The sequence below is a fragment of the Nuphar pumila genome, chromosome 11 (genome assembly GCF_984573655.1).
Source record: "Nuphar pumila chromosome 11, dmNupPumi1.hap1.1, whole genome shotgun sequence".
In the NCBI taxonomy this organism is placed as follows: domain Eukaryota; kingdom Viridiplantae; phylum Streptophyta; class Magnoliopsida; order Nymphaeales; family Nymphaeaceae; genus Nuphar; species Nuphar pumila.
The window spans coordinates 113,486,408-113,541,015 of record NC_143259.1 but is presented as its reverse complement, the minus strand read 5'-3'; the positions used below and the strand labels follow the sequence as shown (position 1 = coordinate 113,541,015).

The 54,608-nt window shown below is 36.7% G+C and overlaps 1 protein-coding gene across 1 annotated transcript; it reads right to left on the bottom strand.

The window, feature by feature from the left end:
- Positions 1 to 7,921: 7,921 nt before the first annotated feature.
- On the bottom strand, positions 7,922 to 40,377 carry LOC149822908 (protein STRUBBELIG-RECEPTOR FAMILY 3-like). The gene is made up of 17 exons (XM_089980406.1): positions 40,274 to 40,377; positions 29,486 to 29,634; positions 29,171 to 29,300; positions 28,995 to 29,066; positions 28,676 to 28,741; positions 28,487 to 28,558; positions 28,325 to 28,396; positions 27,855 to 27,926; positions 27,705 to 27,770; positions 27,491 to 27,559; positions 26,986 to 27,380; positions 26,469 to 26,833; positions 9,822 to 10,093; positions 9,508 to 9,646; positions 9,297 to 9,436; positions 8,892 to 9,048; positions 7,922 to 8,174 (listed from the first exon to the last, which is right to left on the bottom strand). Exons 1-17 carry the CDS (start codon positions 40,375 to 40,377, stop codon positions 8,040 to 8,042), a joined length of 2,475 nt encoding a protein of 824 aa, XP_089836532.1. The 3' UTR covers positions 7,922 to 8,039.
- Positions 40,378 to 54,608: the final 14,231 nt, after the last annotated feature.

Below are 54,608 nucleotides of genomic sequence, written 5' to 3'. Positions count from 1 at the left end.
TTAAGTTTAGTAGAAACTAACCTTTGCATCATGTTTTTTTTTGCTGCACAACGGTTGAAAAATCAACTACCTACAATGTACCAAAATTTCAAACCTCAAAAAAACATATTTTTGAGTCAAAAAAACATATTTTTGTGTCAAAAAAATAAGATCCAAGGGTCGACCATTCCTACCATTTTGACCATGCAGAACACGTCCTTGATGTTGGATTTGGCCAAAACAACCTCCCCTTGTGAGTCATCTAGCTAGGGGATCCTTACCCACAAGTGTCGCAAATGCTATCCCCCACATGTCATACCCATCATCCATGTTTCTCATTAGGAATATCAAGGTTCTCATCGAGTGTCAAACGGTTTTAAAGATTGTCACAAAATCCCATTCTTGAGAAAATCTCGCAATGTTTTAACAATATGTTATTCTTCCCAGAAAAAATCTCAGGAAAACATCAGTACATATAAATCTCAAAAATAATAAAAATATTTAACATATAAAATATATTAAACAAAAGCTAATCTTGCATCAACAACAAAATAATAGCACAGAAATTTCAAAGTAGGCAATATTTTGAAAATATCAAGACTTTCATGGGGATTATATCTGGTTTCGAAAATATCATGATAAAATTGCAATAATTACAAAAAAAAATAACCGATGGGATGAAAAGCATAGAATTTTGGAATCTTCTATTGAATTCAAAGTAGATGAAACAACGAGCAAGGCATGCATCAGTTAAAGATGTTTTTTACAGTCACGATAAGTAACAATAATCCATAATAGCTTCAAACCCTTTACATATTTTTGGGGATTATTTACGAAGACATACCTATAAATATTTTACCATTCAGATTCATACCCCGAAAATTTTGGTAATTCAAATGCAAACCTCATGCATTAGTGTTAATCAAAAGCATACCTGTGGTTAGCCACTAAAGTTAACCTTTTATATTATCACTCAAGTTCATGATTTTAACTTTATTGATGTTAGCCAATAAAGTTAACCTTTTATATTATTCACTCAAAAGCATACCTGTGGTTAGCCACTAAAGCACTATATTATTACACTCATTTTAACAGTGTTAACATTTTCCATAGGACCCCACAAAATTTTGTCTTAGTTAATATACTCATAAATAGGGTTCACATATTTCACATGAACCCCCCAAACTTTTGCCATCTTTTTGGAAAACTATAGCTGGGATTTGAAGTGGCAGCTGGATTTGGTAGCTGTCAATTCCATGCTTTAGTGTAAATAAAATGCCATTTCCCATCCCCAAATGCACTAACTCCCATCCCAGCTACCATTTTCCAAACAGCCACCAGTGCTAGTTTGACCAACTTTTTGCCAAATGCATTAACTATTATCCCAGTTCCTGGGTTCCAAACAGGGGCCTTAAACCAATCTTGGTTTAGGTTCCGTTTGGGAGCCTGAAATTGGATGGTGTTGTGGTTTCCCCAGCGCTCTCTCTGACAGATTGGGAGTGCCGGTGTTGCTAAAACACTTCATTGATAATGAGGTTTTTTTTTTGAAAGGCAAGCTGGGGTTAGACAGACCCCTACCAGATATCTCTTAAGCCCTATGTGGCAGAGGGATTCGAACTTGGGCCTTCAGCTTGGCACAGGACCCCGCTTACCACATGGGATACGACCGCGATGGTCATTGATAAATGAAGTTGGCAGCCCCAATAACACATTCCAGCACCATTCACAAGAATTTTTTTTTTTTTTTGGCAAAACCATACAACACAAGAAAATTGGTGTTTTCATCCCAATGCATGGCTCCCAAATAGAGCTTTAGGGGACATATGTTTCCGGGGGAAAGTATGTTTCCGCAGAAAGCCCCAGCTTTCCCCACACAAACAAACGGGTCCTTAATGTTGGGCTACTATTCATTGAGTTTTTAAATTTACCATGTGACCTTGATAAAAATGTACCTACGTTTTTCTTCCTTTATACTCAACGTTCTTCAATTTTTTTTTTTTTTACTTTTAAAACATATCGAGTTTCGTCATTGGATGAATGTCCAAGATTAATAGATCACAAGAAAGTTTTTATTTCATTGTTTGAGATTAAAATGTTGAAAATAAAATGAGCTTTGAGTTGGTTTTGTAAAGGTAAATTGATCATTTGATAATTGAAATTTAAAAAAAAAAAAACTTTGGTGGATGTGGGTGTAAATGAGCCGAATTCGGTTGGATTGTAAGCAGTATTGTACTCTATATAATTAAAGCAGGTCTAATTGGATTAGGACTGGTATTCAAATTTGGATGAAAGAAGCCATTACCAAATCCAAATCTAGTGAGCAGTATAAATAACTGGATATGCATTTTGTATATATTCGCATTTAGATGTGATCCGGATTCAAGTTTGAACTTGGATTGTGATCACTTTTAATCGTATGCGAAAATGGGGCGGGTATATTATGAACCATTGTGCGATGTGTGAAGCGGATTTGGAGACCACCGAGCACTTATTTTATTTCTGCCCATTTTTTCGATGTTTGATACAAGAGGCATGGCACCGAATCCTACCACAGCTGATCCGGTTTACATGTATTAGACAGTTTTTTTTTTAAAGGCAAGCTGGGGTTAGGCAGACCCCAACCATTTACACAACGTACCATTGGGTTTTGAACTTGCAACGTCCCAACACATGGTGACGTCCACTAACAGTTCGTACCAAACAATCCGAGCCCCCGATGGTATGTAAAAGAGAGTTGATATCTGCAACCAAAATCTCGTGAGAAATTGAAAATTTTACGGTTCTATCTTTTGGCAAAAAAATAATCTTATAAATAAAAAAAATAACTTTTATAAAAGGAAACGTTACAACAAAGTTTAAAAAATAAAAAGAATATAATTAGTGAATCTTATCGGATATCTGACGGAATTTGATTTGGTTTAGTTGCATTTGATAAGCCAAAACCATATCAAATTATAATAGGATGCATATATGGTTTTGATTTTTTACTAGTGAATCTGATAAACATCTGAATTTGATGGATATCCGAATCCTTTTGCATCTAAAAAAGTGGACCTGATACGAGTTGTTCATCATCGGAATCCAAATCTGAACTCCATTCTGTTTAGCCAATATCTGATTAGGTGAATATGGTATTGGCCACATCCGATCCGAATCAGAACCTCCTTTTACACCCCTATATATAATTTCTCACGATGTTTACCTTTTAATCAGCTAGGCAATCTGTAATTATAAAAAAATCGTGGCTCGTTTGAAATAACCAGGTGAAACAGAGGATAATTTTAAGTGGCAAACAGGTGCTAAAAAAAGGCTGGAAAAAATCTGACAATTGGGATGCATGGAGGTTGGATATGGGTCAGGTCAACCATGATCTAACACGGAATCCGAATTTCAGAGTGGGTCCTATTCTGAATCTCAACCCTAAGCTAAACCCAATACTAACCCAGATTCACACGTATTTATTATGCATTCAACGCATATCCAAATATATACCATGCCACCTGGATCCCATAATATGAATCTTAGCTTCTGCTGATCTGCATCCAACTAATGGTTGCATATGCCACCAATCTAGGTCCACTTGGTATGAAGCACTAAACCATGGTAACAATACAGGCCATATATATATATATATATATATATATATATAGGGTAACTGAAATATGTTTACCAACCAAATATGTTTGCTGGTATGAATCAAGATTTTCATAGTTTTTTTTGCAAATCTAACCCTGCAGATGCATTCGGCATGGTCCATTTGCTAGGAATTGTCTGTTGGATCATCGTAATCAAATCAAATCGAGGAATGTGATTTCTTATTCTTGAATATTTATAAAAAATCTAAGTTGTTGATTTTCAACCCTTAAAAGATTCTTCTTATACATTGCAATTGGATGATCCAAGAGTCTGTTTCTATAAAACTAAGCCTCTATATCACATCTGTATGGTGAAATTTTTGAAAAAAAAGTAAAAAAAAAAACTATAAAAATCTTGGTTCATATCCGTAAACATATTGGTTGGTAAACATATTTCAGTTACCCTATATATATACATTTGCTTATGAATCTATAAATTTATCAAAATACAGCAAATAATATAGGTATCATGTAAATAAAAACCATGATATTTTCCTTTCATTTGTTCTTTTTCTAGATTTTATCTTCCAAAAATGATGTGGGTTTAGGAAGAAGCTGATTTTAAGGTACTCATTTGAGAGAGTTCATGGTTCTTCAATTTATTGATATTTTGTCATCTATTTTTATAAAGGTAATTATTTTTTATTTTTGCTCTATTATTTTTTTTTCTTTATTTTATCTTTCATTTTGTGGGTTTGCCAAGGTTGGAGTTCTAATCTGCTTAATTATGTGTAAATCTTTGCATGTTGCACTCTATTTATCTTCTTGTTTTTTTTTTGTTAGTTTTTTCCATGCCATTATATTCCTTTCTTATTAAGTCTAAATTCCTTTAATTCATGGTATAATCTAAGTTTTATTCTGTGTTCCAATAAATTTGTAGTTTTTATTTTTCCTTTCTGTTTCACTTGAACATTTGCTGCAGTGAAATTGCCTTATAGAAAGCATAGTTTTGCAGGTTTTGGGGCTTCATCTAAGTTCACATGAGTTTGTATATACCGTAGTGACAAATATCTCGAGATTTAAGAAAATCTCCTGTTTTTTTTCGTGAACAGTATTTTAGAAGTTAAAAACGGTAATTTTTTGCGAGATTTACAAAATATCACGATTTTTTTGTTTGTGACAATATGATTTTTTAGCCTGGTACCATTAATCATGGAAAGTCCCTTGATTTTGCACAAAATTATAAGTGAAAATTTTGTTTTTCGAAAACAATTATACATGCAATTAAATAAAAGGAGACCAAGGATGCAAGAAATGTGTTACCCATCATTAAAAACATCATTTACAATGTTGTTCCCATATGATTTGCTGGTTAAGGTTCTGCAAAGGGAAGCATGTTTTTCCTCTTGAAGTGTTTATCACTATATAGCTATAACCCATAATGACAAAAATTTGAAACGGAAAAATATTTGCAGCAAAAAACTGTAAAAAAAAAATTGAAAAAAAATCATGTTTTTGGGCAAAATATTGGCAATAATAAACAAATAAAAAATTCTAAAATAATTTTTATGAAGAAATACAAATAAAAATATTTAAATTGAAAAATCAAACAAATTTTTCATGATAAATAGCTGTTGAAAACATAAATATCGTGTTTAAAATGCAATATTTATGTTTTTACAAAAAAATGTGATATTTTGAAAATATAACAAGAAATTACGGGGATGGTCTCCACCCCCACCCCATCTCAAAATCCGAACCTCCATCCCCGTTTCAAGTCCTCCATCCCCGGTCCAGACGGGGGTGAGGTGGGTCGGGGCCCCATTTCCCCTCTGTCTATAGTCATCCCTTGAAGGATTGGAGACGGGTCGGTGCGGGGCAAGGCGGAGATTGTGACGGGGATGGGGCGGGGCGGGGGAAGCATAAGTCCATCCCTGCATGGGGATAAATTTTAACCTTCATCCCCGTTTCATGCCCTTCATCCCCTGTCCAAACGGGGCGAGGTAGGGCGGGCCCATTGTCCCCCTGTCCACTGCCATCCCTACAGTTAGGTCTGGATAGTTATAACCTTTATAAGGGAAATGTTATTAATGCTCCTCGCAAGACTATAAAGCTATGTTAATTTTAAACACTTAAAAGGGCCGTTGGCATCTCTCTCTCTCTCTCTCTCTCTCTCTCTCTCTCTCTCTCTCTCTCTCTCTCATATTCATTGGGCAAGATTAGGTAACTTCATAAAAGATAGGAATGGTACAGATTCAGTAAACCAAATCAAGGTACCAAAACTGACACTGGCCGCTTCTTTTTGTTTTATTTAATTTATCACCCGAACAAGGTTGTTAAATGCAATGAGGTGAAGCGAGGCGTTGAGCAAAGCGAGGCGTAAGCCTCGAGGGCGTTGAAGCGTAAGCTTCATGATCAAAATAATAAAATATAATATTAATAAAATAATGAAAATTTTAAATAAGAACCACTAATTTGCTTTTAGTTATTTTAGTACAAAATCGTAAGAAAATAAAATAAAGATGTTTAAAGAAAGGCAAGGTAAGCAGAGGACACTCATTTTTCATTTTTAATTAATAAAACTTATTTTTGATATTTGATAGATAAACTTACATTTTTAGTGAAACACTATTAAAAGGCATTAAAATCATATTAAATATTAAAGTAATGTTTTAAATTTTGGGCTTATGAAGCCGAACCGTTTATCTAACCGGATCCGTTTGCATCAAGACCGAACTCGAGTTCATATCGAATCTTGCCATCATCAGATTCATCACCGGTCTCTACATCCGCCATTAACTGATCGGGGCAGACAGGGAGGTGACGTCAGAATCGACAGGTTAAGCTAAATTTACAAGCAAACAGGCTGAGCTGAGCAAAAGCTAAGCTCGACCCATAAGAGCCCACCAAGAGCCCACCTCTCTCCAAGCTCTAGGATAGCCGACCCACAGCACCCCCACAATGCATGAGCGAATGCACCCTAGTCGTCCATCTTACCAACTCTAAGATGGACGGTTGACAGGTTCTTAAACCACAAACCTCTCCTTTTTAACACCGCACCACCCTCTCACCTGTACTCACAAGCAGGGGATGGACGACAAGGACATTTTCATATTCTCAGGGGCATAATGATCAAATAAGCCTTTGATTGCACGTCGCACGTGACCCAACTACAAAAAAAACCTTAATTAAGCCACCACTCTGAACTAACCTTACATTTCAATACGCTTCAGGTATTGAGTGTGCACCTCAGTACCTTGAGTGTGCGCCTCGCCTATGAGGCGTACGCTTCAGGTACTGAGGCGTACGCCTCTCACAACACTGCACCCAAAGAAACTGTGTCTAGGCATGAAGATCTGGTCGCGCTGGCTCAGCCTAATATACCTACGTCATTGGCCCATAGGCGGGCTAGGACCCTCACCTCGAGGACCTATGCTGGATGTCAGATTGCACAAGAGAAGACTCTCACAGGAACCTAACCTCGACCACCCGCCTGACGGCTTAGGCCCCACCCCACTACGCCAAACCCCCTCAGGGTGACACTAGTGGTGGTTGGGCCTCACAGATATCAAATACAGATTGTCATTTTCAAGGGTCCAATAGGAAAGTGGACACCAAAATATTGTAGCCCTACACCCATTAGGTGGTAAGGAGCCCTACGACCATAAGCTACAGCCTCATTTGACTACCAAGTTTATAGACACAGGATCTCAATCTATAGATGGTAAATGAAAAGCGACCTGCTTGTAAGATCTTGTTTGAGCTTGCAAGTCGACGATCATACTTTCCCTCGTATTTGGTCTACATATGCGTGTTGAGAGAGAGATACTTTTTATAGAGACCAGACAACCAGTTTGCTTTGCACAAAATTGAACTTGAGCTCATGTTGCTCCACAACCAAGCTTGGAAAAGGAAGCATCTTCTGCTTTTTACCAGCCTTCTACGTAACTCAAACTTTTTACTTAATTTCACATGCTCACTCTTCAGTTTGGATGTACACCATTCACTGAATATTAGCATAGCAGTGCTACAAGTACTCGACCGATTTATTAAAAAAAGAGAAAAGAAAAGAAAAGCATGTGTACGTCTCAGTTGGAACAGAGAAACGAGAATCAAATTTCTAAACCCAAGCTTTATTAACTAAGTCCTAGATGTTAATAGCTTCTATGCGGATAAACATCATCTCTTACAATTGGCGGAGCGGTCAAAACAAAGATTAACTAGAAAACCACTCGTCAGTAACCAATGCATAAACAAGTACAAAAATTTATGATAACAACAGTAATTAAAAAAAAATCAATCAGCTTGGGGAAAAATGAGACATCAGTCACCTTAATCAATTCGCTGGGCCGAAGGAGGCTGTACAGTCGATGGTTGCTAGATGCCTTGAGAGATTTCTCGATAATGGCACAACAAATGAAACTTGTCAGCTGCTCAAGGGTGGCTGGGAATCTGAACAGAGTAGAACACTCACAGAAGCCTAATTTATGCCCATGGTAAATCAGCAAGACTAGATGCAGGGTCATCATGTGATTGCTTTCTAGAGGAAGGCTCCCTCTGCGTCATGCGTAATAGGGCCTGAACAATCTCAGACATTGGTGGCCTAAACTCTGGCTCCGGCTGCAAAACCAAATCCATCTGATCACTAACACGCTGCACTAAAAGCTTGAAGCAGATCTATTGCCCATTGTCAACAGAAATATATTTTTTTATGGCGAGGAACCCTCACCGAAGCGAGGAAAACCATGGATGGGGCCTCACAACCACTCTGCCTTACGTGGCCCACCTCTGAAACCTACAGAATACAGACACACCCTTGCACCAGTGGGGTTTGATCCGGTGCCTTCATCTCAGAACCCTCACAACCACCCCGCTGGCCACGCAAGCTACCCCCGCGGTGGTTATCAACAGAAATATAGAGCATCCAAAATTTAAGTGATTTGCAGATCCATTCATAACGACTATAATCCAAACTGAGAGAGAGAGAGAGAGACCTTGTAAGGATGGGATGCCTGTTGACTCACCCAGGTTTACCTCATAGGTAACCAGGCTCATTAAAAATAAATTCATATGAACCAGATTGAGGTTTGGAGTCCAGGTTTCATCACATTACCCCACTTTGATATATCGTGTAAGTTTGCCTATGAGTTATTCTAAGGCTCTCAAGTAAGTGGCATTGAGGGAAAAAAATTGTTATGGATGCTTCAAAGATTTTCACAATTCTCAAGAGAGAGAGAGAGAGCAGCAAGAATCCAGAATTTCACCTATAGATCTTTATGGAAAGGAAAAAGAGCTCAGAAAAGTGGGAGAATTTTGCTGCAAAAAACCATAACTCACCTGAAGACATAATGAGATGATGTCTGCAAATCGCGACAATGACTTGACTGAGTAAACCCCTTCAAGAGCAGGGTCAACCATACTTGATAGCGCATCAATATCATGAAGCTGAGGAGTTGCCCATCTCACTAAAGATTGTTCTGCTCGAGGGCGTGTCCTAGTCATACATACAACAATAAGATCAATCAAAATGGCATGGATTCTTGACATGCTGAAATAATAAAGATATTCTTTTCTTTCTAGCTGCCCATTGTACTTTTGATTGCAGGATATATGACATCCAAGATCTTCTGGTTGAGAAAGAGCTCCAGTTCATATTTACTAACAATAAGATCTGCACGAACCCTAGTTTGCATGAACCAATCACCATATATATATATATATATATACATTTGTAAAACTAACCTGTCCAACGGCTTTCGTCCTGTGAGAAGTTCCAACATCACCACTCCAAAACTATAAACATCACTCTGAACATTATAGACACCAGACAGGGTGTATTCTGGTGCTCCATAACTAAATGATCCTAACATGTGTGACGAAACCTGTAACAAATGAACATGAGACTCTTCTAGAAATCATCAATTGACAACTCAAATATTATGAAGTTTGTTACCTGGCTTGCACAAGTAGCTGAAAATAAGGAAGCCAACCCACAATCAGAAAGGCGTGCACAAAAATCATCATCAAGAAGGACATTATCAGACTTGAGATTCCTATGAACCACTGGCGGTTGACAAACTTCGTGCAGATACCTTCATCACAAAGACAAGTCTATTCAATGACTATGGAGATGATGCCACTTATTAAAAACAAACAAATTACCAACTGTAAAGACAGCAAGTAACATCTACTGATACATGCTACATGCAATTTGCACTCATGCATGTGCATGGGTTTGAGAGAGAGAGAGAGAGAGAGTATACTTACTCTAGAGCTTGAGCAACACCAAGGGCCAGCTTTACTCGAGCATTCCATGATAATATTTTATCGTCTCCACCTCTTAAATGGAGGGCATCATACAGGGTCCCATTACTGCAGTACTCATAAACCATAATTCGTTGCCCATGCTCCACAGAGTATCCAACAAGATTGGTGATATTTGCATGATGTAATTTAGAGACGGTAGACGCCAGCTTTAGAAATGTGTCATCCATATGCAACAAGGTAGATGATGTGTCCAACTTCTTAACAGCTAACAGCTGGAAAGCAAAAATCAACAAAAGCATGATATAAGAAAGAGAGATGCAACACATTGAACTTTCAAGTTTTCAAGAGAATATGCAATCCATTCCCCAGAAAGGACAAGTTTAAGCAATGATAATACAACTTGATTGCGAGAATCAGATTGGAAACAGCAATTTCCAAAATAACAATGACAATCTTTTCAAGATCATATATTGATTGATAGCGTAGGCAATCAAACCAAATATGCATCCTCACTAGCTCTTTCTAAATAATTCTTCATACTGCTTCTTGCTTCCCTCACTTTCCAATTCCTCAGAATTTGAAATCACTACTTTCTTATTCAGATTCTTGTACTGCTTCCACTCTAGCAACTATGAATGCAAGACATGCAATATATTCGAATATATCACATGAAATCTATTTCACATTTATTTTGACACAACGAAAATTAGAATTTTTTGTTTAAATGATCACAATGCCATAGAAGAGAACTGACAAAATATAATGGATATGACACCTCATCTCTTAAGCATAAATTAGATGCAACTATTGTCTTTGTGAGAAAAGTTGTTAATCCATTATTGCAATCTACTAATCTAGCATAACAGAGCAAACGAAGAAAAGCACATCACTATTGATCACCACTTCATGTGATGAGATAAAGCAAAAAAAAAGAAAAAGAAAAATCCAGTCATGATTCAAAGACAGCAAGAATCAACAACAACAAACAACAACAACAACTACGCCTTCATCCCAAAATAATTGGGGTCGGCGATATGAACCAAAAAAGAAAATCATTATGGGTCTTCCACATGAATCCTTCTCCTCCAATCATTTCTATCCAATGCCATGTCCTTGGTGAGGTTCAAAGCATTCATATCCTTTCCTATCACCTCCATCCATGTCTTCCTAGGCCTACCCCGACCTCTTTTAACTAATATATTTTCCCATTTCTCCATCCTTCTAACTGAAGCATCATTAGGCCTTCGCCGAATATGTCCAAACCACCGTAAACGATTCTCTCTCATCTTATTTTCAATGGGTGCAACGCCTACCTTCTTACGTATCTCCTCGTTTCGAATCTTATCTTTTATTGTATTTCCACACATCCATCTCAGCATACGCATCTCAGCTACACTCATTTTTTGAATATGATGTCTCTTGGCAGCCCAACATTCCGTACCATATAGTACAACAGGCCTAATAGTCGTCCTATAAAACTTTCCCTTCAACCGCAATAGCATTCTACGATCGCACAACACTCCAGTTGCACTTTTCCATTTCATCCACCCAACCTTTATCCTATGATTTACATCTCCATCAATTTCTCCATACTTTTGAATGATAGATCCCAAATATTTGAAACAATCATCCACCGGTATTTCTTGCTCACCAAGCTTCACTACACTCTCATCATTACTTCGTTGCTTACTAAACCGGCATTCCATGTATTCTGTCTTACTCTTACTCAACTTAAAACCTCTTGCTTCCAATGTTTGTCTCCATAATTCTAACTTAGCATTAACCTCAGCTCTAGACTCATCAATCAAAACAATATCATCAGCAAACAACATACACCACGGCACATTTTCTTGAATTGATCTCGTAAGCTCATTCATCACTATAGCAAATAGGAAAGGGCTTAAAGCAGATCCTTGATGTAACCCAACCGTTATAGGAAAATTGGTTGTCACCCCTCCACAAGTGCGGACATTGGTTACTACTCCTTCATACATATCTTTAATTATTTTAATGTACTTGAGAGAAACACCTTTCTTCATCATTGTCCACCAGAGAACATCCCTAGGTACTCTATCGTATGCCTTCTCTAAATCAATAAAAACCATATGCAAATCTTTATTCCTCTCTCTATTTCTCTCGATAAGTTGTCTAAGAAGATGTATAGCTTCCATAGTTGATCTTCCAGGCATAAAACCAAATTGATTCTCCGATATCATGACAACCTTCCTCAACCTAGACTCAATCACCCTCTCCCAAAGTTTCATAGTATGACTCATGAGTTTTATACCATGATAGTTTGTGCAATCTTGTATATCACCCTTATTTTTATATAGAGGCACCAAAGTACTCTTCCTCCACTCATTAGGCATCTTATTTGTCCGCCAAATCTTGTTAAAAAGATTTGTCAACCATTCTAAACATTTCTCTCCCAAGCATTTTCAAGCCTCGATAGGAATACCATTTGGGCCAACTGCCCTTCTTGATTTCATTTTCTTCAAAGACTCTGCAATTTCTTTCTTTTGAATCTTGCGCATGAAGTCACGATTCATCTCATGAAAAGGAATAGAGAAGTCTCCAAGATCCTGAGCATGACTTTGATTAAATAGCTTATCAAAATAATTTTTTCATCTCTCCTTAATCTCCTCATCTTTGACTAAAACCCTTTGTGTTTCATCTTTGATACATCTAACCATACCCAGATCCCTCGATTTCCTATCTCTCATCTTTGCAAGCCTATAAATATCCTTCTCGCCTTCTTTGGTATCCAACTTATCATAAACCTCCTTATATACCTTATCCCTCGCGTTCCAAACTACTTTTTTAGCTTCCTTCTTTGCTATCACATACTTCTCCAAATTCTCCTTATCACGACTCTTACTTAGATTTCTATAACACTCTCTTTTAACCTTAATAGCTAATTTGACATCCTCGTTCCACCACGATGTATCCTTACCTAGCGGTGCACCGCCTTTAGACTCACCCAATACCTCCTTAGCCACCTTTCTCATGCCACCCGCTATCTTATTCCACATTGATTCTGAATCCTCCTCGAGACACCAATCAGCTTCCTTAACTACCTGCTCTACAAACATTCCTTGTTTAGCTCCTTTCAGTGCCCACCACTTAATTCTAGGATCTATCCTATGTCTATCCCTTTTGCGACATTGTCTAATTCTAAGATCTAAAATTAAGACTCTATGTTGTGTAGCTACACTTTCTCCCGGTATAACCTTACAATCGATGCAACAACCCCTATCTCTCTTTCTAAGTAGGAAAAAATCTATCTGACTCGTATTAACCCCACTTTTAAATGTTACTAAGTGAGACTCCCTCTTCCTAAACCAAGTGTTTGCTAAGATCATATCATAGGACAAACCAAAATCTAAAATCCTTTCTCCACTTTCGTTTCTTTCTCCTATACCATAGCCTCCATGGATACTCTCAAAACCATCCCTACTAATGCCTACATGCCCATTAAGGTCACCGCCGATAAAAAGCCTTTCTCCATAAGATATCCCTTGTACTACTCCATCTAAATCTTCCTAAAATTGACGCTTAATGGAATCATCTAAACCTACTTGAGGAGCATAAACACTAATAATATTAATAATATTTGTACCTAATACTAATTTAATAAGTAAAATCCTATCACCCTTCCTACGGACCTCAACTACATTATCTATAAACTCACGACTCATAACAATCCCTACTCCATTCCTATTCCTATTTATTCATGTATACCAAATCTTATATCCCCAAGGTTCTATCACTTTTGCTTTCTCACCTACCCATTTGGTCTCTTGTAGACATAAAATATCAATCTTTCTCCTACACATAACATCTACTAACTCTACCAACTTACCAGTTAAAGACCCTATGTTCCAAGAGGTTAACCTAAGTTTATGGTTTTGGACTAACTTCTTTACCCCCACCCGTCCAACAAAGTGAGGGAACCCTTGCCTATTTGACACCACACCCGGGCACCGGTGTGACGCGTCGCTTCCGGGCGACGACCTAGCAACCCTTGCCCATTTATCACTGCCTCTGGGCCTATAGAGTACAACGCGTCGCTCAGTAGGGAATGCCCCAACGAAATTCTCATATTGGTTCATATTCATAGGGTATGACTAAGTTTTTATGCTGGTTGTCACAGGCCTACCGCAACCCTCCTCCTTTATCCGGGCTTGGGACCGGCAGTGTATAACTAATGATACAAAAAGAACCATAGAAGTAGGAAGTACTGTTGGCAGGAAAACCATAAATTTTCCAACCTCATGTATTAGGGGGATAGTACAATATCAATGGATCTTGTTATAGAGGAGAGTTGCGTAACTGTATTAAGAGATAACATTATTTGGGTCTGGGTATGGACCTGGACCCAGATCCAAATAACGACCAATATACCTGGAATGAGACCCAACCTGACGTGACATCTTGCTTATCTGCTGTGTTGAGACTCCTTATTGTGCTGAGACTCTTTGTTATTATTTTCCTTATTGTATTGGGTCTACTTGTAAACTTTATCTTGTAGAGTTTGTATCAGACACAAACATGTAATGTTTTCTATATATTGAAATTAATAGACCCATGTTCCCTCATTGGGAATTGTGAAATAGGAGCAGCAGCCCCAGCCTCAACGTCTTCTCTTCTTCTTCTTTGCTTGTGCTCTTGATCATGATGCTTATTCTATTATGGTATCAGAGCAGGAGCGTGTCTAATTGCATCCATTAAGGTACATCTTAAGAGATCTTGGGCTTTCTTTTCCTGTTTGCATCTCTTCGAGTTTCTCCTCTCTAAATTTCTTTTCTGTCACAACTCTTCTCCTCTCTCTCTTCTTTTCTTAAAAATTTAGCATTATAAATATTCCCAATCTGTTTTGATTGCTGCTATAAAATCGATTTTTTGAGCTCATGTTTTGTCGTCAATTTCAGTTTCTTTCTTCCTTTCTTGACCCCAAAAAAAAATCCAGCTACCTGTTATTCTTTGCACCTTGTTTGGATCCAAAATTCAGCATAATCAGAGTTGTACAATCTGCATACTTAGATTTGCAGGTTCCTTTGAGTTTTATATATCACGTCACCTACTTTAAAGGCTCCCAAATAGTTTTTTTTTTTTAGAAACATCAAGTTTCTGATTAAATCAATTTTGCTACATGCCTAATGTGATATTCCGACCTAAAAAAAATAAAAAGGTCGACAATTTTTTATATGATAATCTGAATTCTTTCTAGTCTCTTTATTTTATTTTTTTTAGATTGTTCTTATTTTCCCTTATTCATGGATCCAAACCCACAGTTGTCCTTTATCTTCTACTTTTTTACCCCAATTATTCTCTAAAAAATTAAATAATTCTAATTTTCTAACTTGGCATTTCATGGATTAAGTGAGATCAAACATTGGTGTCTATATCATATACACTTTGTCACACGAGGTGCTTATTGGAGTACCTGATGACTACACTGCATTGTAATTCTGGACTAGACTGGTTCAAACATACTCTTAAATTTCAGAATCCAAGATAATGTTTTTAAAGAGAGTTTTAGAATTTGAAGAAGGGGTCCATGTCAATCATGAAATATTTGAATAAGATGAAGAGCATCACTGATCAGCTTGCTATGATTGGCACTAAAGTATCATATAAGGATATTGTCCAACAGGCTCTCAACGGTCTTGGTCCCGAATATCATGTCCTCTCCACCGCCCTACATTACTCTAACTTGCTTCTTACATTTGAGAATTGATGGCTAAATTATTACGCTATGAGATGACTTTTTCTACTAATTCTGATTCATCTAGTGAAACTCAGGAAGTCCTAGTCTCTAATGTTTCATGAGGATGTGGAAGTGGTGAATACTTAGAAGCAGTAGAAGACGTGGTCGTGAAGGCAATTAGGGAGGCTGAGATATACTGCCTACACTAAATGTTGCTCCTAACACTATTTTCCAAGGGAGACAATCCTACATGCTTCATATGCAAGAAGCCATGCCATTTCAAAACAAATTGTTGGTTTAAGAATGATCCCAGATATAATCAAGGGATAACACAAAACAAGAATCAAGGCAAGAGCCAATCTAGAGGTCAAAGTAGCATACTGAGTAGTGGAAAAAGCCAAGCCCCAACAGATAAGCAATTGTTACTTATTGCCCTTGCTGAACTCAATCTGAAGCAAAATGAACAAGGAGTCTGGTATCTCGATTCCGGAGCTGCCAACTACATTACAGGTGATGAGGGTAAGTCCTCAACTTTGGTTACTTATTATGGTAGAGATAGTATTGTTATTGGATATGGGACTCATCACCCTATCACATACTCTGAAAATGTGTTTATTCCTCTGTCTAAGTGTACCTTTCTAAATCATTCTAATGTCCTTTTTGTTCCCAACATCAAGAAAAACCTTATTTTTGTTTCTAAACTTGTGGATAATACCGATTCATGTTTGGAATTTATTGTCCTTTGTTTGAGTCAAGGATCTTCAAAGAAGATTCTGCGTTCACATCAGCTGGTCATGTTTTAAAGCCTAGTCCACTTGTTTTGTTTAGTACTTATGTGTCAAATAAAGTCAATATCTGGCACAATTGTCTCTACATTGCAGTCACGGTTTTATTGAATGATTAGTCTCTAACAAGCTCATTCAAGAGTCTAGTTTAGAATGTGAGTCTACTAGTGTCATTTGTCCAAGTTGTGAAATTGCAATGAGTCATGCTTCCTTTCAATTCCTTAAACGAAAGAGCATTGAACCTTTTGAAATTGTGCACTTTGATGTATGGAGACTAACACCCAGTGACTCTTCTTTTGGTAGTCGTTACTATGCTTCCTTTATTGATAACTTTTCTCGTTATACGTAGATATATTTTATGAAATATAAACATGAAATATTCAATATATTCATAAAATTCAATATGTTAGTTAAAAATCAATTCTCTATGTCCATTCTAAATTTCCACTGAGATGGTGGAGGCGAGTACACTTTGAAGGAATTCATTACTTATTTCAAAAATAATGAAATCAATAGAAGAGTATCTTGCCCTTACACCCCGCAACAAAATTGATTGGCTGAGAGAAAAATCACCATATTGTTGAAAGTGCCCTACCAATGTTATATGCCAAAAAGACTCCCTTATATCTTTAGATAGAAACCTTTCATTCAGTTGTGCACATTGTAAATATGCTAACCATGAAGATTTTAAAATACGAGTCTCCATATTATACACTATTTAGGAAGTATCCTGACTATGATTATGTACGAGCCTACGAGTGTATTTGCTATGTCCATAAAGATAAATCTTAGAGAAACAAATTTAAACCCAAAGCTTATGTTTGTAAATTTGTTAGTTATGCTGATAACTATAAAGGATATATGTGTTATGGTATTAAAAATAAATGTATTTGCATTTTTAGAAATATAGTATTTGATGAAAGTTCCTTTGAGTATGATTTCACTGCAGAAAGGGTCAAAAAAACAAAAGAGGGCAGCATTGGGTATTACCAACCATGGCTAAGTGAAGAACTATTTTCAAAATCAAATAAAAATCCTATATCACAAGGAGTTCTAAAAAAGCAAAAGGCAGAAAAGGGATGTTCCTACTTTCCCAAAAAATAAAATGCAGTTATAGATGGGAGGTATAAAGGACATGCATATACTAGAAGAGGTACAAGGACTAGTTTTGAAACTAGAACACAAAGAACAACTAATAATGAAGTGGAACATGAATAAAAAAAATATATGCAATTATGATGACACCATCAACCCGTGTGATGAAATCATAATGCAACCAGAGTTCAGAACATCAAACAAGGTTAGCCATCCTGTTGATAGATGGGTAAGTTATATAAATTTCAGAGCAAATCATTAGGTTTTCTTTATGCAAATAGAAAAACAAGAATCGATTTCTTACTCTCAAGCTATTTGAAATAAAAGGTGGATTAGAGTTATGAATGATGAAATGAAAGCATGAATGGCAAACATGAAAAATTCTTAAAAGGCCTCCAGACAATAATGCGACAAGATCCAAGTGGATTTATAAGATTAAATATAAACCATATGGGACTATCGAAAGGTATAAGGCTCGCCTTGTTGCAAATGATTTTACGCAAGAATATGACATGGATTATGATGAGACATTCAACCCTGTGGTTAAAATTGGGACAATACATATCATCTTGCCTCTAGCAGTGGATTATGATTGAAAGTTAAATCAACTCGATGTTAAGAATGATTTCTTATATGGAAACTTGAAAGAGAAGGTTTATATGGAACAACCACAGGGATAAACTAAAAATGAACCAGTTAAATATGTGTAAACCTAAGAGGGCCATATATATCCTAAAGCAAGCCTTTAGTTCTCGGTTCGAGAGCTTTTCTTTGGAAATACATAGACATGGCTTTTGTAGATCTTCCTTTGATCATTCCTTGTTCATCCACAAAGGTAAGGAAATATATGGGTGTTTTGTTAATATACCTTGATGACATTATTATTATAGAGAGCTCAAATAAACATATTCAGAAAATAAAAGAAGTGTTGAATAAACATTTCAAAATAAAGGATCTTGGTCAGTTGAAATATTTCTTGGGAATTGAAGTTGATAAAGGAAAAGATACCCTGATACTAACTCAACATAAGTATACTATAAATCTATTACGCAAAACAAGTATGATTGATTGTAAGCCTCTGTTAACTCTTGTCCCGGTACACCCAAAAGTTGAGTGTTAATGATGGAGAACTGTATAGTGATCCTACTGAATACAATAGTGTGGCAATATCTCACCTTCACAAGGCCAGATGTTGTACATGAAGTAAACCAAGTATTTCAGTTCATGCATCAACCAAGAACTACCCAAATAGAAGCAATGAAACAAATTCTCAAATATTTAAAAGGTACCCTCAGAGATGGTTTGCTCTATAAGAAGAGAGATCGTAGGGAAGATCTTCTCATAGTTATAGCCTATTCGGATGCTGACCGGGAAGGAGATCCAGATGAAAGAAGATCAATTTCAGGCTATTGTATATTTATTTGAGGTAACCTAGTTTCTTGGTTTAGTCATAAACAACGGGTTATAGCACAATTAAGCACAAAAGCTAAATATCGAGACATGGCAGCAACAACCTTAGAGCTGATGTGAATTAGAAGTTTGTTACATGAACTAGACAAGACATTCCCTAGATCAATTTTATTTTGTGACAATCAGAGTGCCATCAAAATTTTATTAAATCTTGTTTATCATAGAAAGACCAAGCTTATAGAAATTGACCAACACTTCTTCAGAAGCAAAATTGAAGATGGTGAACTTGAGGTTAGATTTATCGGTTCAGAAAATCAGATTGTAGATCTCTTTACCAAGGGTTTGACAAAGCAACGATTTTGGTATTTGAAATCTAAGTTGTCCATGGTGATCACCATGTAAGTCTTGAGAGAGGCTATTAAGAGATAATGCTATTTGGGATTGGCTCTGGACCCAAACTCAGATCCAAATAATGATCCAATATACCTAGCATGAGACCCAACCTGGCATGACTTCTTGTTGTCCTGTTGTGTTGAGATTCCCTGCTATGTTGTAGTGTTGAGACTCCTTATTGTGTTGAGACTCTTTGTTATTCTTTTCCTTATTGTATTGGGTCTACTTGTAAACTTTATCTTGTAGAGTTTGTATCCTACACAAACATGTAACGTTTTCTATATATTGAAATTGAAATGAAATGGGGATCTTCGAAACACGAGCTTTGATTAACAAGAGCAAGTGTCAAGAATGACACTAAAGCATAACCCTTAAAAAGGGTATAACTGGAAACAAAATAAAAATAAAAAATGTATTCTTTATTGATATGAAAAACCAATTGCTTAAGAAGCATTGGAGTAAAATACAAGAGGGGCTGCACCCCTTTATATACACAGCTGAAAGAGGACTCAATAGAGCTGTTGGGCACAGTCCAACAGCTCTATTTAGAGCTGTTGGAATGTGTCAGTCCAACAGCTCTATTAAGAGCTGTTGGACTGTGTCAGTCCAACAGCTCTATTGCTAGTCAAGTCTGGACAGGACTTGACTAGCAACAGTCATTCTAGTTCAAACTGAACTAGATGACATAAAAACAAAAAATAAAAATAAAGGAAAAAAATACAGAAAAGAAAGAAATTAAAAATGTATTTATATATATATATAATAATATAATATTATTATATATACATATATGTACAGTTTTACATTTTAACACTCCCCCTCAAACTTACGGTACAATGAGCGAAAGTTTGTCTAAGAGAAAGTGAAATCGGGGAGCAGCGAGAGGCTTTGTAAAGAAGTCTGCTAACTGATATTCTGAAGTGACATATGGCAGATCAATTATCCCGTGTAGATATTCCTCTCTGACGTAGTGACAATCCATTTCGATGTGTTTGGTGCGTTCGTGGAATGTTCTGTTACTGGCAATGTAGATCGCACTTTTGTTGTCACAACACATTTGTGAAGCCTTTGTTGCTTCAACTCCCATGTCAGCAAGCAGTCGTCGGAGCCAAACTACTTCCATGGTCGTGGTTGCCATGGCTCTGTATTCAGCTTCGGTGGATGAGAGAGATACCTTCTGCTGCTTTTTACACCTCCACGAGATTAATGATTCCCCTAAAAAGACACAAAAGCCAGTGGTTGAGTGTCTGTTATTGGGATCACCTCCCCAATCAGCATCAGTATATGCAATTAAATCAAGAGAAGAGGAGGAAGATAAGAAAAGTCCTCGTGAAAGAGAGGACTTGATGTATCTGATAATACGCATGACTGCTCCCATATGAACAGAAGTAGGAGCATGTTGAAATTGACTTGTTGTATGAACAGCATGTGCTATATCTGGTCTGGTAATGGATAGATAGGAAAGTGCCCCGACAAGCTGTCTGTAAGGAGTAGGGTCTGCAAGAAGTTCTCCATCATCAATCTTCATTTTAACATTAACAACTTCTGGAGTGTCAACTTTCTTATCATCAGTAATACCAGACCTGAAAACAATATCAAAAGCAAATTTAGTCTGAGATAATAAATATCCTCTAGGAGAATAAGCAACTTCAATGCCTAAAAAATATCTCAACAAGCCCAAATCAGTCATTTCAAAATGAGATTTAAGAAGTGTTTTGATTGTTGCAACTCCCTGTTTATCGCTTCCGGTGATGATCATATCATCCACATAGAGAAGAAGCACAATGATCCCTGCATCAGAATTCTTAATAAACAAAGCAGTGTCAGTTAAACAGAATTGAAAACCAATATCAATCATAACACGACTAAACCTATCATACCAAGCTTTTGGTGCTTGTTTAAGTCCATAAAGAGCTTTTTCTAAGCGAAGGACTTTACCCTTAGGAATACTTAGACCAGGAGGGGGTTCCATATATACTTCTTCAACTAGCTTTCCATTTAAAAAAGCATTTTTGACATCCATTTGAAAAATAGACCATTTTTTGATAGAAGCTAAGGCAATTAAGGTTCGGACAGTAGTCATACGAGCCACCGGAGCAAAGGTTTCTTCATAATCAATCCCATATTCTTGGGCATAACCTTTGGCTACTAAACGGGCTTTATATCTTTCAAGAGTACCATCACTCTTGGTTTTAATTTTATAAACCCATCGACATCCTATAGTTTTCTTCCCTGGAGGAAGATCTTGAATATTCCATGTAGAAGCCTTTTCAAGTGCATCTAATTCAGCTTTCATGGCTTCTATCCATTTGATATCATTTTTTGCTTGAAAATATGTGGATGGTTCTTCATATGAGTGAATTAATGCAATAATTGCCCTATATGTGGGTGAGAAAGACTCGTATGATACAAACTTTTCTGGAGGCCTCGAGATTCGGGATGATTGTCTAGTTGGAATGTTAGAATATTTCTCAAGTGCACATGGAGTATTAGACTCTTGTCGCCTGGAATATTGAATACTAGTATCTTTATGAACTTCTTCATTTTCAACATTAAGATCAATAATTCTGTGATCATCATCAAAGTTACAATCAAGGTCATATTCATCAGATGTTGATGTTAGATCTAGCAAAAAGGAGTACTCAGTGACGTCTTTTAATTTTCTAAAATCAAAGAAGCTCTCCTTTTCAAGAAAGGAAACATTTCTAGACACATATAGTTTATTATTTTTGAAGTCAAAACATCTATAACCTTTCTGGTTTTCAGCATATCCTAAAAAGGCACAGGGAATCGCACGAGGGGAAAGTTTATCATTTTTGTCAGTAAATATGAAACATTTGCACCCAAATATTCTTAATCTAGAGTAGTCTGGAGAAATGTTCATAAGTTTTTCAATGGGAGTGATATTTTGTAACGAAGAAGATGGCATCCTATTAATGAGATAAGTGGCAGTTAAGGCAGCTTCTGCCCAAAAGTCTTTAGGGACTTGATTTGCTATTAATAAAGTTCTAGTGGTTTCTATAATATGGCGATGTTTTCGTTCTGCCAGTCCATTTTGTTGAGGTGTATAAGGACAAGATCTTTGATGTGTGATGCCATGCAATTTAAGATAATTTTGAAAATCTGTGGATAAAAACTCTCCCCCTGAATCTGTGCGAAAAATAGTAATATCATTTTGAAACTTGTTTTTAACCATATTATGAAAAGTTTGAAAGTATGAAAATACTTCAGACTTATGTTTGAGAAAGTACATCCACGTATGTCGGGAGAAATCATCGACAAAAATAACATAGTAAACAAATCCTCCTTTAGAAATTACTGGTGCAGGACCCCAAACATCCGAGTGTATTAATTCAAGTGGTCTTGAAGAGAAAAAGGTTCTGTTCTGAAATGGTAATTTTTTCATTTTGCCGAGAATACAATCTTTACAATCAAATGATTCAGAGTTACAAAATTTCCCTAGATTTGGAAAATGTTGGATTTTGGCTATATGTGGGTGACCAAGTCTCTTATGCCACAGTTCCAACTCTATTTTTTGAATATTATAACAAAAAGCTTTCTTCGACATTTCCAAAAAATCCATGTAATAGAGCCCTCCTTCTCTATGGCCTTCCCCAATCAGCTTGCCTGACTGGCGATCCTGTACCCAACAACCATGAGAAGAAAAAGAAATATTACACCCATAATCAGAAATTTGAGATACAGATAAAAGATTTAAATTTAATTTGGGAACATGTCTAATTTCTGGAATAAAAAAATTTTTTGTTTTATAAATTTTTTCAAAATTTCCTATTCCTTCTATTTCAAGAGAAGTCCCATCAGCAGTAAAGACCTTTGACACACTTGTTTTATTTTTAACACATTTGGATAGACTTTGATTATTTGGGGTCATATGAAAAGATGCACCAGAGTCAAGAAGCCAAGAAATTTTACCTAAATCAGAAAAAGATGAGGCTGCTGCGCCGGTTGAAGCTTCAGATGAGGAAGAGGCACCTTTGATGAGAGGCTGAAGAATCTCCATTAGTTGGGCCAGGGAAACTGGTGCATCCTGATCTTTAGGCTCCGATCCAGCAATTGCAGCTCTTTTTTCTCTCAATTCCTTAAGTTTGGGACATTGTGGCCTGTAGTGTCCCGGTTCATGACAGTGATGACAAATAACTTTCTTCTTATCATAGTCACCATTTTGTCGGTTAAAGTGAGGAGGCCTATATGATCGAACATGATTCCCTGGTCTAGACACGGCTAAAACGGAATCATCTTCAATTTTTAAAGAACCTTTCCGGAGACGATTTTCTTCCATTGTTAACTCTTCAATAGTTTCAACAATAGAAGGAATTTTTCCCCTGTGAAGTAGGGCCGATTTAGTGGTTTCAAATTCCGGCCTTAATCCAGTGATAAACTGGTAAAAATGTTCAGCATCGAGTTGTTTCTGACGAAGCTCGATGTCTTCGGCACAATGCCACTTTGGTTCTAAAAGGGAAAGTTCTTCCCAAAGTTCGGACAACCCATTGTAATATTCACGAATAGTTTTGTCTCCTTGTGTCATCATTCGAACTTTTTCTTGGAGGTTGCACACGTGTGCAATATCTTTAAGGGAATACATATTCTTAAGGTATTCCCATGCCTTATCGGCATGATCAAATTTGGCAAGACTTGAGCATTTTTTAATGTCAACGCTATTGATAAGCCATGACATTATCTTCGCATGAGATATTCTCCATTCTTTCCATTTCTTCTCGTATGAGGCAATAGCCTTGATTTTCTCTTCTTCCGATAGAGGGACCTCTTTATCTCCCTCCTTTTTAGTAAGAGATAGCTTAGGTTCCGAATCGGAACCATCCACAATCCCCCATAAGCCTTTTCCCCATATATGGTGCTTCATGATTGAAGCCCATGTTACATAGTTCGTATCGCTTAGTTTCATAGGCATGATGGTGACTTTATCATTGTCATCCATCGATTACAAGGAGAGAAAGAATAGGGATAGAAGAGAAACAAGAAGAAAAATGAGAAAGAAAGGAAAAAAAAAAAAAACAATACAACAAGATGTGAAATCTTCTCCAATGAAGTGATAAAACACTTCTCTTCAAGTGGCGAACACTTTTGCAAACGGGCACGGAAACCGAGGCAGCTTTTCCTCAAGATTTAGTACTTCCGCGGCTTTGATACCATGAAATGAAATGGGGATCTTCGAAACACGAGCTTTGATTAACAAGAGCAAGTGTCAAGAATGACACTAAAGCATAACCCTTAAAAAGGGTATAACTGGAAACAAAATAAAAATAAAAAATGTATTCTTTATTGATATGAAAAACCAATTGCTTAAGAAGCATTGGAGTAAAATACAAGAGGGGCTGCACCCCTTTATATACACAGCTGAAAGAGGACTCAATAGAGCTGTTGGGCACAGTCCAACAGCTCTATTTAGAGCTGTTGGAATGTGTCAGTCCAACAGCTCTATTAAGAGCTGTTGGACTGTGTCAGTCCAACAGCTCTATTGCTAGTCAAGTCTGGACAGGACTTGACTAGCAACAGTCATTCTAGTTCAAACTGAACTAGATGACATAAAAACAAAAAATAAAAATAAAGGAAAAAAATACAGAAAAGAAAGAAATTAAAAATGTATTTATATATATATATAATAATATAATATTATTATATATACATATATGTACAGTTTTACATTTTAACAGAAATCAATAGACCCATGTTCCCTCATTGGGAACTGTGAAATACAAGGAGGAGGAGCCCCAACCTCAACGTCTTCTCTTCTTCTTTTCATGTGCTCTGGATCATCTAGTGATGTCTATTTTATTAAACTAGTCATTTATTGTCATTTTGCCGTAATGTGGCATTATTCAACAGCCTAATGATTGCACAAAATAATTCATAATGAAATATTTTGAGATTACTTCCTTGGAAATCAGGATTCTCCATGATACTCTTGCTTCTTGCAGTAGATCATACCTACAATGCACTAATTATTACTCATCACTAGATGGGCCCAGATAGCTCCATCATCAACAACAATAGCTCACATTTGTTCTACTTCGCCTTTGTCTCAAGGGACTTATGGGAATCAATTTAGAAGCCAGCAACATTTACACGGCATGGTGGATATTGCTTGGAATTTCATGGTTCTCAAGAGGTAATTTTACATAAACATCCACTTTGTTGTTGATTCATTGGTGTTTACAGGGTGGCTGCAATTTACGCTCGAGTCTCCACTTCAAAGGCACCTGATTCAGGACTATGTAGCTAGCTTTTGATGCTTCCCCTCATCAACATGCAGGCATAGCTCAATGAGATCTAGTAACCTCTTTAATCTACTTGTTCCCTCTAATTGTTCAACAATTTATACTTCAAATCTTTGACAAATTAAATTTTTCCTAACTGAAAATTGGGAACAAAAGCAGTTAGTCCATGACAAATGACAAATACACTATAGCAGATTTCACTGAAGATGGATGTACTATTTAATTGCTTGGAGCATACCAACCTATAAAAACCTTATATTATCTCATACGGATTAATATCTCATGCAGTGTTTAGTAAACCAAAGGCAATGCAAGAGGAGCTTTGCAACACAACAATTCTCATTCCGCACCTAGTTATGCCTCTTTCTAGAGCACTGCAAAGCAGAAATGTTCTTTTCTTTAATAATCATGACAAGAGCCAATCATCTATCGAAAACATCAAACAACCACTAATAGGTTAGTATACAGAGTCCTTGCTGTTTGTCTTCTCAACAAATCAAACTGGAGACTTCTGTGTCAAGTCACACAATTGCAAAGTACTCTTATCATACAAAATTTGGATGATCACATGGGCATAATTGATGCCTATTTCACATTCCGTGTATTTGTTTATATTTCTAACTTATCCTGACCAAATACTCATCTATATTATACTAAAGTTATGAGGATGAGTAGAATCATTTAAACAATTGTATATATGAAAAAAAACAGCATGTCATTCCCACTCAAGAGGAGCTCAACTTTCTTTTCAACTGATAGATTGGATGATCTTCGCAGCCCTAAACCCCTAAGACACTGGGATCTATTTTTTCAATTTCCAGATAGATGGCCCCAGAAACCTCCCAACTAAAAAATCATTCACCAAAACCAGAACGTCATATTCTATGTCCCAAATCTATGGAATAGCCAGAGATGCACCTAGTCAAGCAGCCAAGTCTCTTTGGATAAAGGACACTCAGTCTTGAAAAGGCATTTAGGAAAAGAAAATGATACATACCTTTCCATCAGGGAGCTCTGCCAAATAAACACTTCCTAAAGAACCTTGACCAATTAAATTTTCCGGACCAAAGCTTTTCGTAAATTGTTGAAGGTCTGAAATCGTGTAATATATCACATCAGGAACTGGAAGATGTGGTTTCTGTGGTTTTGGCTTTATAAACTGTTGGGAGCCCACATCGGTAGAAGAAGCAACAGAGGAAACATGAGAATATCGGACTTCAGATTCAAGGCTCCTTGTAGGCTTCCCTTCTCCAATACTAGGGGCTATTGCTTTTTCAGCGGGGGGTGGCTTCACATTCACATCTACTTTAGTCATATCAATCACATGGTTCACCTTTCCCATTGCAACTGCATCATTTGGAACTGCCAAAACAATCAACATAAAAGTAAGCATAATGATTCAGGGCATTGGTGCAAAATTGCCATATCCAGCATACAGAGGGACCATGTGGAGGGAAAGGGAGGGTTGATTAATAGCAAAATTAGGCATTTGCAAAAAGTGAGTGGTGATCTACCTTTGTTAATGTCACTACTTGGTCGCCTCAAAGTCTTGTTCTTCTGATGCTTCTTTTCAGGTTCACCATAAGCAACCACCTCATTTCTTTTATCGACTTTATTTACAACTACACTTCTCCCTCTGAACCATGAGGCACAGATACAAATAACCAAGATTACTATACCAATTGCCATAAGTACTGTAAAAACCAGCCCAACTATCCTACGGGTGGTAAAGAATCTGTTAGCACTAGAACTGGTGGAGTTGTTAGCACTAGAACTGTTGGAGTTGATATTCTGTGATGGTTCTACTGATTGATTCCTGGAAGTAACTTGAGAAGGTGGTTGAAAGAAAGGAGCTGGGAGACCTGGTGGTGATAGCATGGGAGTTACATTGAATGGGTTTCCGTCCTTTCTGCATGACAAGATTAGTAGGCAGAAATAGTTGGTAAATGGACTTTCTCAATAAATGCTTCAGAAACTCGATGATTTCTTAGCAACCAAACCAAGGCAGGAACACCAAACCTGAAATTCTGGATATTGCTCAGCATCTGCGGAGGCACTGGTCCAGAGAATAGGTTGTTCTCTATGTTCCTGTTGTAACAGAAGGACGTATCATCAATGAACACTCATTCAAAAAACAAATCACCATAAGAACAATATTCTGGTGGAGCAACTACTATTCCACAATAAAGAAGCAGAAGATACTCAAAACAAGATCAAGTTATGACAAACATACAAATCTTGCAGGTTCAGATCTTCTAAGACATTGAGGGTTCCAGATAACTGATTATTTTGCAAATGCCTGCAAGATAAAGTAGTTCATTCAATGAATAGGTTGCCGAGTGTATGGGTATATGAATCAACCAAATGACAGAAAGATCCTCACAAAGTAGCCAAAGATGACAAATCCCCAAAAGTAGCTGGTAGCTGACCACTCAAATTGTTAGATGATAGATCCCTGCAGTTTCTAGAAGTATGAGCATGTGTTCCAAAAATGTCAGGAGAAGGGACTAGGTGTTTCACTTCCAACCTCATGGGCATCCTAATATAGCTAAACCTCTTACAGCAGGATTCCTTTATGGAAAATGCTGATATCAGGATGGGGGGTGTCCATTTACATTCCTTGCAACTTGCAAGGTTTCATCCTACAGCAAAACCAGAACCAACTCGAAATGCTTTTGGATTCCAAACAACAAAAGCTAAAAGTTCTTGCTAAGAAGATTATGGGGCACACAAAGTTCAATCACATTTAGATGGTCTTGCATCATTTTGCAATGAAACTTGGCATGTGAAATGCATGTGTATATGTTGTGTGTGTTTGAGTGTGTAACGCTTCAGGAAGAGAGAATAACTCACAAGTTTATTAGACCAACAAGGTCCTGAAAGACATCAGGTATCTGTCCTGTTAGAAGATTGTCGTTGAGTGACCTTAGAAAAAGAAAACAAACAGTTTCAAACAAACATCTTGGATTTAATATACAGGCCTAACCGTTAAAGGAGAACTAGATGGCCACGTACATATCTTTCAGAAGACTTAGTTCTCCTAAGGTATTTGGGATGCTTCCAGTAAACTGATTTGCACAAAGAAAACTGCAATAGCAAGGTAGAATTTCAGCAATAGGTCCAGAAAATCCAAATGGTTAGCAATAACTGAAATTCGGGTACTGCCATGAACTTGGGGAACAATTTAATGCAATCACAACATACAGGTGCTGCAAATTAGGAGGTAGATTGTCTGGAATGCTCTCCCCAATTTGGTTGTTGCACAGGTTCCTGTCACAAAATTCATATCATTACAGAACCATCAGAAAGGACACATGAACTACAGGCCAAGACATACATGATTTAGTTATATGAAAGTCACTATGACAAAATTCGCAAGGATAAATTCCTCCAGTGCAGGGAAAATGTCCAAAATATTAACTGAAGGGAAGCACGCCAAGAGTAATTGATAAGTAAATGCTAAACATAAGAGTACAAACTTAACAGAATGAGAACAACAATCGGAATTGGCAAGAACACCTACATTGTTGTTAAAGTAGTAAAATTCTCCAATTTATCACCGAGCTGTCCTCCCAAATTTGCAGCATTAAGAATTCTATCAAGTTTAACCATGACAGTTAGAAACAAAACAATTTTATGCTTTACCAACTACACGGTGCATGCCCCAGAATAATAAAAGCATTTGAATGCCTGCCGTACATTCCGGTTATGTTAGGACCAGCACATTGCACACCCTGCCAATTCTCACCACAGGGGTCTCCACCAGAAGAAACCCATCCAGGAAGCGGAGGTGAGCCTAGAGCCATATGTAAACTATTGATTGCATAAACTGCATAGCAAAAGAACAAAATAATGGAAAAGTTAGTTGGTTGATAACATCTTGAGATCTATTATTTGCAAATAGTATCCAATATACTGAGTAATGAAAGTTGAACAAAATTACAGGAAAAGAATGAGATGCAATTCCTAATCTAATTCCTATGAAAATTAATGGGAGAAATTGCAAAATCTCACCATGTTGGACATCAGTGATGTCACTCGCAATTGGCAGCACAAAAGAAAAAGCAAACCCTACAAATACCGGCCAAAATGCTTTGAAGTAAGCATTCTCCATCAACCAACGCACTATTCGCACATCAAACTCCTCAAATTTCCAGAAATTTCTGAAATAGAACAAGAAAAACACACACAAATACAAGTCAAGATACATTTTTGAACAAAATAAACAAATACAATAGTGCAAAGCAGCACAATCAGCAACTTAACAAGCAAGCAGACCACAAATTCTAAGCTTCCGTAAAACAAAATACGAAGTTAAAGCTTAAAGTCAGCGATCAAGAAACACAAAAGCTGCTTACCCACAACAAATTCAACAAGCAGAAGAAAATCCCTTGTCTTGATCTCAAACAAGATCTAGAAAGTCACACAAGACCAAGATCTTACGAAGCGAACCCCTCCGAACCAGCAGAAAACCAGTATTTTTTCATCAAATCCACACAGACAAGCAAGAGAAAGGCCAAAACTGAAGATCTCAGACTTATGAATCCCATCGAACACCGGCATTGCGCTAAAACCCGATAAATTCTAAGAATCTATGCAACAAATTGTGATTTTCTCGACAAATCTAGAAGAATTCCTACAGAAACCAGCAGAATTCGATCGCATTGAAGAAAATCAAGAAGAAAACACAGCGAAGCAACAAGAGAAAAAGGAAACGCAGAAACGGGCAAGTGAGAAGCGAAAAAAAAAAAAACTAACACTAACCTCTTCAGAAGAAGAATAGAGAAGCGATTCTCGCGCTTCCTCTTTTCGTCTCTTTGCAGAGAACTCGCCGAAAGGCTCCGAATACTAAGCGGACAGGATCGGTACGGAGTGAGCTTTATACTCCCTGATTATTTAAAAAAAAATCAATTTTGTCAAACTACGAAATTGACCCTGGTTTAGGAAATTATTAAGTTATTGGATCCCCGTCCGAGGGTGACGACGAGGGTCTTCATTTTTCAGTTCAACTTACGTCACGGAACGGAGTGTCCCCGCGAGGCCTCACCTGGGATGGCATTTATGTTATTTTTGGTGATTTAAAGGATCATAATTAAGGAATCTCACGTTATTTTGGGCATTTCGTGGTTTTTTTGCTGAGTAGCTTTTGTAGGCCTGACAGTGAATCGGGTATGACCCGATCCAGACTTGAAGCGGATCTGATGTAACCTGAGTTCGGGCATAAATGAAATGGGTTCGGTTGGATATTCCGTTTGGACCCAAGTACGATTTGTAAAATTTTATTTGACTTGGTCAGACCCAAGTAAGATCCAGTATTGTTTAATGTAAGAAATAAGAAATTAAATATGGTCAATTATCATAATAAGGTGGTACCAATCTTATAGTTGTTAGATCTTTTATGATCCAACCACTTTATTTAAGTGAGTCGACTCATGCATAGTAAATGTATGTGAGTCTACTTACCTCAAATTGGTTTAATCCTTTCTCACTATTTGACAGAGAGAGAAAAAGAGATGAGTTTTTTTTAATGTTCCTCTTACTATTTGTGAGAGAGAAAAATAGAGATGAGTTTTTAATGTTCTCCTTATTCATTTTTTTGAAAAAAAAAAAAAACATGTGATCAAGTTACCCAAATGTCCCTCCTAATTCTTTGTTGTGCTGAAAGAATTTGACAAGATGAGGAAAGTCTCATTGTTAACTGTGATATAGAAATGGCAAGTTACCCAAATGCCCAAACTGTAAGTCTTTCTAAAGTTTTTTATATATATTTTTGTTTGAAAGGCAAGCTGGGGTTAGGTGGACCCCCTACTAAAACAACAGCTGCATCTTGGGCCTTCGGGATTCGATCCTGGGCCTTCGGGACTCGGCTTACCACATGGGATACGACCTCAGTGATTGAAGTTTTGTATATTTCATGTTGGCATTTTCCTATCTAAATTTTAAATATGCATCTTTTGAAACTCCATGTAGAAGTGCTTTTTTATGTACAAGAAAAAGACAATCATTTATGGAGAAGGAAGAAAAGTCATTTGGGTTATTTGATTACATATAGTTTCTTTTCAAAGAAAAAAGAACAAAACACCAAAGACTTCTTTTTCTCTTTCAAAAATAGTGACAAAGGATTAACCAGCTTAAAGTTGAGCCGGCTCACATTCCTTAGTTATGCATGAGCCAACTCACTTAAACAACGTTGGACAACCACTTGGTATGGGGCTCTAATAGTCGTTGGATCATAAAAGATACAATGATTATAAGATTAATATCACCAAATAACTGCTCACTAAATATGAAAAATTATTCGTACTATATGACCAAAATAACATGTTTTCCTAAATGCCCTACAATTTTTGAAATATTCCTCGTCTTTAACTTTTTTAGGACCATTTTACTCCTTGCATGATCGAACTCTTAAAGTTCACGTGTTATATCGGCACACTCTTCGGGTATCACAAACTCTTATTAAAATATAGATTCATACTTTTTTTACTTACCTCATAAAATTTACATAACTATATATGTAAACTTTGTATGACTGAAACTTGTTGAAACTTTACAAATATTTGACTAAATTCACCTATATAGTATGAAGTTTACATAACCATATATGTGAACTTTCTGTAACTAAAACCTATAGAACTTCACAAATATTTTACTAAATCTATATATATATATATATAGTACGAAGTTCTCATAACTAAATGTATGAACTTTCTGTAACTAAAACCTGTCGTAACTTCACAAATATTTTATTAAGTTTGCATATATAGTACGAAGCTCACAGAATCATGTGTGAACTTTTTGCAACTAAAATATATCAAAACTTTACAAATATTTGACTAAATTTGCATATATAATATGAAATTCGTCTAACCAAATCTATGAACTTATAACTGAAATATGTCAAAACTTCTCAAATATTTTAATAAATTCACATATATAGTATTGACTTTGCATAACTAAACCTACAAACTTTTTGTAACTGAAACATATCGTAACTTCACAAATATTACACTAAAATTACATATATAGTACAAAGTTCACATAAACAAATTTATGAGTTTTTTATTATTGAAATCTTTTAAAATTTTATAAATATTTCACTAAATTCGCATATATAGTATGAAGTTTGCATAGAACCATGCAGACCTCCTTTAAGTAATTGATTTTCAAGTTGATATGCAAATATGGGACAATCTACACAAATTTTTAGTGAGATATTTTTTGTAGCATTTACAATTGTGGATACAAAGGATTCATGAACATAATTTTTTGATTATGTAAAGGAAGAGTTCATTGTCTTTGATAAATATGAATAGATATTACAATTTAAAATTTACAATTATCTCAAATAGCCATGAAGGTCTAAAGTATGTTGTCCCCCGCACATGGCCTACATATTATGTTAGATATTGCATGAAACACTTAACAAACAATTTTTTTAAGAAATTTAGTTAACCATTATGTGCACTTTGACAGAGCGCAACCCGAACAACCATGGGATGACAATGCAATTGTTATATTGAAAAAGACTAGGAGCTAGATGAAGTCACATACCATTATATTGCTATCAATGTGAATCTGAAACATTAAGCTAATAATTAGTTTTCAGCAAAAAAATATAGTTGCTTAACGTCTAATATAGTTGAGAAATTCAATTCATAGATTCTCGTCATACGTGATAAGCCCCTAATTCTTTTTATTTAAAAGTTGTGTCTCATGTTAATGCTTTTTTAAAAAAAAAAAGGAATATCGAGCAAAAAATATCAAGTGTTGTGATGCTTGAGGTCAAAGAAAATGTATAACCACTTAAAAAAAAAATACACAACTATGCATGCAAGTAGTACGTTGTCATCAACGTCGGTGCGAAGCTCATGATTGATCCCAAGGTTATAATGTTGATCTTGAGAAGCAATTATGCTCTAGTAATGAATGACATGTTAGCAAGATTTCATGCGAACATGCGATTACATGCATTTATATGAGGGAAACTACTAGCAGATTATTGCGATAAGTTCTTCACAGTTGAATTATATCAAGCTATATATAATGTATGTCCATTCCTTCTAATGGCAAATAATGTCTTACACATTGCTTCATATACTCTTATTCATATCTATCCACCAAAAGTGGTTCGTAAAGTAAGATAACCTAAGGTAAAGCGACAAAAAAACAAAGCATAAATATGTTGTGTCATACAAGTATAATATATGTGGTGAGGTTGACTACAATAGGCAGAAGCACAAATAACAATATTTATGATTACCTATGCTTTACAAAATATGTATTTATTAAGAGTTGTTTAATGAATTACTTATTTGTATTTATCTATTATTTTTTAATAAACTGCTCTAATGTCTTATATAAGCTATTTGTTAAGAGTTGTTTAATAAATTACTTCCTTGAATTTATCTACTATTTTTTTAATAAACTGCTTCAATATTATATGTCTTATATTTATATCTTATATGTTTTACCATTAGCGGAAAGAAAACCAAATTTTCACCCTCACCCCACCCCAAGTGATGACCCAATTATAGTGTCTAAAGTATAATCAATGTCTCGATTCATGTGTGTAGGCAATAGGCAACTAGTGGTACTAACATGTATGCGTTTATATTTAGTTTTAGTTGATGATGAAAACTGATTACTGGAACAAAAATAGATATAGAACAATAAAAAAAGTTGAAAGAACATGAATTTTACAAAAAAATTATGTTGGCAAATGACATAAGTGTTAAGTTTGCACGTTAGTTTATTTGATTCTTTGTTACACTTGTATGTAGACTTGTATGAAACTAACAAAAAATCTATCACATATTTAATGTCTTATATAGCATCTAATAATATTCATAAAAAGACTCCAAACATCCCATAATCAAGACTTGACAATAAACATGAAACTTCGCAAGACCATTTACCTTACCCCATATTTCTCTATGATTCTCAAAAGCGATGTTCCTAATAAAACTAACTAGTAAACATTAAATGTTTACAACAAATGGTTGAAAGCATTCAAATGGTAAATGAGACTCATGGATACTTAGAGATCAGTTAATTGTCGTATTCTTTCTTTGAATTTGACAAGGTATCCGTTGGACAACTTTGCATACTTACAAAACATAAATTTTCATGTGCATAACCTTAAACTCAACTTTATGTTGCAAATCTTAATTTTTGTCAACTGGGACAACCAACACTGTTTTTTTGGTAAATGAATGTAAATGTGAGAGAGTTCAAGTTGTACATTTTGATGGGATCAATAATTAATGTAGATAAGAACATCGAAGCACTAGTTTGATAACATTATTTATTGCTCTTTTGTACTCGATAGGTTGAATGTTGTGTTGCATGTTCATTTTTTTATAAAATAGTTTAGCTTCGATTGTTATACCCATTGGATGATCTAGCCCATAAAGGGTATTCTTCAACAAGAAAATAAGTAATCATGTTACATATATTTGTTAACTTAATTTGTATATGTACATATTCTTGATTTAGTATATGATTGTTACATGATTGATTATAATATATTTATCCTACTATATATGCAATACTTGAGCAGAAATATAAAATTTAATTTTATACAAATACATGTTGATAAGTCCTATTTTATTATATTTTTTAGATGTAAGCCATAGCTAATTGTTTGCTAGTAATCATTTTTTAAGAATGATGCAACAAACTATAAAAATATATGAAAAAAAATTATATAAATATGAGAGAGAATACAACTTTAGAGGGTGTCAAATAAAAGATTGAGGAGGAGACATAGAACCAAAAAAGAGCATAATATAATACAAAAGCAAACAAAACGCAGAGAACGAGTTGACATCAGACATTAAGGTGCTAGATGACAAGATATTGGAGACTAAGTTGTGGATAATTCTGTAAAGTATAAGTTGATTACTATTGTAAAATATTAGATGTAAATTTTACATAATTATCAAAGATTGTTTGTAAATTTAAATAAATTGGTCTGTAAATATACTTTAAATATATGTTTCATGATTAATGTTTTGTATATTTTATATGTTTAATTTCATTCTATGAAAGATGTACATATTTTGCATGTTTAATTTTATTTTATGTTTAATATTTTGTAGCAAAGACATATGCAAAACGTATGAAATCAATACATTTTGGAGTAACTTCACATATATTCAAGATCAGACAAAACTTTGCTAAAAGAAAGAATTTTTTATTTTATTTATCCTCAATATTTATGATATTTTTAAAAATTTACAAATTTGTCAAAAAATTCACATATAAAAAGCATAATCACAATGACCTTATTTGTGAAGTTGGTGCCTTATTTGTGATGTTTGTTTCACATTGCGAACTTCATGAAACTTTGCAATGTGTTATATACATAGATTGCCCCATATTTTTGAATCTCCTTGATGATCAATTATTTAAAGGAGATATGTACGATTCTATGCAAACTTCATACTATATATGCACATTTAGTGAAATATTTGTAAAGTTTTAGTAACAGAAAGTTTAGAGATTTGTTTATGTGATCTTCATACTATATATGCGAATTTATTACAATATTTGCAAAGTTTTGACAGATTTTAATTATAGAAAGTTTACAAATATAGTTATGTAAACTTTGTACTATATATGTAAATTTAGTAAAATATTTGCGATGTTTCGACAAGTTTTAGTTATAGGAAGTTCACAAATTTAGTTATGCGAAATTTGCAAGATAAAAAAAAAGTATGTGAATCTACTTTTTAGTGAGGGTTTGTAATATTTGAAGAGCGTACCGATATATTGTGCAAACTTCAAAAGGTTTTCTCATGCGAAAGGTAAAATGGTCCTAAAAAAGTCAAGCATTTGTGAATTTGAACATGGGACAAATTTAAAAAGCTATATGGCATTTAGGAATACATGTTATTTTGGCCATATAGTACGATCATTTTTTGCACTCAATATTAACCAAATGTAGTTTATGGTATCGATATCTAGAGTAGAGATATAAATGGTTCTAACTCAAGTGAGATATAATTGGAACTAACATAATCAGATTCTGAGTTGTGTCTGAATTCGATATAAGGGTTTTTGTTTTATCTTCAAATTCTGATTGTACAAATATGATATATGTACTTGATTTTATTAAGATCAAGTCTTTGAGCGACGATTCCAACACATGGGTAATAAGGTTTGAAAAATGAAAAGGTCCAAATTCTTTGTAATTTTTTGGGTCTCCAAATATTTTTTTTTTCATTGAAAATACATGATCCGGTGTCGTTTCCTAGTAAATCGACCATGCCAAACATGTTTATGGGGTTGGAATTGCAAAAAAAAAAAAGTACTGAAAAATAAAAAAAACCCCATTTGGCTTGTTTTCATGTCGCATATTTTTTCTCTCTATACTCTATCCAAGTCTGGACTCGGATATACGTTTACATGTAGATTTGTCAGATTTTGTCAAACTTTGAGTCCTAGTCAAGTTCGGATTCAGGTTCTGATGTGCAAAATGCAAAAAGTCCAACCCGAGAATGATTAGTAATGGGGTTTGGTTCTCTTTGCGGAATATAACTATATGGACTCGAATTTGAATGGATATCCAACCCAAATCAGGACTCCTTCATGTTTTTAATCTGGACCGGAGTCTGGTTCTGCCTATGCTAGACCCAATAGGATCAAACCCAGACTTCGTACCAGCAGGCCCTCAGCACCTAAAAGTCGGATACGGCTTTGGATTCACACAAGTCCAATGCAATCCGACCCGTTTTTTAGGACTGCTTTTCAGTTTTCACCAGCTTTCGTTGAGAAAAAGGGAACTTTTTCTTAAGAAACAACTAAAAGGGTTGGGCACTCTTTACGTGTCAGCAACCCTTTGTTTTTTTCCAACCTACTGGTCGTCTAATCAGTGGCACAATGACCAATATCACCGATTTTTTGAAAAAATCGTGAAGAAAACACGAGAAATTGAGTGGCTGTTTTAAACGTTAACTTTTCACGATATTTGTAAACTAACGTTGAGAGATTTATTAAAATAAAAATTTCATGTTTTTTTATCATGACATTTACGGTTTTAATGGCTGTTTTTTGTCAAGAATATGTGATTTTATTTATTTGTATATATTTATGTTTTATTTTAAATATTTCTTAATTTTTGTTATAATAATCATTGCCGATATTTTGCTGAAAAAGAAAACACTAAAATTAGAAGATTCCAATTTCTAACGATATTTTAACTGTCTACATTTGCGGTTTTAAACGATTTGTCGCCATGATCAGTAAAGATCCATGTTTGGGGTTTCTAGTTTGTTGATAAGAGAAACTGATGCAAATAGAAAAACTCAATTTTCACATTATTCTATTCCTATGAACAAAACTCAAAGAAAAGCAGAAAAACAATAAAAAAGTGCAAGAAAATTCTGATAAAATAATAACATTCAATAATTCAATTCATCAACTCTCTTGAGAAACCCTACAACTACAACTACAACTACAACTACAACTACAACTACAACTACGCCTTCATCCCAAAACAATTGGGGTCGGCGATATGAACCAAAAAAGAAAATCATTTTGGGTCTTCCACATGAATCCTTCTCCTCCAATCATTTCTATCCAATGCCATGTCCTCCGTAAGGTTCAAAGCATTCATATCCTTTCCTATCACCTCCATCCATGTCTTCCTAGGCCTACTCGGACCTCTTTTAACTAATATATTTTCTCATTTCTCCCTCCTTTTCTTGAGAAACCCTATAATAATTATTTATAGAAACAAGAGAAACCCTATATCTATTTTGGATTCAAGATGGATCCGTTACATCAAAGACCCAAAACTAAATAGAAGTCAAATAAATCCTAACTAAACTGGATCCAAATAAATCTCACCGTACAGATGTGATCTGCATGCTCAATTTTGTAGGGAGAGGCTCTTGGATTGGCCGATTATGGCACATAAGCATGATCTTTTAAAGCTTGAAAATCGATGGCTCAAAATTCTTGTAATTATTCGAGCTCCCAAAAATAAAATTTTTTTTTTTATAAAAAATACATGATTTGATAGTTGTTTTCTAGTAAACAGGCCGTGCAAAAACACATCTGCAAGATCAAATTCATGGAAAAAAATGTCAAAAATACTTAGTTCACATCCATAAATATATTATAGTGACTCCTTGAAATATAACCCTAGTACGCCAAACGCCTTTGAGGCTATAACCTAAGTACTTGAACTTACAGTTTAGACAAAGTGGATTTCATGAACTTAATCACATTTTTATCTTGAACTTCAAAAGTGGTACCTGCGTCTGATACGGAGAGCATGACTTGGCAAAACTTTTGTGGGACCCATCTGAGAGGTAAAACCACGGTGTTTGGGATGCCGTTAATTACATGGAGGAACGAAGTGTGCTTCACACTGATCAGCTAGTTTTGTGGAAATTACTGTTGGGGGTAAAAGTATTTCCACCAAACTAGTGACGACACAAACAGGGGAAACTGCCGTTTCCGTGGAAAACCCTCAACAGGTGTGCCAAAATACACGCTGCCTCCGGGTTTTCAGTGGAAATGGTTCCCAGGGGCAAGCGTTTTCACGGAAGCCCCCTTAAAATTCATGGATTTGAGAGCGTTTTGGGCCTAAAAATCCTCGGTTCTGAGATCCTTCGTCTGCATAGAGGTCGGATCAAGGCATGGCCCGAAACCTTGGTCCTTGTGTCCGAGGATGTCCTCAGAAATCTGCAGTAATCAAACGCACCCTGTGAATTTGAGTCTATTCCTGATCTACAACCTCAATCAATTTTTCAAATGTCCGAGAGTGATGGGTTGCATGATCCTGCATATACCCGACCCATTCTCATCCTGACCAACCTATCTATAGGATTTATAGCTCTGCATGCATGTTTTATATGTAAAAACCTGATGGTTCCTAGGTATAGGCTTAAATGCTTAAGTAGGTCTGACAGTTAATTAGTTTGGACGTACAGGATCCAAATAGATCTGAAACTGATTCCAAAGTTTATAAGCCAGACCCGTGAACCGAATAAATCCATAATGTCGGCACCAACTATTTCAAAAAATAGAGATTTTTACCGTGTCTGGTCCTTGATTCCTTTCCATCCAAGCGCCGGCATGGATCTAGTTCTGCCTAAGCCAGGTGATGTTTGTCCTTAACCGGGACCCAGTACCAGTACCCTTGAGTAGGGTACGGATCTGGCACAGGCCCAACCCACAGGTATCTGGCAAAATCCGTTCAAGAAAAGGCTGTCTGTGATGGCAGGGTTCATTTGCTGCATCAGCACTAGTGAAGCACATGGCTGATGGGCCCCCACCCTATGCATCCGGGAGAATTTTTAACTTTTTTTTTTTTAATCTTTTGGTGTTACCTTCTCGGTAATTAACAATTAACACCCATTTTTCGTGACACACAAACGTACCCTAAGGGGTTATTTGAGGGCTTGTTCAAGACGGGGCAGGTTATAATGCCCCCCCCCCCCACAAACTCGCACTGTAGGAATCTCGACAAAGTGTCACGCGGTGCTCAGTCGGGACTCCGAACATGCACTGTAGCTACAGTGCATGTTCGGGGGAGAACAGGCAACACCCTCTCTGTTCAAGAACAAACAAAACCTAACACAACATTGGTTCTCAAGAATGAAGAATAAGAAACCCTAATCAATGAAGAATAATCCTAATCAATAAAAGAACCCTAACCAATAAAATAAAACAAAAACTTAATTTATGAAAATCAAACAAAAACCCCTAATCTGTGAAAATCTAAAAGTGGCTTAAAAAGAAATTTGAATCAAACCTTAATAAAAGAAGAAGAAAGAAAAGAAGAACCTGGCTGGCTGCCTCATCCCCAACGGCCTCACATTGCCTCGCCAGCCTCGCATCGCCTCAACGGTGGCCTCATCTTTGGCGGCCTCACATCGCATCACCGGCATTGTGTTGCCTTGACGGCGGCGGCCTCATCCCCGGTGTGGGTGACCCTTGGCTGCAAAGGAGAGAGAGAGAAAGAATTTTTTTTAACATGTGTTTCCCGCGTCCTGTTCTTTTTATAATAGGGGAGGGTATTACAAAAATAACACCTTTTTAATGATGCGGTGGACGCCATCATGAACGTCCACCGTTTGTTGAAATCACCATCCCACACGTTCATTTCATCCCATTTCAAGCATGGGACTGTGATTCAAACATACCCTAAGTCCTATGGTATGTTTCCAACCAAAGATCTTTTTTTTAAAGGCAAGTAGGGGTTAGACAAACCCCTACCAATTATACAACTTTACCATTGGGTTTTGAACACGCAATGTCCCAACACAAGGTGACTTACCCTAGCTGCTCCTACCAGACAAGCAGAGCCCCGTTTGAAGAGATCCTTGAATCTCTAATCTGAGGATCTCTAGTCAAAATCCCTCGGATCTGAGATCCAACCGATTCAAAAGCAGCAGCCATAGTGAAGTCCTATAACCATTATGATCCGAGTCTCTGTAACACTGAATCTGCTGAAAATAGGTAGGATCTATTGGTTTTGATGTGGAAAGATAAAATTGAGTCACTTTTACTTGGATCAAGCCAGACAAATCTAACTTGACCCCATCAAATTTTCCCTATTCGATCCATATTCTAATACACACTACTTGAATCTGGTTCAGTTAAATCCAAGGTTACAGAAAACTCCAGTTGTATGTAGGAAACCCAGTTTCTGAGAAACTGAAACCAATATTTTGGAAACTTATGTGAAGAACTTGTAGAAAACTCGTGGGAAACACGTTTCTCATCATACGAGAAACCTGCTTTTCATCACTTTTGAAACCTATTTACTTTGTATGGAAAACACACTTTTATAAACACAGTTTTGATGCAAATTTGATTGGGTCATACAATGATTTGAGCTAAAACCAAGACATAAACTGGTTTAGATCTATAAATATGCAAGATTAATTTGGTTTAGTTCAGATGCAAATAGGATATATATTTTGTTAATTGGGTTCACTAAACTGGATCAAGCGGGTTTAATATGACTAGAATATTGCTTCATGAATTTAGGGGTAACTAGTGTTAAGTAAAGAAACTAAAATCATATTATTCATATAGAGTTTAAATCAGTTTAAGGATACATTTGGTTCAAGGACATGAGATTCACTTCCTCATGCACTTTAGAAAGTAATTTGCTTTTTTCGCAAAAGCAGCAGCCAAACGTAAAAAGTACCCTCATGAGAAAGTGAATCTCATTTGAGTGAGAACTCAAATCTCATGAGATCTCTCGAGTTCTGGTGAGATTTAGAAAGTGAATCTCATTATCAGAGTAACCCACAAGCAACCATGCATGTGTTTTTTCATTTTCTTTTTAAAATTTTGTCGGCATTTAATTATGAATTGTTTCGAGTTGTTGTCAGTGCAAGTTGTTATAAATTTGGGTATGGATCTGTTTAGGGCACCAGGGGCTTTGGGTGTAAGTTTATTTTGTGTTTGGATCGGTTTTTGTGCACATCTAAAAAATCATTTGGATTGGGTATATAAACAGGTTCAAGTTGCACATTTAAAATTTTCATATCTGAAAAGAGACCTGTTTTTCAAATGGGTCCAGTATTTGTACATGACTTGAATACATGGGTCTAATATTTGAACATGACTTGAATACATGGGTCTATTAAATACATCAGGTAGGGTCTAATAGGTTCAGATTCTCAGATGGAACCATGTTTAGCTGACCCGGATTCATTGTTAAGAGTAATTCACAAGAAAAATATCGAAGTATTTTACAAAAAACCACCCAACATTTCAATTATTACTAGGGCTTGAAAACAAGTGGAGCCACTCATGGTTTGACTCTTGTTCAAACTCATAAAATAGGCTCGACAAGCTGAATATGAATAATAGGTATGCAGCTCTGCTCGACCCAACTCATAGAAGCTCATTAGGTAGTAAGAAATATATTTTAGATGTATATTTACATGTATTTTTTTATAATCTTATCTCTTTCAGCTCTAAAATAATGTATTTTTTCTATAAACAAGCTAGCTTGAACTCGATCACTAAACTAGGGTTCATTATCAACTTGAACTCGGCTTGGCTTGCCACAAGAATGAGCCAAGCTTAAACACTTCAAGCTCAGTTCGTTGAGCTGGTTTACCAGTCCTAATTATTACATTCAACTGATCTGAATGCGATTGCATTTAAAATACCTACTCAGGTATAAAATAATGAGAGCGGATCAAGTAAAATGGCGGGTTACAATGTTAATGTAAATCACCAACACAAGATGTGACACATGTCCTGTTTGGTACTCAAAAGTAACTGTGCATCCAACAGTACAGGACAAGTGATGCTTTTATTTTGGCTGTTTTATATAAAACTTTTGCCTGATACAGTCTCATACTTTGTTCTTTTGCTGACAAAAAACAACTTATCTCTTCCTATAAGAGAGCAGATCAGGTCCAAGAGCCCTTAGAAAATTGTCCAGGTACCCTCCATGTGGTCTATCAAGAAAAACCAATAACACACCAAGCACCAAAAGCTTATTGTTTTGGACAAATCTCAACCGTTCAGTTTTCAGCTGTTGATGCCATTCATCTAATCCGTGAATGATCAATGGAGTTTCCGTTTGTTTGGTAGGAGCTGTTAGTGCAAGTCACCCTGTGTTGGGACGTTGCAAGTTCGAAACCCAATGGTACATTGTATAACTGGTGGGAAGCTGGGCCTAACCCCAGCTTGACTATAAAAAAAAATCTAAACCTTTAATGGCATCAAAATTCTTGTGGGCCTTATCATGAGGGGGCACTATTTTATTTCACCAGTTTTGGGGTGCCGCTCATTGTATTGATGGGTGACATTCAAGGTGTCTTAGACAGTTTTCAAGGTCCCTTGAACCTGATCCACTCTCTTCTAGGGGTGGCAAAATCTGACATGACCTGTCAACCTGACTTGCCAACCCGCTTCTTAGCCGGGTTCGAGTTTGGCTTAAGCGGGTTCGTGTCGTAAATGGGTTGACCTGCCTAACCCATTTATTAAATGGGTCGGGTTCCTGTTAGGGGTATGCCAACCCACCAATTCGGCTGACCCGTTTAATAAAGGGGTTAGGCGGGCGGGTCAACCCGTTTACCCGAATCCGACCCACCAACCCGCCTGCCAACCTGTTTATCTGACCCGACCCGCCCGTCAACCCATTTACTCGAACCCGACCCACCAACCCGCTTACCCAAACCCGACCCGCCAACCCATTTACCCGACCCATTTATTAAACGGGTTAACCGTGTCGTGTCGGGTTACCCATTTAATAAATGGGTCGGGTTCGTGTTTGCCACAGCCGACCCGTTTAATAAACGGGTTGGGTTCGTGTTGAGGTATGCTGACCCGCCGCCCCGACCCGATTGCCACCCCTACTCTCTTCCATTATGGTACGTTTATCCATCACAGAAATGTGGCCTTTGGAAAGAAGTGAATGAAAAAATGGAGCTTCTCTGCAAGCCCTATATATGCTCACAACACAACCCCAAACACACCCACCGACTTGTACACACATGCACGTACATTTTCACGGTAAGCTTGGCTGTGGATGGTTGGGAGTAGGGGTGTCAATGGGTCGGGTTTACCTGGACCTGAAAGAAGACCCGATTAAGACCTGGGTCCAGACTTGAAGGTCCAATTATTAATGGACCCGGGTATAGTTTGTGAAATTTTATGCCAGACCCAGGCCTGACCTGAGTTTCGATGAGGACCCATAATTTTTCAATGTAAAAATGATAAAAAAATATTATTTTATTGGTTCATGCGGTTCTGATCGGGTTCGGGTATGGTTTCTCTTATAGTAGACCCGATTAGACCCAGATCCATTAACATACCCAAAAATCTGTCAGATGAAATGCAACAAACTCAAAGCAAGTCACCCCATAAAAAAAACAACTTGACTTGGTAAAAAAAATGCTACTTTAATCGGTATTTTTTTTTTAACAAACTAAATAACCCTTACAACATATAAATAAATTGGAGACCTTGACAATATAATATAAAACTTCATGATATGATTGTAACCAACTATAATAGAAAAAGCCAACATTAACTAGTGGGGAGAAGATGCTCCTTTGTTGTACTTTGGCATCAATTTTTGACACTGACCTACTCAACAAACAAGTGAATATAATAAGGGAGCACCTTGATGCATTTGTGTCACATTTCTAGAATTTGGAACCAAGGCATTTTTTTACTGATTTTTTTATTTTTTCTATTGACTTTTTGGAATTGATAATCTTCACATGCCTGAGCTCTAGTGGGCCTAGCTATCTAACTGAAAGGTACAATTGAGGTCAGCTTCAAGCTAGGCCATGTTCATCAGATGTATTTGGTACACAGACTAGATCTAGTGTCTAGACCTTTGTAAGGATTGCATCTTTTGTTATTTTTTAGCCTCAACTACTAAATATGTGATCAAGTTAATGTCAAGTTGGATTTGGATCTAGACCCTAAACAAATAGAGAGGTTCTCAATGCAAGATCCAAATGACTTATGGATTTAGGGTTGAGGATCCATGGTTTTAGACTAAGTGAAAGTAATTAGAAAAATGAATGAGAAGCAAAATGGAAACAATAAAAAAGCATTTGAGAAGCAAATCAGAAGCATACATCTCGTTGTACAAGAAGCCTGCTTCTCACCATTGAGAAGCAAGCTTCTCCATGCTTGCCCTTTTTAAGGGAAAAAATGATGCTTCATGCAAGTGCACTTCTTAGGAAGCGTACGTCTTGGTTAAGGTTTATGCACGTGCACACTCACATGAAAACACAATATATACATATAGTCTTTTTTTTTTAAAGGCCACATTTTATATATATATATATATATATATATATATATATATATATATATATATATATATATATATATATGTATGTATGTATATATATATATAGTTACTAGAACATGAGAAGTGAAATATGAGAACTAGAAATATGGGTATTCCAACACTTTTTTTTTTTAAAATCAAACCATGTAGATGTGCTTGGCATGATGAATTTGCTAGGAATCAACGGATTGTGTATTTTTTATGAAAAATGTAATTTTTGAATGCTTGAAGAATATGAGAACTGGAAATATGAGAACTAATGTGTGAACCATAATTTTTTTTGAATCTTTTATTCTATTCTCTTAAGTCTAATGGTACGGATGTGATCTATGGTTTCATAAGAACCCGCTCAAAACCATCGATTTTGATGCATAAATGAGATTTTTTAAAGCTTTAAAATCAATGACTCATATTCTTCATAAATATTCAAGCATTCAAAAATCATATTTTTCATAAAAAATACACCATTCAATGATTGATTTCTAGCAAATTCATCATGCCAAGCACATCCACATGATTGGATTTGCAAAAAAAGTGATGAAAATGCCCATATTTCAGATCTCATATTCTAGTGATTATATATATATATGCCCATGCTGCATATAATGTGTTCACAAACACACACACCAAAAGGTATTAATTTTTTAAAAGTGCAATCCACTGTTATTTAAACCTCAAACTAGAGCAAAAAAAAAAAGAAGTAGAATGGGCATAAGGCTGTCAATGAATTGGTCCAATTGGATATCCAACCGATTTGGGTGCATCCAAATCCGATCCGCTAACATATAGTTAGCTTTAGGTATATCTGGACGAAAAGAACGAGTCTAAATTTGAACCATATGGCATAAATAGGATTCAAAATATGTTCTTCTTTTAAAAATATATATGCAAGATGTTTAGGTGGAGTCTAGGCCTATATACAACAAAAAACATTCATGACCCGACCTGACCCAAATAATATTCAGGACGGATCCACTTTTATCCGAATGCGTGAAAGTATTGAGGTAAGTTGGACCAGATTCCTTGACCCCCATTGACAGCCTTAAATAGGAATGACAAATACAATGCTTCATAAGTGGACACTTTGAACATTTTGCTTTTGCGTTCTTAGCCTGATACTAGAGAACGGCCCATTCTTACGAACCGGTCAGATACTAGGGCTGGTAAACGAGCCGAATGAACTCAACAGGGCATGTTCGAGCTCGGCTTGTTTAGTAGTGGATTTAACTCATGACTCTGCTCATCCCTGAATGAGACTAGCTGAACATGAGGTGGCTCGTGCAAAAACATTTCATGTTATTTATACATATTACATATATTTTTATATATTATACTTGAAAATATATATAACTTTTTATAAATTACACTTAATAATCCATATTTTATGTATATATATTTCATTCATTCTTCTTTATATATATTTTTTGCATTCTTGGTTTTTATATTACATAATATATATTATCCATAAAAATATATATCCATTGAGTCGAGCTGAACACCTTGTGTTTGGGCTCAATTTGTTTAAGCTAAACAAGCTGCTCATGGCTCGGCTCGCCAGCTATACAAACCGATCATGAGTCGAGTAAGGAGCTGCTCTGTTTGTTTGTCAGCCTTACATATAAGACACTCACATACACTACAAGAAAAATGTGGATTAACGACAAACACTTTCCGTTGCTAAAACACTTTAGCGACTGATTTGCGACGGAAAGCATCCACCGCAATTTCTTGGTCGCTAATTAGCGACAAAATTTATCTATCGCTAATTTGCGATGGATTAGTGACGGATCATGACCCGTCACTAAATAAGTACGGATTTGGTTTTGCGATGAAATGTAATTCGTCTGATCATGTTTGTCATTTATTTGGTTTTAAGTGAATAATGGAGCCATCATCTCTAAGAAAAAAGTGCAAAATTCAAAGCATCAAATTTTTCTATATTCCACACAAATTTTAAAGGCTACCTTATGAAGAAGGTGTTCCTGAAGGATGCCATTGTCTACTGATTTAATCTGCACAAGGTTGAATCGTTATACACTACAGTGGCATCCCAAAAAGAGAGAACATTTAAGAAAAGTCAAACCAACATATGTAAAGGGAAAGTATATCTGATGACAGTAGCTTGCATTGACAGATGCTCTGGATAGAATGATAACAATTAGCCTTACCAAATTTCCCCATTATGCTACTTTAGAAATAAGACCAAGTTTTAGCAACCAAGAAATGAAAACAACAGAATAGGTCCAATAGGAGACTACCTCCAACTCATAGGCCTTCTCGTTGCATTGAGCCATTAATCTTGTACTACTCTATAAGTATCTAAAAATCAACTTGTGATATACAGAAAGTGGGAAAAAAACAACCACTTCAGCCATGTAGACACATACAAACAGACCACCACTTGAGCAATACTTGTTGCATGTCCACTAGTGACACATTTGACATTGATGCCTCACCAGTTTCAACAATATGCTGCTCAAGAATCCTCATTTGCTTCCGTTTCTCCTGGATTTCACCTTCCAACTTTTGTATGTGATTTTTAATAAGCCAAGTAGATGTTGTCAACATTATGAAAAAACAGTAGACTAGGGACATAAGACTGCACTAGTTTTCATGAGAAATGACCTCTAACAACTAGCCAGCTAGCCCAGACAAGGTAAATCAAGTGGTAGGTGTCATCACATATACATTTGATACAACAGAAGGGACTCCTTCAGTCCACATTTTGGCTTGCTTATCACAACCTGTTGAAAACACAATGGTCCCATCATCTTTCCAAGCCGAACAAAGAACCTATCATGAAGGCCAAAAACTATTAAGATAACGCTCATTCTTATAAATGCAAAATTTGCAACACCCAATCAACTAAATTCCTTAAGAGTAACATACCGGATGATCATGTGAGATTGATGTTTTTGGCACACTACCTCCACTCGTGTTTACCTTCCAACATCTTACCTGGTAAATTTTCATTGCTAACCCAAAGCATTAAAAAAATTGAACATCATAACATAATGTGCAAAAGAAGAAATCAATGGTTCAACCAGTTATGAAACAAAAAGAGGGAAAAAAAAAAGAAAAACACTGAAAACTAGGGCTCCCAAGGTTTCTGGTTGACAAAGAAACAAGCAAATATGGCTCCTGGTTTTCAAAATTTGGATCAACCCAATCAACTGCCATATTGTTCATCTGTTCTTTCCCTCTTGCAGATCCAAAAATTAAAGGTTCTGTAACATAACCTCTTAGATCAGATACACTTTGGATTCTGGATTTATCTCAAAAAAATGTTATCTTTATGGGAATCGCCATCGGTGCCAAAAGGAAGATTACCATCAATGCCACAAATGACACAAAAATAGCATAACTAATAGACACATCATCCAGAATAGTAGTTATGAGAAGATAAATGCCTAAAAAATTGCTGGCTGCTTGGGTGAACAAGAAATGACCATGCTCAACTGAGCTGCAAGGCCTAACAAAATACATTGGTGCATGCAAGACACATAACAAGAAGCCCTAGAGTAAGAAAGAGCAAGAGCTTTTCAGAGGAATTATCAAGTACCCCTAAGTAAATTTTTGTATATACAGCAGCACTAAGCCCAACATAACCCTTCAAAATCCACTAGATAGTTGCAAATGAATGAACAACATTAAACGCCAAAACTTTAAACCCAAAAACAACAGAAAAAATCAACTTCAAAAGAGAAATAAGAACCAAAAACTCATGCAGACATACAGCCCCAAGATATCATTTCGAGTTGTGTATCCAATAACCACATAGGTGACAAAACACATGAATCATCCTTAAATCCAAGGATCTGAAACAGGAACCACTGAAATTAGGAAATAAAATAAACCAAAAAAAAAAGGAAAAGCTGCAAGAAGGGAGGTTCAAAGATTTACAGATCGACTCCAAATTCCATGTTCTTTGGTCAACTGGTAGTTAACAACATAAACATCAGAAGAAACAATTTCTTGAACACTGAATTAAAATCCTGTATAACAACATATGAACAAGGTAGAGCCACCAGAAAAAGCTTGCAATGTGAATTGTGTGAGAAGAAAAAGTTATCAAAAAAAACCCAAATTCAATGAAAGTCATTTTAGGGCAGAAGAAGAATTGGTCATATGCCCAACTGAGATTCCAAGTAAGCAGGAATAAAAAGCATCTTACAAACACAATGCCAAATTGTGCTTCTTAGCCCCAAGTTATTTGCCCAAAAGGTGACCTGTAGTTGATCCACTAAATCAATGCTCTCTTATGCAGGGACAAATCCAAGGAGAAAAACAAGGAAATATATACCCTTTTGCATTGGGCGGTCGTGTAGAGGTGGCAAAGATGTGGACATCCAGCATCGGCGGTGGAGGCACAGGGTGCAACTTGCTAACAGGCAAAATCCGAGGCTCAGCTAGGTCCACGGGCAACAACAGCTCAAAGATGGCTTTCGGCGATAGATACCCAAACAAGGTAGGAATGAGGGTGGTGCCGGGAGACCTAGGCGGTGGTGATGAGTCACGACACCACTTTTGGTTAGTGCTCGAACGAAATGGGGAATGCAGTACAGACCAGAGAAGAGAGAAGAAGAAAGAAGGGGAAGAAGAAAAAGAAGGTGAGGAAGATGGGAAGAGGAGGGGCATCGACGATGGCCGGCGTTCGGACAAAAGAGAAAGAGAAGAAGGTAAGGAGAGGGGTCGGTTGGGGGTGTTAGCGACAACGCTGCTCGGGCGAGGCCACAGACAGGGAAAGGAAAAAGAGAAGAAGGGAAAGAGGCAGAGGCGGTGGTGGTTATAGCGATAGCACCCGACTCTGGCCGACCGGTTGCGGATGGGGAAGGGATGATCTTCCACAGACGATGATTGGCGACGATGGTGTAAGCCACCATCTTCCCCGTCGGGAAGCCGATTTGGGGGTAATCAGAGAGAGAGAGCGAGGGAGAATTTTGCCCCTAGATAGGCAGGTTTAAATAGAAAAGTAGTGACGAAAAAATTCCATCGCAATATCCATCGCTAATTAGTGACATAATTTGTGATGAAAACATTCTGTCGCTCATTCATCGTGAAGTTGAGACATAGTTTTTTTTGTCGCGAATCTGTCGCTAATTAGCGACAGATATTGCGATGAAATTTTTCCGTCGCTAATTCCAATTTTAGCAATGTTAGTTTCTCTAACTAATCCATCACAAATTTGCGCCAAAAAAAATTCATCGCAAATTTCTGACGCTAATTAACATTTTTCTTGTAGTGATACAGTTATAAACACACACCAATGAGGGCTTCACTTATCTGGTAGGAGCAGCTACCGCATGTCACCTTGTGTTGGGACTTTGCAGGTTCAAAACCCAATGATATAGTTGTTTAACTGGTAAGGGTCTGACTAACCCCAGCTTGCCTTTAAAAGAAAAAGTTATATACACACACTTTAGCTTATAATTATCTATAACTTAACTGATTTTTTATTAATAATTGATATATTTTATGGCACACACTCTCTCTCTCTTGATAATTTAATATCTTCTAAACTGCCTAACTCTCTTCTATATCCATATGATCCGCCTGTCTCTCTTTCAATCTATTGTGAGTAATGGGGGCATCTTTTTCTAAAAAAAAAGTCTAAAACAAAATTGTAATTATGACATGTATACCATAATATATTGCATATCATTAAAAAAAGATACAACTGTGTCAATATTTTGCACAATGATGCCCTCCATCCATTTTTAAGAAGTATTAAGATTAAAATAAAGAAAAAAGGTAATGCCAACTTATTTTATTAAACATGTATGAACGTGATCGGAGGTATTAAAAACGCATGGCAATAAGTCAAAATTTAAATAAATGCATATTTCCATCTTGATCTAAATAAAGGGGGGAAAAAGGATGAATAGGTTAAAGGAAACTAAATTATTAGAAGGGGTCTTGGTTTCAAATCCAACTACATATTTAGTGAAGCCACAAATCCTATAAGTGAAGCCCTGAAAAAGTTGCCCATAACTTTTGACTGGATTTGTGGCTTCACTTGTAGGCATAAAAACCCCTGAAAAACTCATTTAAAATGTTTCATTTAGCAGAATTCATCACTCCATGAGAGAGAGAGAGAGCCAAAATAAATTAAACATTACCACCACTCATGAAGATCAACAAAATGTTGAGCCCATGAACCGAACAAGAAAAAAAGCCAAAACAAATAAAAAAAGCAGAAGAGAAAAAAAACAATAGACAAAACGGGCTCATGCAAGAGCCGCTAGCCCAGAGGGCGGCAAAAGAAAGGGAGCGTAAGTAGGAGGGAGCGTAAGATCACTAAGATGCATACGCAGGATCACATAAACATCTACCAAAATTTTATGCCCCAGGTTATGAATGTTAACCGAAATTTGACGAAAATGAGCATCGTTTTGCACCATCCAAACAAACCACCAAGCGGTAAGCAACCACGTTCGCCAGATCAACCTCCACATTGTGCTACGCCTAAAACAAACCAAGCCAAAGATCAGATCTAGCGCAAAGGACTCCTCCTTAACAAACACTTTTGGATGCCTCCAGGTCCTGCCGAAGAGTTCCACAAATATTGGGCAAGACCAGAACAAGTGAAACGTAGATTCTTCCGCAGCTTGACAAAGCACACACCAACTTGGGAGCTGAATGCCCCACTTCTTTAAATTATTGTGGGTTTGGATCCTATCATACAAAATTAACCAAACCAAGACATGAGAACGGGGAGAAGGTCCCTTCGCCCAAAGCATATTCTCGAGCAACCAATCAGCCCCTGGGGGGAGCAACGATCTATATACTTATGAGGTGAGGAACTCTTCGCTTGGCGCTAACGCCCACTGCAACCACTGACCAAAAATTTTGGAGTCCTCAAAATGGTCTCTGAAGAAGGCTAAAGCCCTCAACCACAATTTACGCAAGTGCAAGAACGCCAAACCCCTGGTTCCTAGACGAATCGGAATAAGAGCAAGAGCTCCATATTTAGCAAGAAGCAAACAAGCACAAGGGTTATCAGGTTGGTGGGCCAACCAACATTGCTTGGCGACAAGAACAATGCTCCGCAGTTTGGGGACAGGAATACCTAAACAAGCCATACGCTGAGGTAAGACCACCAAACACCAACCAATCAAGTGACGCTTACCCTTGAGTTGACACCCAGACCAAAGAAAACCTGCCAGCAAGCGCGTCAGCTGCTTCTCTACTCCCACAGGCATCACAAACACATACATGAAAATTTTTGGAATAGTGAAAAGAACATGTCTAACTAAAGTCAAACGACTAGCGATGGAGAGATAAGACGACTGCCACGAAAGTAATTTGCACTTCACTTTTTGAAGCGTTGGAGCCCATGCAGAAGAAGAGATGTGCTTCACTTGTTACGGCAACCCCAGGTACATTATAGGCATGTCATAAATAGTGCAATTAAAAATCCTCCTAACTGCAAGCATATTGGACTGAACATTGAACATGGTAAGAGAGCATTTGGTCTCATTTAGAAAAAGCCCTGATAGAGAGAGGAAGAACTCAAAGATAAGCTTGAACCTAAGCATCTGCTGAACATTTGCACGACAAAAAATGATCATATTATCAGAATAAGTAAGAACATGACTAGGGAACTCCGGAACCTGCAAAGAATCATTGAAACACAATAATGCAACCCGTTTAAGCAAGACCACAAGACCCTCAACAACCGCATTGAACAACAAAGGCGAGAGGAGACACCCTTGCCGCAGACCCCGCCCCAGCTTGAACCGGTCTCCTCTAATACCATTGATATTTAACATGGCCTGGGCATTTGAGACCAGCGCTCTCACCCAATCAGAAAAATGATGACCAATACCGAAATTCGCTAACATTTGAAATAAGAAGGGCCATTGTATGAAATCAAAAGCTTTATGAAAGTCTAATTTAAGGACAAAATAAGGCTGACCGCTATGCTGCAAGGAATGAATAACCTCGGACGCCATGATGAACGAGTGTTGGACCCTCTTATTACAGATGAAGGCGAACTAAGAGTCTGAAAAAATCTAGTGAGCTACCGATTTCAGCCTATTCGCCAAAACCTTGGCAAACATCCGATAGAGAGCACTCATAACTGAGATTGGGCAAAACCGAGAAATATCAGTGGCCTCACATCTTTCAGAATGAGCGAAATAATAGCTACATGAAAATGATAAGGCAGTCTAGAGTTACGATAAAACTTATCAAACATGCTCACCACGTCCGATTTAACACAGTCCCAAAAGATTCTAAAAAAGTTGACATAAAACTCATTAATGTCGAGCTCTTTTCAACCCGACAGATCCTTAATGGCCTTGAAAATCTCATCTTCAGAGAACCTCCTTTGCATAGATCTGGCTTGCTCATGCTGAATTGACACAACTAGGAAATTACCAAAGACACCCTCCATAGTTAACGAAGCAGAATATAAAGCCTTAAAATATAGCGAGACTATCGAATTAACATGTTGATTGAGATAGAAAACACTCCCAATGGAGATAGAAGGAACAACCTTCCTCCTACAATGACGGGAAGCATATGAGTGAAAAATTTAGTGTTGTTATTTCACCCCAGGCCTCTGCTTCCAACGAATTTTCTCTATGACCCTTCAGCTTTTCAAGAGCATAGTTAATTCTAAGAACCTGGCCTGGAGACTGAGAAGTTGCAAATCAGAAAGAGAGTCAGGAGAAGACATAGACTGATACAACGTAGAAATCTCATGATCCCATGCAGCCATTTGCTAAAATTTCTTCACATTACGACTATGAAGTCAAGATTTGATATCCTTAGCTAGACGAGAAAGCTTCTTTTAAACCAGAAGCACTGCCTAATGCTCATCAAAAGGCTTGTTCCAAGAATTAGCAATAACCGAGAGAAAATCTGGCTCCCGAAGCCACCATTCTTCAAATGCAAAGCTTCTAGTGAGATGAAAGCCATCCCCTCAATGAGTGATGATCTTCCCATGATCTAAGATTGAGTGAGCAAGCAACACACACTTAACATTGAAAATGAGGTCGAATAAATTAGGGGTGACAAAAACCCTGTCAAGGACCCTACATCACGAGCGAGACCGCCTATTCGACCAAGAGAAGAGCTCCTCGGTTAAAGGAATAAGGTAGAGGAGATACCGATGAACAAAGTCTTGAAAATCTCACATAGAGGGATTAGGAATGACGATGTTATTAGAGTCATGAATCGATAACAAACAATTGAAATCCCCCATAAGAAGGTGACACTCTTTGCTGGAAACGACTACCCCATCTAAATCATCCCAAAACACGAGCCTCATGGCGGCGAGATTAGGGCCATAAACAACAGAAACTACTACCCTTCTACCAACTGCTTGCA

Coding starts and splice junctions, on each gene's coding strand:
- LOC149822908 (XM_089980406.1), bottom strand. CDS start 40,377: ATGCCGGTGATGCGATGTGAGGCCGCCAAAGATGAGGCCACCGTTGAG. Junction 29,301..29,485: donor CATCACTGATGTCCAACATG/GTGAGATTTTGC, acceptor TTTGCTATGCAG/TTTATGCAATCAATAGTTTA. Junction 26,834..26,985: donor AAGTAGTGACATTAACAAAG/GTAGATCACCAC, acceptor TTGTTTTGGCAG/TTCCAAATGATGCAGTTGCA.